Source organism: Heloderma suspectum, chromosome 2 (assembly GCF_057233095.1).
Source record: "Heloderma suspectum isolate Gila_16-S chromosome 2, 16-S_ref, whole genome shotgun sequence".
Taxonomy (NCBI): domain Eukaryota; kingdom Metazoa; phylum Chordata; class Lepidosauria; order Squamata; family Helodermatidae; genus Heloderma; species Heloderma suspectum.
Genome location: NC_139459.1, coordinates 17,353,323 through 17,413,302, shown reverse-complemented (window position 1 = coordinate 17,413,302; position 59,980 = coordinate 17,353,323). Strand labels below are relative to the sequence as shown.

At 45.5% G+C, this 59,980-nt stretch overlaps 1 protein-coding gene across 12 annotated transcripts; it reads right to left on the bottom strand.

Moving 5' to 3' along the window:
* Positions 1 to 23,659: 23,659 nt before the first annotated feature.
* Positions 23,660 to 59,569, bottom strand: SKA1 (spindle and kinetochore associated complex subunit 1). Of its 12 annotated transcripts, none has more exons than XR_014787498.1 (10): positions 59,309 to 59,567; positions 57,767 to 57,865; positions 57,242 to 57,366; positions 52,721 to 52,812; positions 49,922 to 50,059; positions 43,403 to 43,572; positions 40,472 to 40,708; positions 25,392 to 25,431; positions 25,173 to 25,263; positions 23,664 to 24,253 (listed from the first exon to the last, which is right to left on the bottom strand). XR_014787498.1 is itself a non-coding variant. In XM_084832904.1 (7 exons), exons 1-7 carry the CDS (start codon positions 59,352 to 59,354, stop codon positions 40,630 to 40,632), a joined length of 819 nt encoding a protein of 272 aa, XP_084689030.1. In that variant the 5' UTR covers positions 59,355 to 59,517; the 3' UTR covers positions 40,378 to 40,629. The 12 variants fall into 12 exon arrangements, 5 of the variants coding, with proteins under 5 accessions (XP_084689030.1, XP_084689029.1, XP_084689034.1 ...); XR_014787495.1 differs by having other exon boundaries at positions 40,472 to 40,778; positions 59,309 to 59,517; XR_014787496.1 differs by having other exon boundaries at positions 40,602 to 40,778; positions 59,309 to 59,517.
* Positions 59,570 to 59,980: the final 411 nt, after the last annotated feature.

Genomic DNA, 59,980 nt, shown 5'->3' with positions numbered 1-59,980 from the left:
GGGGCTGGAGGTGAAGGGAGTTGCGGGAGGCTGACACTCCCATCCGAGCATCATCAATAGGTGATGTCAACACCGCACTGCCCCACACCTGCCTACACAAAGCGTGTCATAGCATTTAACTACAGACCAGTCAGTCTGACATGAATCCCTGGGAAAATTCTGGAGCAGATGATAAAGGAATCCATCTGGAAGCACCTTGACAACAATGCCATGATTACTCGAAGCCAACATGGATTTGTCAAAAACAAGTCCTGCCAGACAAATCTGATCTCATTTTTTGATCAAGTCACCTCCCTTGTAGACCATGGGAATGCTGTAGACATCATATACCTCGACTTCAGCAAAGCTTTCGACAAAGTGCCCCATGATATCCTGATGAGCAAACTAGCTCAAAGTGGGCTAGATGAAACAACGATTCGGTGGATCCACAGTTGGCTACAGAATCGGACTCAAAGAGTGCTTATCAATGGGACCTTCTCAAACTGGGGAGAGGTAACGAGTGGGGTACCGCAGGGCTCAGTCCTGGGCCCAGTGCTCTTCAACATTTGTATTAATGACTTGGAGGAGGAGGTGCAGGGAACGCTGATCAAATTTGCAGATGACACAAAATTGGGCGGGATAGCGAATACTTTGGAAGACAGAAACAAAATTCAAAGTGATCTGGATAGACTGGAGCGCTGGGCAGAAAACAACAGAATGACATTTCATACGGATAAATGCCAAGTTCTGCACCTAGGAAAAAGAAACCAAATGCACAGTTACAAGATGGGGGATACGTGGCTCAACCACACTACAAGCGAGAAGGATCTTGGAATGGTTGTCGATCACAAGCTGAATATGAGCCAACAATGTGATGTGGCTGCAAAAAAGGCCAATGCTCTTTTGGGCTGCATTAATAGAAGCATAGCTTCCAAATCCCGGGAAGTCCTAGTTCCCCTCTACTCAGCACTGGTTAGGCCTCATCTGGAGTACTGTGTCCAGTTCTGGGCACCACACTTGAAGAAGGATGCAGACAAACTGGAGAGGGTTCAGAGGAGGGCAACAAAGATGATCAGGGGACTGGAAACAAAGCCCTATGAAGAGAAACTGAAAAAACTGGGCATGTTTAGCCTTGAGAAGAGAAGACTGAGGGGAGATATGATAGCACTCTTCAAGTCCTTGAAAGGTTGTCACAGAGAAGAAGGCCAGGATCTCTTCTTGATCATCCCAGAGTGCAGGACACGGAAGAATGGGCTCAAGTTACAGGAAGCCAGATTCCGGCTGAACATCAGGAAAAACTTCCTGACTGTAAGAGCAATACAACAATGGAACCAATTACTGAGGGACGTGGTGGGCTCTCCCACACTGGAGGCGTTCAAGACGAGGCTGAACAGCCATTTGTCAGGGATGCTCTGATTTGGATTCCTGCATTGAGCAGGGGGTTGGACTCGATGGCCTTGTAGGCCCCTTCCAACCCTACTATTCTATGATTCTATGTCAGCAATACATGGGCAGGTGATGGCGAAGCCATTGCGTGGCTGCAAATAATATGTTTTCCACATATAGAAATATCATGGAGAAAACAGGGGGAAGGCACGGGACAGCTGCTGCAGGATAACAACATCATGTATGGCATACCATGAACGAAGAATGACAATCGCACCAAATAAATTGAAAGTGCGAAGAAGCCCTAAGTGTGAATAGATCTGCAGACAAACCGTGGGGGATGGGGCATCGTCTGCACACAGTTAATTTACATGGGCCCTTATAACTACAGCTTTGTGTTCTTCAACTACTACATGAATGATCTACAGTTAGGAGTCAGCATGAAGTGGCTAAATTTGTGGGCAATATTTGTGGGCAACATCCAGGATTCTGATATTTTCTGGCATCACCACCCCTATTCTAACATTACCAATGTCACATGACTTGACAGGAAGGGGCTCCATGAATTTGGGAGGCTGGAGTGGGTGCCATGGGGAGTAGAGGGTGGGGAAATCTACTTCAGCCAGCCCAGCGGCATGCACCTAAATCAGGATCCAAGCTTGGGTATTTAGGCAACAATAGAGCAAATGAGGTTCATTGGAAGTAAGCATAAATGTAAAGAGATGCACATCGGGAATCTGAAGTGGAGGAAGTTAATCAGGAAAAAGATTTGGGGGGCATATATACCACACGGAAAACATCAATTCAGTGTGCATCAACTGTGACAAAGGCCAATTGCATGCTAGGGATTATTAGGAAAAGGGCTGAAAATAAAGCAGACAGTATTGTGAAGTCCTTTTTCAAATGTATGGCATGGCCATATTTGGAAAAACGTGTTTAGTTCTGGGCTTTCTTCACACGGAACTTTTATCCTGCGATTGAGATTACTCCTTCACAGAAGTTTGCGGGGTCTTTACATGATGCTGTGATCATCCTGCACGAAATGCCCTTTGTTCCGTTTTTAAATAGATCTCAGATAATGAGCTATCAAATTACCCCATTGTGTTCCGCTTGAGTTGCCTCCGTGAAAAGAGGAAAAGCGGCAAGAAAAGAAGCGAGATTAATGAAAGGTAATGGATGACTCAGATACGGGGAGAACGAGGGAGAAAGGGCAGGGGGGCGGGGGAAGGGAGTCGTTGTGATCCTGCATTTAAAATGGAAGCAGAAAGCCCCGTTTTAAATGCAGGATTTTAGGCTGGTGTAGAGATACCCCTGGTCATCCCATCTCAAAACAGGTAACATAAAACTGTTAGAGATGCAGGAAGGGGCAACCAAAACAATCAGGGGTTGAAATATCTTCCCCCACACACACAGCTCAAGCAGACTTCCCCAACCTGGTGTGTTCCAGATTGTTGGACTACAACTCCCATCATCCTTAGCCATTGGCCATCCTGGCTGGGAATGTTGGGAGTTACAGTCCAATACATCTGAAGGGCACCAGTTTGGGGAAGGCTGAGCTAAAGCAGCTGGGGATTTGTAGTTAGACAACTTTACAGGGAGATGAGACAAATTAATGGAAGATGGATCAATCAATGGTTAGTCATGATGGTTATTTGCAACCTCCAGGTTCAGAGGGCTTTTCTACATGAGGCTTTTAAGCCACACCTTTACAGAGGCTTCTGCTTCCAGATTCTTTTCAGGATTAAAATCAGCCCCTTGAGAGGTTGGGGGGGCGGGTTCTTTCTTTCTCTGCCTTTCTTTATGTTCCATTACACAACCATGAGTGGTGCTGTGGTATAGCGGAATTGCACAATTACACAAGGGTTCTATAATGCCATTGAGGAAAAATACTAGACTTTCCCTGTTAGGAAAAAAAATAGGGATAATGGTTGCAAAGCAAGGGAGAGGCCCTGGAGGATGACAACATTGTGTAAAGTGAGTGAGGAAACACAAGCGCACAATAAAAGCCTTGTGTAGAAAGGCTCAGAGGCAGTTTGCTGGAGAGCAACAACAGGAGAGAGCTATTGCCTTTAAGCCAGGGATGGGGAACCTTTTTCGGCCAAGGAACACACTGGCTCTGTGCAAGCACATCAAGACCACATGCTAGCAGAAGGTGGGGCTGCAACCCAAAGTGGGTGGGGCTGCAACCCAAAGTGGGTGGGGCTGCAACCCAAAGTGGGTGGGTCCACCCCCCTGCTAGCATAAGCCCCCCCTTTCCTGGTCACCCCTACATCATTCATACACATTCGCTATTCATACAAACACGCTACACACAGAGATAAACCATTCATACATGTATATTCTCTCTCCTCCTCCCTTTCACGCACGCACACAGGGAGAGCTCTTTCCGGCAGTATTGCTTCAAGGTGCTCCAGGGAGGTTGAACCGATGGTTCCTGAAGGCTTCACTCACCTCTCGCCTTGCCTGATGAGAAAGGTGAGAGGTGAGTGGAGCCTTCGGGAATCGCCCCTTCAAGGAGCTCCTGGTGCCTTGAGACAGCTCTTGACTCAGCTGGTTCCACACATGCCCTGTCTTCCTGATAGAAAAGGCAAGGGCTGCCCTGAGCCTTCAGGAACCTCTTCTTCAAGGTATTCCAGGCTTCTTGTGGGGGGGGGACTTCAGGAAGGGGCCTTGGCCAGGGCCTCCACACCTGTGTGGGAAGCAGCATGCTGGACTCAGTAAGTCTTTGTTCTGATCCAGCAGGGCTTTTCTTTTGTACCTGGCGACCACAGCCATTGAGAATGAAGTCTTCATCTTAGGTTCTGTTTCCTGGTTATGCTAGAGTGGGACAGAACATTGAGAAGGGCCTTTTTAATATTATATAAGGGTTATTCTGCTTCCCACCCAAGCTGCTAGACTTATCTAGGCTGGCTCCAACTGAAGTGTGATGTGGGGACAGGGAATGGGGGCAGTACAAGTATAGGACTGCCACCTTTTCATCTGACAAAGCTCCTGAATTTTCAGCAACTGTATTGTCAGCAAAAACCCAACAGCTCAGCTGTAGCCATTTACAAGCCCAGAAGGGCAGCAATAGAGAAAGCGGAACAAGTTGGCTGTTCAAGGAGCCTGAACAAAATAAGAGGTAGCAGCCTTAGGTAAGTGTGTGAGAGAATATGTCTTGCTAGCAGGTTCCTAATTATTAAAACCTCTTCCCCAGAGGAATATTATATTTGGTACAACCCCACTTTTTAGGGGGGGGTGACATATGACGGTTGCGGGGAGGATGGAACAGTTATGGGCTTAGTATTTTACTAGCACATTTAAGGTCATTTTAGGGATAGGCTGTTGGCAGCATTTCTGTCCTCTGACCCTCTTGGTTTTGGAAACACTGTCCCATTTCATACAAATGTGTGTTCACATGTGCAAGTGGTGGCACACCACAGCCAATCTAAGGTGGCCAGGTGCAAATAGTTTAGGTCTCCTGCACCTTTAATAGTTATGTAGAAAAAACTATTGCAACCCACACCTGCTGAAATTCCCTCTTCTATATAGCTATTAAAGGTGCAGGAGCCCTGTCCTCTTTTGCATTTGGCTAGCCTAACAGTAATACAGCTCCTTGACTTTCATAGGTAGCCATATAAAAACAGAGAAGCAGCTATTTTATATTCTAGTCATTTATATGCAGTTTTGAGAACATGCAAGGCAATCTACTCCATCATGAGGTCCAGAAACTTGCATGTGTGTGTGTGTGTGTGTTTTTAAGAAACAGTATTCTTAAGGACCTGCAGCACTCTAGATACTAGATTGCAATCAAATATTTAGAATTGCAGATGACTAACAGCCCTGATTACATGAAAAACATCCTAATGTGGAATCTTCCGGGGGCGGGGGGAGTCTTATAGAAAGGTGGAAGCATCAGCGAGATGTAACTTTGGATATGAGATGTGCAATCTGAGATCAGATGACAATTTTAGTCCCACTGTTCTGGAAAACAATAATTTGTTGTTGACAACTTACCAGAAATAGCAACCATCCTTAGATTGTATGTGATTGCACAATAACAGCCTTGTTTGGAAGCACCAGATGTCATTTGACAGGGCAGTTGCACAAGAAAAGCCTCATCTGGAAGCACCCATTGTCTGTTTTGTTTGCTTACTTGTTTCTTTTTAAACGGAAACTTTCTAGCCCTTGTGGCTGAAAACTGTTTTCCTTAAAGAGCCTTAAAATCCATGGAGGAAAAGATGGAATAATTCCACAAGGCCTTTTGATTTGTAGTTGCCCTCTGTCTGGAGTCACCCTCTCTATTCCAGTCTGCTTCAACAGGAAGTAGGTTGAAACCTTACACCCAACTGTGTCACTAATCTTCATGAACTGCTATCTACCTTGAAAACAACAGTGTAATATTAACACAGTCGGATAACCAGCTGCTTAATATTCCTTCTCTAGCCTCAATTCCAGGCTGAATCATTTCTGAAAGAGAACCTCGCATGACACGAAGGCTTTGATTTCCAACACTGTCAATGTCTTTGCATCAACTCCCGCAAAAGTCTTCTTTTCTTTATTAAACTGACCTAAAACTGCCAAAGCAGGGAGAAAGAAAAGTATGGAAAGGATCATGTACATAATGTGGTTGGGGGATGGGGAGACTCCATTTTGTTGAGCAATCACACAATCATGTCCCTCACACTGTCACCTCTATAAACCAGCTTGTTACAACTATAGACTGGGCGATAAAAAATTTTTATGAATACAAATGATAGTCTTAGAGCTTTTCTAGCTGAGGCTTTTATTTTGCACTCATCATTCCTCACTCACAGTTGTTTATGGATATTTTCGATGACCACATTCCAGTTTCCCTGCTGCTTTTTAAAAGCAATTTTGCAGAGGTTTGCGGAGTGGGGTAAATCCAGTTTTTGTGTGAAAGTGAAACAAAGTGCTAGTCCCCACTAGTGTGGTTGCATTATTCCGCTAAACCACAGTGCCACCTAGAGGTTATGTAGCAGAAAGTATAGAAAGGCAGGAAGGGAAATAGTCTATGTAGAGTTCCAACTTAATTCTGAAACAAAAGCAGAAGTAGAAATAACAGATTAAACAGCCTAGCTCTTAGAATGAGAGACAATTCTTATTGAATTGTCGAAGAATTTCCCCCCTGAGGAAGATATTCAAAACACATTGCGAATCATTCATTAAAACTAGGAGCATCTCTACACTAGCCTAAAGTCCCACATTTAAAACAGGGCTTTCTGCTTCTGTTTTAAATGCAGAATCACAATGGACTCCCTTTACATGTGCTTCCTTTCCCCGCTCCTTTCCCCCCTTATCTGAGTCTTCCATATGTTTCATTATACAGCCGCTAGATGGTGCTGTGGTCTAGCTCCTCTTATTGCGGGTTTCCTCTTTTCACAAGGGAATGCAAGCGGAACTCAAGAGCTGTAATGTGATAGTTCATTATCTCCAATCTTTTAAAAAATAGAATAAAGATAATTTAATGTGGGAGATGACCTGGAGGTTCATGACGCCATCTAAAGGACCCACAAACGTCTGTGAGTAACCAATCTCAATAGCAGGATAAATGCTCTATGTGAAGAAGCCTTAGGATTGCACCTACTTGGCTTTGCATAATGCATTTTGCCTGCCTTTTGTGCACCCCTCCCCTTCCTTGCCTTTAGCAGCAGCCTGAGGTGCGCAGCCTGTTCCTATGCACCTTTAGCTGTAACAAGTAAGTCCCACTGTGTTTAATGGGCCTTGCACAGGAAAGTTTGCACAGGATTGCAAGCACAGAAATTTAGCAAGTGCGGCTTTTCCTAGCATGGCGATAACTGCTAGGGAAAAGCTTAACCTGCTTAATTCTTGCATATCAGGCTGCTGTGGTAACCCTGGGCAGTGTAGCCCTCTGGTGGATGAACGCAGGCCTCGTGGTTTCCACCACTTCACAGAGTTGCTGGTAGGGAAAGTGGGGTGATATGGTTAAAAGCACGAGAGTGGGGTAAGGGTCAAAATATAGCAACCCTATAGATGAGGGGTAGAATGGGAGGAGTGCAGCAAAGTCTCATCCCTCTGTAAGAAGACTGAGCTGTTAAAACGAATATTGGGTTGCACTGTTTCTTTTTTGGTGTTCTTTCGGCCAGGGATGGACAGAAGGTAGATCACCGGATGTTTTGGACTTCAACTCCCACAAGCCCCTGCCAACATGGCCAATGGCCAGAAATGCTGGAAGTTGAAGTCCAAAACATCTGGAGAGCTACTCTCTGCCACCCCTGCATCCAACTGCAGAGAAAGTTTAGCCTTGAGAAGAGAAGCCTGAGGGGAAATATGATAGCACTCTTCAAGTACTTGAAAGGCTGTCACAGAGAGGAAGGCCAGGATCTCGTCTCGATCATCCCAGAGTGCAGGACACAGAAGAATGGGCTCAAGTGATAGGAAGCCAGATTCCGGCTGAACATCAGGAAAAACTTCCTGACTGTTAGAGCAATACGACAATGGAACCCATGACCTAGGATGCTGGTGGGCTCTCCCACACTGGAGGCATTCAAGATGAAGCTGGACAGCCATCTGTCAGGGATGCTTTGACTTAGATTCCTGCATTGAGCAGGGGGTTGGACTTGATGGTCTTATAGGCCCCTTCCAACCCTATTATTCTATGATTCTATGAAAAATTGGGGTAAGACAACCAACTTCTCAGTCAGACGCCATAGCTGTGCCTTTAATAGTAGTGTGACTTACAGACATTAGCAAGTTTATTGCCTTGTTGTGAAAAGCTCCACCCGCTGATTTCTGCTGTTCAAGGCCCAAGAGCAGGCTAGGCCAGGTTTTTTGATCAGCTGGCAGCCTCAAGGGGGATGAAATACCATATCGGTGATGAGAGTTCCTCTCTCTTTAGACAGAGTACTTTATTCACTTGCTGAAGTACAAGATACCCTTGCCTGCTCTAGAACGGGTATAATTTCCCTAAGGTCTCAATTAAGCAGGATGGCTTTAATGAATATTTGAGAGGCTGGTGGGCGAAAGCAAGAGAATGTGAGGATAATAATGAGACGATGCTCTTGTGTGTCTGGCTTTCCATTGTGTACAAGGAGTCCAGAGTTTGCAACCTAGCCATGGAGGCAAAGCATGCGAGATGGAATGGGAAACACCCAACAAGATCGGCCTGTCCGTTTGATGGATGGGATATTTATCCCAGGTATCAGCCAGCATGGAAATAGCTGTCAGGCATTTCGCTCTGCCCCCACTGAAGCAGCTGCTGCCCACACTTCAAAATACCACCACAATCCAAAGCATCTTCACTCAGAAGTAAGCCTCATTCTGTTCAGTGGTAAGTGTGCACCGGCATTGCCGCCACAAAAAAACAAGCAGGTGAAGTTTTTCCTAGAGCGGAGATAAGTATTTTATTTAAGCTGATTTTATTATTTCAGAAATGTTTATTAAAACATCCAAATCACAAGTGTAAATTCATCAGTTGCTGCTTTCCCCAACTCTGCCTCCTCAAGCCAAGAAAAGCTATAGATTAGATATTCAGCTTACTTTTCAGCAGTAAAAAAAGGGGGGTATAGCCCCACGGTGGAAAAATAAAGTGGCAGCCCAACCTATGACTCCCCTGGCTACAGGTTATTTGGACATCATATACTTGCCAGCTTTTTTTCTCCAGTTCTGTCCCTGTGCCTTTAATTGCAAGCATTTCTTTAGACATATAGCCAGGTTCAGTTACTGTCATGTCCAGTTTTTAAAAAGTTCAGTTTCAAAAAGCAGAGAAGAGGAAGAATCTTGCCTGAGAGATCCACTCTTGGGTCTTCTTCACAGGGAGCTTTTATCCTGCGATTGAGATTGCTCCTTCAGAGAAGTTTGCGGGCTCTTTGCATGACGCCATGACCCTCCAGAGCGTCTCCTGCACTACATGCCCTTTGTTCTGTTTTTAAATAGATCGCAGATAATGAGCTATCAAATTACCCCACTGTGTGTTGTGTTCCTCTTCAGTTTCCTCCCTGAAAAGAGTTAAAGCAGCAAGAAGGGAAGCAGAGATCAATGAAAGGTAATGGACCAACCACCTGCTCAATGCTCTGACTTGGATTCCTGCACTGAGCAGGGGGTTGGACTCGATGGCCTTGTAGGCCCTTCCAACCCTACTGTTCTATGATTCTATGGAAGACACAGATACAGGGAGGAGGGGGGAAGGGGAGCGGGGAAAGGCACATGTAAAGGGAGTCAGTTGTGATCCCGCATTTAAAATGGAAGCAGAAACCCCCGTTTTAAATGCAGGATTTTCAGCTGGTTTAGAGATGGCCAGAATTAGAGTAGGTTCGGGCACCTCTATTTAAAGCAGTAGTCTTCAACTTCTTCAGATCCTGGATCCACCTTTAGCCCAAGTCTGCATTTGGGGACCCATTTGTAATTATTGTGCATTTAGGGACCTCTTTTGCCTTTGGCCTCCACTCACCACTGGAACATGGCTCCCAAGAGCTTCTCTGAAACTGAACTTGGCCCTTGAGCTGAAAGAGGTTCAATACCCCCGAATTAAAGGACCTCAAATTGCAGGACGGAAGCCTTGGAGAGTTGCCACCAGTCCAAATAGGCAATACTTTGCTGGATCAATCAACAGTTTGACTTGGCATGAGGCAGTTTAGGCTGCAATCCTATGCTCACTTACCTGGGAGTAAGTCTAATTTAATTCAGTAGGGCTTAGTTTTGAGTAGATATGTATAGGATTGTGAAAGTTCATGTGTTCAAACAGCAAGAAACATGTTACCTGCTGCTAAATGTCCTTGCTGGGCTGCTATCAAAGAAATACAACCAGTGTCAGAAACAAGAACAACAACAAAATGCAAGCCAAGAAAGGCAGCCCTCCAACCTGCGGGCTGTCTCCACAGTTGATTTGCTGTGAGCTAGCTCTGTTTCAAGGTCGTTCAGGGCACGTGACATCGTGGGCATCCCGCAGCCATCCTAGAGCGTTTCATGGAAAAAACAGATTTCCTGAGACTACTTTAAATCCAATTCTTTTCCTTAAGGTGGGTTCTCCGAGGTATAGTTGCTGTGTGCCCTAACCCCCGCATTTATGTCAGGTATGCTAGACCTGCCCAGGTTTTGCCATGACCCTGGTCAAGGGGTGTTTCCTGTCCCTGTGTTTCCCGTCTCCTGTTTTTTAGCACAAACCAATTAGTGTCTACTCAGAATTAACTCCCATTGTGGTCAGTGTGGCTTGCCCCCTGAATGCACACTTCAGAATTTACAGAGATCCCCCTCAATCGAAACAGTACATTTTAAAACACTAATTCCTTTCTTATTGGTTGAGCACCCCCTGCCAGTCAGATGATGTTCACTTCACCCCACCCCAGAGGTATAATCTGCAAAGCGACTTATGCTGGTGCGGCGCACTCACTCATGGAGTGTTCACCAGTGTCTGTTTTAGCAAGCATCTAGGCCAGTCAGGGGTGTCTGAAAACATTATCCAGAGGCATAGCCAAGGTCTAGGAGCTTATCCAATCTGGTATCTTGAAAGCAAGGCCAAGGTTAAGGCACTGTTGTTTGCAGCCAAAAGCTGGCATAGGCGAGGCTGAATTTCTAGCCGGTCTTAATCAGCACAGCTGGCTAATTAGGTCAGCGTGTTGCTTTTAAGGGAGCCCCCCCCCACACACACTGTGACTTCCGTTTGTTCTTTTTGCTGCACGTGTCTGATTCTATGCTGTTCAGAGGGATGGGTCCCCTCAGAGTTTGCTTCCAGCATCTGGGGAAGTTCAGGAACTGCTTGAGAGGGGCCCAACTGCTCCTGCGATGTTTCCAGAGGAGGACTGTCACCCAAGGCCTTCTGTTCCTCGCGGAGCTCCAGTTGGAGCCCATTGTGCTGCCTCTCCCCATCCTGTCCTCTTCTTCCTCAGATGAATCCTCCTCCAGGTAGAGCATGACAGAAAATCTGAGTAATCCTCCATATACTTCTTCCATTGTTGTGGAGAGACCCCCTGGTCAGTAACAACAAGAACAACCCTTGTCCTGACCCAGCATGGCTCTTCTTATGTTCTTAAAATGCAAGCCAAGTAAGGCAGCCTTCCCCAACCTGGGAATGCTGGGAATTATGGGAGTTGTAGTCCTAACACAGTAATTCCCATAATTAATCTCTGTAAACCCTATGGAGCAGTATAGAAATGTAATAATACCACATCTGGAGGGCACCAGGTTGGGAAAGGCTGAAATAAGACATAATAATGAACTATTTTCTAAGGAGGCCCTACTTTTTGATTTGAGCTAGACTGTTGCCTTAAAGCCCTAGAAAAGCTGTGGTTAAAAGATGAGGTCCACATGACCATAGAAAGAAGCAATACAAGTTTGAGGCAACCAGTAGTTCAGGCTTTCACAAACCTGTTACCCACCAAGCCATGCACTGTGGTCCATGTCAAGGTTTTTGCTCCCGCACGTTTTTGCAGTTCCAAGCACGCAACATTCAGTTTCGTGGATCATAAGTTGTGAAGGCCTGCAAGAGTTTTTTTTAGATAGTTGAAAGGGATATGAGATAAAACCCTGGTTGACTGTGGTGAACTTATGCAGGCCACACATACTCCTTGCTTGATCTCAGTATATATCCCTTTTTCCCATCGTCCCATCCCAGCAAGCTCCCCAACCCTTGTTTAATTTTCTAAGCCATTGGCAAAATTACCCAAATGGAATACTACTACTACTACTACTATTTATTTATTTATTATTACTGTTGTTATTTATTATCTCTTAGCACAGTAAGCACAAGAATCTTTCTTTTAAAGCAGCGGTGTTGAACTACTTTCCACCCAAGGGCCAAATTCCATTTCTGAGAAGCTCTTGGGGGCTGCATTCCAGTGGTGGATGTGGGCAAATGTAAAAGGGGCAGGACCAAAAAATAACCAATATTTTAGCTTAAAGTTCTTACTGCCAGTAACCAAGCCTTAGGAGAGGCATTTTAACCTTTTAGAACAGGGGGGAAATGCACAAACACCAGGAAAGCACCAAACAGTGTTTGGGGGAAAGCGGCATGGGCCAGGGAGCCCCAGAGAGCTGGATTGGTACCACAATCAAGACAGATTTGGCCCACGGGCCTGAGTTTTGGCACCTCTGGTTTAGAGCTTCTTCCCTGCTTTTAATTGACCCCTCCCTTCCAGAAGTGTCTTTTCTATTATTATTTTTAAAGTGTTGGGGCATTTGCATGTAAAGTATAGCTAGCTAATCTATATGTCTGGTGCTTGAGCTGGCTTGAGAGCAATAAACAGGACAGCTCATTACGGTAGCTACATTGCAGGCAAGCATTCTTGTCTAGCTTGATAATCTCCCCAGCAGGCTCCAGCCATCTGATTTCAGAGTAGTCTTTGACCCTCTGCAAAAAACTGTGTGGGTGAACTTGTTCTGTCTTGGTAATAGAAGCTGGAACAGAGCTTCTAATGCTAATGGAAAATGCTGGAGAGAGAAACCCAGCACAATCTCCAGTAAGGTCACTTTCACCTCCCAGGTTTTCTCTCTCCATAAGGAAATGCTGAATCTCTTTTAAAAAAAATGGGGTGGGGTGTGTGTGTGGTGGGGGGGGGGGAAACCAGGCTAGCACACTCTATTGGCTTGCAAAACCAAAGCTGTTGTAACACATGCATCCATTCTAGAGCTGTGTGCAAATGGCCTCTCAAACTTCTCCAGCCTATTTGTGGACAGAGAAATTGGGGGGACAATTTCACCGAATTTCTCCTAGGGGAGGAGAAATTCTCCAGCAGTTTCTCACAGGTAGGGTTCACTAATGGCAGGGGTTGTAGCACAGGTTCATTCTTTTTCCTAAGGGTTTTTGGTTTACTAACCTGCTCCTGCAAATGGCAACAGCATCACTTTTGATGTTTTGACGCTTCCGCTTCTCTGAGGCAGAATTTGAATTTCTTTTGGTGGTATTTTACCTAATCACTGCGAGGTGGCTGAGGGTGCCATGTGTGTTTTCTCTCTCTATTACACGTCTTTCCATTGCTTTGCAGCCTCACAGGCCACCTGCACTTCCTGAACTGAAAAAGTCCCATGGGAGGAATTGCCTCACGATGTCTTCCTCATGATGGCTTTCACTGGAATGTGGAAAGCCAAGGAGGCTACAGGCTGCCAGAGATGATTGTATGATGACAGACAGGACACTCATGCACACTCCTCAGCCACCTCATAAGTAAGGTAAGCACAAGAACCCCAAACCCAACTCATGAGAATTTCTCCAAAATTTCTCCTCCTTTGAATTTCTTTTCGAAAGCAATTTCTCTTCCATCAAATTCAATGACAATGGTGGGAAAAAATGTGGGAGAAATTTTCAGCACAGCACTAATCCATTCATTTGGGGCCAACAATGTCTGAGGGCTGGGAATGGAAAGGAGATGCAGTCTGTATGCCTGAGGCCAACATCAGGCGCCCCGTCCCCCCACCCTGCCGAAAAATGGTCTTGTCTGCTCTTGTGCCTTTAAAACAGGAGTGTTGAACTTCAGGCCTGCCTGGCTTCCCTGTTCCTTTCCCCCAACCGCCAATTGTTTGGTGCTTTCCTGTCTTTTTGCATGTTTTTTTTAAACCATTCTAAAATGTTGAAATGCCTCTCCTAAAGCTTAGTCACCGGCAGTAAAAATGCTAAGCTAAAATATGCTGGCATTTTTTTTATATATTTGGGGCCTTGCCCTTTTTGCCTTTGGCCACACCCACTCTTGGAATGTGGACTCTGAGACCTTTGGTGAATTGAGCCTTTCAGGCTGAAAGAGGTTCGACCTGCTGCTTTAACAGAAGCTGATGTGCAAAAAATCAGCTGCTGAAGCTTCTCACAAACCGGGGTAAACATCACTTACTGTTAAAGGCTGGTAGAGCAGCCAGTTGAAACGTTGGCAGTCTTGTCCATGGGGAAAAAAGAGTATCTTTCGTTTATGTCATATGGACAAGTAGCTCATCAAATTGGGGCAGAGAAGAAGCAGGAAACAAACCACTATACCATTGGGTTGCCGTCTTTCCTTCTTGACCCTGCTCCTGCACCATCAACAGCCACGTGACATGCCCAGAGATATAGCAGATGACACTTCTCCTGGCATGGTGGGAAAAGCTTCTTTTGCTAAATTTCTGTATGTCAGGAGGCTATTAGAATCACAAGAGTCAATAAAAAGCTGGAAACACTGTGCCCCAATGTTCTCCATATCCCTCCTTAGAATTAGCCCCACCTTTTTCCTCCTCCTGAAATTGTGCCTTTAACACCTGTATTATACCCCCAAATCCAGCAGATAGGCAACTTAGACTGTCTCTAAGGCTACACATAGGAATTAATTGTTCATTTTTAAGTTTCGAAAATTTTAAGAGCCATAAAAATAATAGATGATAGCGAGGTGGTTGGTACACATTATATATTTTGCAAGAAATCAGTTGCAAGTCACTTAAGAGAACTAGCAAACATAGTTGGCCATTGACACTTTAAAAAACTACATGTCTTATATCTGGCATGTTCTTAAGGTCACTACCATTTTATTTATTTATTTATTTGTTTGTTACATTTATATCCTGCCATTTTTCCTCTTTAAGAAACCCAAGGCAGCGTACATAATCCTCCTCCTCTCCATTTTATCCTCACAACAACAACCCTGTGAGGTGGATTGGGCTGAGAGTCTATGACTGGCCCAAAGTCACCCAGTGAGCTTCCATGGCTGAGTGGGGACTAGAACCCGGATCTCCCGGCTCCCAGTCCAACACTCGAACCACTACACCATGCTGGCTCTCCTGACATTCTCTTGGTGCTTTTAACAGCTGTATTGCAAAAGAAACCCCAGGCAGGCAAAGAACAGATTAACCCTTCCTTCATGGAACAATGCAGTTAGGAAAATACCGTGGCAGCTAAATTGTAGTACACAGTCATCACATTTTTAGCTCTTTGCTATCTCTTTTTAAGCAGAAGGTTGTTTTTAAACACAGTCACATACCAGAGGAACACAGAATTATCACAATTGAACACACACACACACACACACACACACACCCTGTGCCAGCCATAACCACACACAACAACTAACTAAATTAATTCAGGTATTCAACCTGTGCACAAGCAATAGGGAATAACTATCAATCCCCTGAGCAACAAGGACCTCAGGTTTTTTTTAAAGCACAGAACCTGACATGAAAACTGATGCAGCCTGGAAGTACTGTGGCAATTATATTCTGTCACCTATCAACAGGGAAAGACACATAACCCCATGCGCGTTTAATCACAGCCATAAATGGGGATTTTAAATGTTTTAGTTCCAGGCCTAAACCTGAGAAGCTAGTTTATCTTCATTTAGCAAAAAGCTCTACAGACAGCCAGAGCCAAGCATATATTTATTCTTGGCTTCCTTACATCCTTCCTCCCCTCTTTTTCCTTATACCATCAATAATACATGGATATTCTCCTCACTACGGCCCTCAGCCTTTCCTTGCCCACAAATTCAATTTCACAAGTGGCATTGCTGTAAGAGGAGGAGAATGGAGGAGGAGAATGGTTCCAGCTTGCAAACGCAGGCTTTTATAAACTGGACATACAGAAAAGAAGGGGTTAGGGAAGGCAGGAGCTGGGGCAGGGTGAGACTCCAAGGTGAAATACAGCCTCTTTTTTTTTTAATTGGTGAGGTAATAAACACAAAGCTAGAAGGACAGTCATTACTCCTGGCTAGATGCTCCTGTCCCCAGAAATAGTAGAGAGCTGCGAGACTGTCTCCTCCTCAGTGTTAAATCTGAATATCTAACAGCCTCCCAGTCCAAAGATAACAACAGTAGGAGGGATGTTTTTGTCTCGAGCTTTTTCTCTGCATAATATTCTGTAAAAGCCCACCCAGGTCTCCCTGTGAATCCTGATAATGTGCAGCTTAGTGATGGCTGCTACTGAGGCGAAGGAAGAAGATAATTATAACATGTATAAGGATGTGTGGAGGGGTGATATGTCCCTGGAGGTTATGAACAGAGAACCCCCCCCCCCCGCCCTATTGTCTGGGTTCTAAAATAGCTGGCTGATATTGTCTGATCTTTGCTGGAATGGATTTGAAGATGGATCTTCAGTGTGTAAACTCATCTATTAGAATTGATACCTATTTATTATTATTATTAGGCCTGCTGCTTTGTCTTTGCAGCCTTACGTGGAGCGAGTAACCAGGAGATCATTTTCATGGCCAGAAGCTTCACCTGCTTAATTTCTGAGAGGAAAGCCACTGTTAGAGCCACAAGAGCAGGGCCCCTTTAAAAGCCAATGACAAGTAAAATCCCCCTGAGAAATGTAGCTGGTCTTATCCAAACTCTCTGAGCGTCCCTCAAAATTCCTCAGGTGGTTTGCTTGAGACACCAACCTGCCCCATAACAAAAAAGAAGAATTCACTTCAAGCAGAATTCCATCAGCAGGCCCCATAACCATCTCACACGCTGGTGTACTCATGTGCCAGTTGGTTTACTTTGTGACAGAAACCCAGCCAGAGATAATTGGTTTGGGCAAACACAAGGCATTAGTCTTCCTTTTGCTTGTTAATGGGCCAAATATTAATTTCACACTAGATGCAAGCTAATTTATAAGCCTGACAATAAAGCCTGCTGCTCCAAGGGAAGTCGTGTTGGCCAACCAAATTAGAAGAGAGCGGACCAGTTGGTACTGCCAAAGGAAACAAACCCTTTTTTCTTCTATTACAGATCAATTACTGCCTAGATTACCAGGCAGAAGGAAAATGGCATCCTCCTCTATTAGTCGAGAGGGTGAGACAGAATGGCCTTGCTGATCCTAAAAACTGGGAGAGGCAATGTTCTGAAGGAGTTTCTTTTTCCCTAAGGCGAAGTAAAATTACATGTAATACAAGTCTTCTCTCTAAGCTGAAGCTGTGATTTGGGACATTTGTTTTCAGTGGCGGCAGCAGGCAAAGACGTATACAGGCACTGGAGGAGTCTTAAGTAATAAGCAAGCTCTTTCATTCCTAGAGGCTTGCTGGGAGTTAAGGTAATAACCTTGTATAATGCTAGCAACAGCAGCCTATGAGAAGGATCTTCCCCATATCTATCATGTTGCAAGTTTGCTGACCAAGAATAGATTTAGTTTGGATGTTACCATGAGGAACGCATCACAATGTAATGGCGGAAGGATTGGTAGATCTGTCTTCCTCTTAGCCTTGCTTCTGTGTCTCTAACATCAGCTAGACACTACAAAAGTCAGTAGGTGACACTTTTCCGACATGGAAATAAAGTGACCGAAAGAGCTTCACCTACAGATTTTGTGTGTTGCAGGACGCTGTTAGTTGTAGGGACAGAAATAACTAGGGTTTCCAAATTTTCAGAGGGCCTCTGTAGCTCCATAATTATTTTATTTATGGCCCACTCTTCAACCAAATGGACTGAGAGCAGTGTACAATGTAACCATAAGGCCATACAATAAAATTATAAAACATTATCTAAAAGCAATAACAACAACAACAAAAAGAATAATACCAAAGCAGCAGCAAGGCTAAAAACTTAAAAACACATTGAAACTGGCAGCAGTAGAACTAAGTGTTGCATATTAAAAGCCCATTAAAACAAGAGCGTCTACAATTTTGGGCAGAAGAGACATAAAGAGGGACAGATTTCAATCAGGACAAGAACGTTCCACAGGGACAAGACAGGCCCTGCCAATGGTATGGGTAAATAATTTTATACCCTAGATGGGGAGGGGGGGCTTTTAGACAGCCATGTTGTATTACTTCCTCTTCTCCACCCCACCACCATACCATGCTTTACAACTGCTTCTATATTCCTAATATGTTAGAGCAAAAAACAAAATGAAAAAGATAGTTTGAGGACCCCAACAAAAACATAAATACTCTGAGGATGTGTACTTTTGCAGTTTAAATGCACATAAATCATAGCACCATCATGATTCTACAGGAATAAGATAAACTTTTGCTTCTGCTTCCCTGATGCTAACCACATTTATAGAGAATAAGCAGAATTGTGTTGTAGAACAGGATAATATATTTTTGAAGTACAAATAATAAAAGCAGCATCCGTAACCATGAACATGCATGGCTGGCCACCTCCCAACTATAACATGCTTTTTAAATTAAGAAGAAAAGATTTTGCAACAAGCCCAGGTGCTGATGCAGGTTCTGTTTGCTCTTGCCTTCATCACCTGTTGTTCTCCGGATGTTCTGGTGGGGTGGAGCAGGGCTGGACTTTGGCCCTGAGGAGCAACCCTGGCTCCACCACTGGGCCCTGTCCTTCATCCTAGAACTCTCCTAAAATGGTATCAAAACTCCTAAGATGTCATCAAAACCTCTAAAGTTGATCTTAATTCCTGGGCCGGTCTGTATCAAAGGAAGTGGTCCTAAAGGTAACCCAGTCCTAAGCCATTTAGGTCTTTATAGGCTAGTAAGGAGCATTTTGAATTGAGCCTACAAACAGATCTCTACAGGAATTAGCAGGTGAAGCTTTTTCAGGGCATGGAGATCATTGTCATCACCTGCTAGTCACTGCAGATCAAGCCACTTGTTAGAAGGCAATGCTGAAAATAAGCCCAGTTGCAACCTGTGGTGGTGAGCCAGCCCGTCAACCAGATCCAGGAACTACTTCTCTGATGTCTTAGCCTCTAGACTTAAGTTGTAAATGAAAAAAGGCTTTCCTACTAATTGGAAGATGGCTGTTCTAGTGCCCTGTGCTACTGGCCTTTGGGGAGATTTGCATGCCAGCATCCTCAGTCCAAGAGGCATGAATAAGTTATGATTCGCCAATCTATGACATTTCCTTTAAAAAGAGCTCTTTTGTGCTGCGCCCTTCCAGGCAAGTGTCGAGATGCAGAAGCAGTGCAGGAGCATCAAACCAGCAAGCCTAGATCCCCTCCAGGGCCAGGGATGCTCTGTCAATAGCTGTAAAAGTTCAAACCCAAAATGCTTTTATTCCAGGTCAGCTTGATGGGTAATACAGTGGTAGTGCTGCTTAAGAAACAGAATGAACAGTAGAAAAGAATCTTCTTCATGGGCTGTTTTGTAAAGTTGCAATGCTTAGCTGATTAATAGGTCAGATTAATTAACTAAAAACTTTTTGATCCATTTTTCCTAAAAAGCTCCCTTCACCCCAAATCAGGTAGGAAATGTCTGTTTTTGAAGACAAAACACACCCACTAATTGCTTCTAACTAAAAGTACTTACATAAATGGTGGTAAAACAACAAAAGACATCTTGTGGCACCTTAAATACTAAAAAATGCATTGTGGCATACGTTTTCATGGACTATAGCCCACTTCATGAGATGCATGGAGTATTATGGAGAGCTGTATGTTCATATACAGTTTAATATGGTGTTTTTGGGGGGGGCGTTAAATAGTAAGGTAGGAGGAAATCAAATGTAGAAAGTACTAATAGTGACAATTGCATTATTAACTGTGGTCATTCACAGTGCAGTTGTTGCTGATAATGCAAACATCCTGGCACTAGGTCACTACTATCAGTACTTCTGTACATTGAAATGTCCTTCTCAATTCACTGTTTACAATTCTTTCTCTCCCCCACCCCCTCCATCATATGTACTGTGTATAAACCTTAAACTCTCCATGATACTCCATGCACCTGGTGAAGTGGGCTATAGTCCACGAAAGCTTAGGTCACAATAACTGTGTTGGTCTTTAAGGTGTCACAAAACTTTTTGTTGTTTTTGCTGCAATAAAGGAATATGGTTATCCTCTGGGAATACATGTTCGTGCCATCATAGAAGAGGCATTCCTCCTACCTTTCTCCTCCCACACACAGTGAAGCATTGCCTCTTCTAAGATTGTACCTGTTCTGAAAAGTATGCGTAATCTAATAATAAAGAATGCCTTTTTCTTCAGAACTGTTTTATTCATGTGCAAGCTTGTGCAGACTTAATTCATCAATTAAGGGAGCAATCCCATGGCTACTAGACACTGTCTAGAGGGCCATAGGATATACTCATTTCCAGGAATCGACCTCAGAGCCCCTGCTCCGAGGTCGGTTCCCGGAAAACCGACCGCCCCCTCGTCCATGCTGCCGAAGCCCTGTCCTCTGTGCTCGTAAGAGGAGCGTGGAGCAACTGAAAAGGGGTGGGGCTAGGGGGCGTTCCGGGGTGGGGAGAGCGGAGCTGCGTGTACGACACATCCAATGGCAGCTTCCTCTCCCGGTCGGTCCCCCGCCGCTACACAGCCGAAAATGGCTGTCTAGCGAAAAAGAGCAAGGCAGAAAAAGGTGCAGAGGGAATGATCCCTGCCCCCCATGCCTCTCCTGCCTTGCTTTGGAGGTGGCCACCTGTCTAGTTGGGATTGCGCCCTAGCTGATCAAAACTTGAAGTCATCTACAGTTTCTTTAACTCATTTGATATGTTCCTGTACCCATCTATTTATTAAGATAATTTTAAGGTTGAACAAAGGCTAGCTAGACTTGGTGCTTAATTACTAAAAAATGAGAGATGTGCCAGAACTCAGTTAACTTGGAGGCCAGGTCTTCTGACCTTGGAAGAAGGGCTTCTTCTTAAACCCAGGTGTGTGGAAGCTGGTTATGCTTACTTTGTTCTGCACTGAGCAAGCAACACATGCTCACAAAACTTTATAGTTTATTGTTACTTCTCATTTTGTGCTACTGAGGCCAAGCAATGAGAACAGGATCAACACTTAAGCTTTGCTGGCCACAGACTCAAATTAAGAGCTATCCACAACAGAGCAGAAAAAGGGGTAGCCCAAGAATCATTAAGAAGCCACAAAATTGTGCATAATCTATTAGCAATGATACCATTCAGAAGTTTAAAAAGACATGCATTGTATGTAAACTGTCAAAGGATAATTATATTGTACTGACAGCCCAATACAATAGTAAACACAGGTCAAAATGTAGAATTCCAAATTCCATTGCAAACATTCCTAAGGACATATCTATACTACAGAGTTAGGTTGTAATCCAATGTACTGTTATTTGGGGGTAAGTCCCACTGAGTTGGAGCCTCATGTGGCATAGAGTGGTAGGCGGCAGTATTGCATTTGAAACTCTCCCCATGACCTGAGTTGGATCCCAGTGGAAGCTGGGTCCCAGGTAGCCGGCTCAGGGTGACTCAGCCTTCCAGCCTTCCGAGGTCAGTAAAATGAGTACCCAGCTTGCCGGGGGAAAGGTAGTCACGACTGGGGAAGGCAATGGCAAACCACACTGCTATAGTCTGCCATGAAAACGCCAGTGAAAGCGGCATCCCTCTAGGAGTCAGCAGTGACTCGGTGCTTGCACAGGTGCTTTCCTTTCCCATTGAGTTCACTGGAAGTCACTTTTGAGTATACCAACACAGGAGTGCACTTAATGGTTATTCCACGTTAAGGGACACTTACTTTGGAACGGGGGTGGGTGGGAGATACTAGGGCTTTCTAACAGAATTTGCTGCATGCTCACCAAACTTCGATTCCCAGGATTCTTTGCAGGGAGAACCATGACAATCAAATTGCCATAAAGTGAATAGTATATATATGTTTGCAGTGCAGAAAAACTATAAGCATTCAAATGATGCAATTAACTGAAGTAAGTGTTGCTCGATAAATGCATCCCATTTGGATGCCATTCAGTTACTTGTTTGGCCCCCTGCTGTATTCATGGAACCTCACACAATCCCATTCAGAAGATAAATCAATTCCCACCTAATCAATTATATGTATTTGGTTATGTGAGGTGGTGACTACCAGGAAGAGGGCCTTTTCTGCTGTGGCATCCCAGCTGTGGAATGAGCTCCCTAGAGAGGTTCGCCTGGCGTTGTGCTCCTTCCAGCACCAGATGAAGACCTTTTTATTCTCCCAGTATTTTAGAATTTTAGCTTCCTAGTCTTTTAGCTCTGGTGTTTTAAATCTGTGTTTTAAATCTCAGTATTGCTAGGTTTTATTCTGGTTATACTGTTGTTTTGTGGTTTTAATCTTCATATTTTATATTGTTTTATAGTGCACTTTGTGGCTGTAATTTTTGTGAACTGCCCAGAAAGCTTCAGCTATTGGGCAGTATAGAAATAAATAATTAAATCAATCAATCAATCATATGTAAATACTAAAGACTTCTGTGCAATAGGGAGGAATTTTTCCTTTCAGAAACTGAATTACAAAGTTGTTACCAAGCTGTATGCTGTGAATCCTGAAAAATACTTTTCCTACCACTATCAGTCTTTCACTGCAAGACTCATCTGCAGGAGATCATTGGGGGACTCTCAGTTCACACTGGCCAACAAGCGTCCCACATGAAACAACTGTATGCCCTAGAACACGCCCCATATCCCTTTGCAACGTTCAGGGGTTCCTTGGCAAACTAGTCACTATGGATAGCATCTCCTGAAGGCAGACAGTTTGAAGAGCACAGAACTAGAAGATTGAGAACCTGGGGGAGAATGTTTAGTGAAGCAGCTTCTCCCATCTCTGTGCTTTAGACTGAAGACAAGAGGAGCCACAATTGGTAAATTTCCTGCTACAAAATGATTACTGGGCAACTGTAAGCAATATTCCTGTATTCCTATTTTATAAAAGCAAACATCCACCCTATATCTGGTCAGGTGGTGGTGGTGTTGGCTTGCCTCCATGACACATTGTAAGCTGAGTAGAACTGGAGCCAAGAACAGTGGTTTCCAATGCTTAAAAAAAAAAATTCGATGCACTCTCTTTGCTCTTCCACTGTCAATTCTGGCTGCTCTAGTTTGCTGCTGCTGCTTATTCTTAACCCAAGAGATTCTTTAAATTTTAACGAGCGTATATGTACAATTACACCCACAAAGCTCCTGTCTGCAGGGTTGCTATGGTATTTCTATAATAAGGAAGACTCCCCTCCAAATGGAATTGTTCTAAGCTGCAATTCAAGTGCCTCTTTAAATGTCAAGCTGGCAGGGGTGGGGGAGGTGGAATGCCAACACTTAAGAATTGTATTCGTCACGTTAGACGTAACTGGTGGTTTCGTTCAGTTAATACTCCAGATTCATCACGCAAAGCTAGATGTAGGGCTTCCTGCCACCCCTTCCATTCATAGGATATTAACGATTTGGTGAAGCTGCTATTCATGTTGGCTATCCACGTATATTGCATGGAAGGGGCACTGAAATATTAATCAGAAATGTTGATGTCTCCTTATGTTCGTGAACATTCAAGTGAAAGATTAACGGCTTGCCTAATTAAGGTCACCCAGGGGAAAGACTGATGCAACATGAATAGACCTGTGGTTCTGAGCTACCCTCAGTAAGCTCAGTTGTTTCCGCAATAACGTCAATCTCTTTTGCAGCCAAGCCCAGGATGCTGATGGGCTCCCTCCCCACCCCTGTAAATTTATTTATTTATTTATTTTATTAATAAATAAGTAAAGTCACCAAGAAACCTCTTCCTCACCACCATGTCCTTGGAGCACTTTTAAAAAGATGTTTAATTTTCTAAACTGTTATTAATTCTGAAAGATTTGATGGATAAGTGTAAGAATGTTCATGCTGCACACTTTTTTCTTTTAAAGGCAGACCACATACCTGAAGCAAAGTGGGGGGGTGGGGGACAAACTGACAGCTGAGCCTGCATCTAATTGGCTGGCCTGCTATTTTAGCTACGAAGCTGGGCTGCGTACTATTTTGCATGTCCTTTTTCTATTGCATCTGAAATCGCCTATATTTTAAAACAAATGAAAGTGGCTACTTTAACCATAAGAACAATTCCAAAATCTATACAGTGTAAATACCTTTATCAGGGCCAACTCAAAAGATGACAACAATTGTGCAAGCTTTCTAAATCGCAAGAGGTCTTCACCTGGCAAGATGTTACAAAAAGCAGGTAGGCAGGTGCATGGGTGGGGGGAATAGGAAGAGGGAAAGGCTGACTGTGTGTTGTAGTCAGGATCTCGGCATAGTTGGGGTCTTAAGATGAAGTGGAAGAGGAGTAGTTGCAGAGATTCAAATTGGGCTTTTCCATGGGATAGGATAGTTTCCGGTTTCAATGTCCATAGGACTCCTGGGTAGAAGAAAATAGCAGACAGTTGTTGATCGTCCATTATTAAAAATATAAAATCCAGCGGTTGACTCAAACCTGTCTCTGTCCTGGACAAATTAGTCAGATGCCTTGGTTGGTGGAAAACAGAAGTAAATATAAGTTAGGTGGTCCTTGTATTAACAAAATGGGTTATAAATTTAGATGTTACGCTAGGTTTAAAAAGAAGCCAAACTGCGTAGTTTTACCTAGTCGTTGGAGGAGATGAACCCTTAGAGAATAAAGTCCCAGCTTCAGGGGTGCACTTAGTTCATGGCAGAGGTGATATTTTAACCCATCTGAGCCACTACATTCCAGCTCTGGATGTGGGAAACAGCTGCCTTCTACACCGATGCTGAAGACTTCCACAGTCTTTAAGGCAGGGATGGGCAACTTTGGGCAGATCTGAGGGCCACTTTCGTGCTCCGCTCCTGTGGTGCAGTGGCAAAAGAAATCGGATTTGCTGCCACGTTTTGGTGGTAAACCACCACAGAGGCTCAAAAGCAACACAGTTAGCTTGTTTTCAAGCTAAAGTCCCTTTTAAGCCTCTGTAGTGGTTTGTAGCAACAAACTGCCGTGTGTGTGTGGGGGGGCTGCTGCTGTACCCCCAAGATTTGGGGGCAGGATAGCCACCGTAGAGGGGTCACATGAAACCCATGGGCCACATGTGGCCCACCCTAGAGGCTGGGTGGCCACATGTGGGCTGCGTGTTGCCCACCCCTGCTTTAAGGGCTATTAGACTCTACCCAAAGCATTCACAAGAGCAATCTTTTTATGCAATGGCGCAGCATTAAAATCTCCTTGTAGGATTTAAATATCTTGCTATCGCAGGCAGGCGAATTAAAGCTGTAATCATAACAATGCTCATCTTGGAGTAAACCTAACAGAAAGCAAGGGGACTTACTTTGGAGTAGACGTACATAGATCGCACTGTAAATTTACTCCCTGGAGTAGTTTTCAGGAGAAGTGAAAATACTGTGCCCAAGATAGAGTGCCTATGTATGTAAAAAGAAAAGAAATGCTTGTAACAAAGCCAGCATATTATTTAATTTAAAAAATAAACTTATTAAGATTATTACAGTTTCCCAGAGGGGAAAATATTTAAATTACTTAAGCTGCTTACATTTGCAACAGCCGTTATAATCCAGCAGACCAGTTCTGTCCTAAACAACACAAGCAAATGAGAATAATAGCCTTACTTTATTATGATACTCTGTGTACAAGTTCCTCCAAAATTTTAAAGCAAGCCTGCCTGTCAGATGCTGAGAGTTTAGGTCTTTGCAGGATTAGGTCTGGTGCTGGCAACTGTGGCTGAAGACAACATGTGTAGAAGGGTGGGAAAAGTCCATAAACAAGGAAGCAGGTCATAAGGCAAGAGGGCAGGCAGGGTGTAAAACCGAAGGCTGCAAGATAGGAGTAGGAGTGGAGCAGGTCCAAGAATAGTCCATAAGACAAAGTCGAACAGGCCTAAAGCTTCCTTCGTAGGTAAGTGTCTAGAGTGAAGAACTGAAGCATGCTATGAGAAGATTAATTATAATTACAATAATAAGTGTGCCTGTCTGTAAGCACCATAGTTTTAAGTCCATGAAACCTAGACACCTGAAACTGGCATGCATACTGAGGGTAGCCTAGCGGTGTGCACCTCAGGGTTATTTGGCTTTTAAAACACACTAATGATTTTTAATTAATTTAAGTGTGTCCACGTGCTTACTGCCCGTAGTAACATCTTCAGCCACTAGTGGCAGACTTCCCTAACCAACACATAGCTTTGCAGTTAGGGATGGCGGAGAATTCCACCATGGATTTCAGTGAGGCCGAATGCACTGGCCTCCCACCCCCCTGTGGAATCCCCCCTGGGACGAAGCTTACCTGGGGCAGATGTTCCGCCAGTGGCGGCTCCAGCTCCAGCTCCAGTGGCGGCAGCTGGTCTCTCGGCCAGCTGCTGCAGACTCAAATGTTAGCCGCCATTTGCATCTGGCCAGGCTGCCGTGATAGGCTATGTAAGTATTTATGTAGCCTATCGCAGCAAAGGCAGCCACGCAAATGGCGGCCACCACGCCATTTGCGTAGCTGCCTTTGCCATGATAGGCTACGTAAATACTTACGTAGTCTATCACAGCAAGCTAAAAAAAAATCAGCATACGCAAATGGCGGTGGTTATGGCAGCTGCCATTTGCGTTCCCTTTTTTTCGCTGTTTTAGCCTATATAAATATTTGCATAAGCTATGATGGCGAAAAAAAGGGGAACGCAAATAGCGTAGTGGGCGCTATTTGCGTTCCCCTTTTATTCACCATAATAGTTTACGTAAATATTTACTTAGGCTAAAACGGCGGGGGGAAAAGGAACACAAAAAGCACCCACTACGCTATTTGCGTTCCCCTTTTTTTCGCTGTAATAGTTTATGTAAATATTTACGTAGGCTAAAACAGCGAAAAAAAGGGAACACAAATGGCAGCCACCGTAGCCGCTGCCATTTGCGTACGCTGTTGTTTTTTTTCCTGGAAGGCTGCCCAGCGGCCGGATGTCCGGCTGCGGGCAGCCCCGGCCGGCGGCTCCATGGAATCTCCGCGGAGCGAAGCCAGCCGGATTAGGATTTCGGGGGGAGGTGCGGAGCGCCTCCCCCCCACTGCGAATCACTCCGTCGAAAAGGTAAGTGACTTTCGTACATCCCTGTATTTGCAGTCCATACAATTTGAAGCCAGGGGACATTGGTAGGCCAAGGGATAGAGTGATACCCCTGGCCCCTCCCCAGAGCTGTGGGGCAACCCCACCTTGGGGGAATGGAGTGGACAGACCCCTCCCTCAGGGGCTATAGGGGTGTGCCATGGCAGAGGCCATGCCTAGGGGTGCCAAGGGGTGTTGCTTCATTCAGACAGTGCTGGCACAATGCGACTAACTCTGACAGCAGTCTTACTCTGCTTGACAGCTTTGGTGTGTTGAACAAAGGGCTATTCCAACTTGTGCGAAGTGCGGCCAGTTGGCTAGTCAGGAATATGACACAGTGGCACTGGTAGCAATGAACTTACATATAGGGATGTTGGATAAATCCAAAACAGAATCAAATGAGTGTGAATTTCTATGAATCTGATCTGTGGATTACAGCAGACCAGCTTTTCCCAAGTTGGATGGATTCTGTGGACTTGCAGACTGTTTTTTAAAAAAACTTTCTGGAATTTTATGCATATTTAGTTGTAGAAAAAAATGTACAATAAAAAAAGCACCGGTCTAAAATTTCCCCCATAGCTTAAAGCATGAAAATGTGCATTTGGGGGGGATTGCGCATTTTCACAAGTGCAAATTGGCGCAAGTTCAGGAAATTGGAAACGATCTGATTCTATTGGTGAGCGGATGGAACAACAGGCGCCTGACAATCTGTGAAAAGCATACAGAGTTCACAAAATCCATACATCCCTACTGACACATGATCTCCCAAGGCATAGAGGTTTGTGCCAAGAGCTTTGGGGTCTGTTCATGTATTTAACTGGGATTCAGGTAAGCTGAAGGATCTTCTGCCCTGTGAAACCGCCTGCATGTTAATTTCATCTTCAGGAGTGCTTCTCCAGTATTCCCAACTGTGGATGTTACACAGGCAGCTACCAGAAAGGGCCTTCTTGGATGTGGCACCCCACCTTTGGAATGACTTCCCCAGGTAGGCTGTGTGGCACCAACTTTTATGTCTTTTTGGTGCCAGGCAAAGACCTCTTTCTCTTCCCAGGCCTTTAAAACATTGCTTAACTGGTTTTATTCTGCTGCTTGATTTTTATGTTTTTATTGTCCTGCTGTTTTATTCTGCTGCTGGATTTTATGCTTCTGTTAACTCCCTGTTTTATTGCTGCTATTTGATTATGTTGTTTTTAATGGTTGGTATTCTTTGTGAATGAGGAGTAGCAAGGTTGAAGGAAAGGCAGAGCAGACCGTATAACAATACTGTTCACCAACAAATGCTCTTCCCGCAAGGACGCAAACACACATGGAACCGCTCCACTATGGATATAAGGGAACGTGTGATGTGGACAGATGATGCGGAGGACTGATGCCTCCTGTACAGAAAGAGGGCAGGAAGAATATAATGCAAACTGGACCACTGTGCATATCTGCCACCATGTTACATCATGTGTGTGAATAATTCCGCAGGGACAACCATATTAGACTGTTACTACAAAGCAACAACGATAATTGTGGCATATATGAAGTTGCCATAACAGATTGGACACCACAAAGATTTCTTACTGCCTGAAACCATTTTAAAAACACAACCATGACAGTTCATACATTCAAGATGAGAGAGAGAATAAATCACCCATATAACAGTGTCTTCATAGGAGTTTCTCAGGTGCCTGCCTGATTGGGCATTTTAATCCAAAAGCACAAGTAACAAAACTTAAATTAGAGCCCTATGCCAGGCTAAAAAGGGAAAGGGAAGAAACAAATCTGCAGTTCTACAACTTGATTTAGAGTGCAATCCTAGGCATGCTTAGGCAAAAAACATCCTACAAGTCCCAGCATTTGCCAGCCAATATTACTGGCTTGCAGGACCTTTTTTCTGTCTAAACATACATAGGATTACACCCTTAAAGTCCTATACGAGAGGCCATAGAAAAACAACAACAAACACAGGCAGTGTGTGTCAGATTAAACCCCATCAAAAGCCTGAGCAAAGAAGTGCTAGTTTAAGCTATCAAAAGTAAAGATTTTCCCAGACCTGGAAATGTGTTCATATATGGTGAGAATGCAATTGTGTTAAGTGTTACTGGAAAGCTGTTTTGCAGCGAATTAAAAGGGGAAGATACGAAATTCAGTTAGATCTGTTAAATGCATTTATGGGAAGTTTAAGAAAGGAGGTGAGGGAAAAAATAAAGTTATGGCATCCAGTAAGTTGATAGCAAAAGTGTGGAAAACAGCACAACTACCCCCTTTAGAGATCTGGCTGGTAAAATATGGGATGCTATACTAAAGGTTACCTGTTACAAATATTTCTGGGAAGGGAAAATCCAATCAGCTGAGATCTTTAGAAATAACTGATTTCTGTTTGTAAAGTTCTGCAAGCAGTGGAGACAAAGAGAACCCATACCTCAAGACATGCCAAATACGATTAAGCAAAAGGAGGAATCTGAATGGAGTATGTATGAACTTAGATTGTTTTGTTATTAAGACATGTTTTTTCTTAATTTTTTATTCTCCCTCTAATTCTTTATTAGTAATTAGGAAGGCCCTGCACTCAGGCCTGAAATCTGAAAGACGCACAACACAAAAGGAAAAAGAATTGGGAGGAAGAAAAAAGCAAACTCAGCGACCAGTTCTTAGTTATAAAGTTCTTATAGGTGTTCTTTCCAGCATGGAAAGGAGAAACAAGCTCCCTGCAGGTATTCTTTCTCTGGCCTCTATAGAATCACAGAATAGTAGGGTTGGAAGGGGCTTACAAGACCATCAAGTCCAACCACCTGCTCAGTGCAGGAATCCAAGTCAAAGCATCCCTAACAAGTGGCTGTCCAGCTTCATCTTGAATGCCTCCAGTTTGGGAGAGCCCACCACCTCCCTAGGTAATTGCTTCCATTGTCATATTGCTCTAACAGTCAGGAAGTTTTTCCAGATGTTCAGTCGGAATCTGGCATCCTGTAACTTGAGCCCATTATTCCGTGTCCTGCATTCTGGGATAATCGAGAAGAGATCCCGCCCTTCCTTTCTATGAGGAAGGCCTTCCTCTATATTGGTCTCTTATAGGCCATTATGAAGGTATTTCATCTTGAAGTTGAAATATATATTTAAGCAGGGTTATTGGTCAGAAGTCAGCTGAGATAGGAAGGAAAATTAAAAACTGCTGATAGTGCTGCAACATTGAAGTGGTTGCACGCAGCATAAAGGGGGACATAAGAGAGGCTTATGACATTATGCAAGGTGTGGATAGAGAGGGTTTTTTCCTCCCTCTCTCATAATGCTAGAACTAAGGATCATGCATTTATTTATATATTAATTATTTACAATATTTTTATCCCGGTCTTCAGCTACAAAGGGCTCCCAGATCGAATTACGAAGGTTAATAATAAGACAGACCTTGCCCTCAGGCTTACAATCTAAAAGACATGACACAGAAGGAAAAGATTTGGAAAGAGGAGGAAAAAAACAAAACTCAGGCATCAGTTCTTAGTTTCAAAGTTCTTATAGATGTTCTTTCTAGCAGGGAAGGGGGAAACAAGCTCCCTGCAGATATGTCTTCTCTGGCTAATATATTGGTCTGTTCTTTGCTGTGACATTCATTCTTCCTGGGAGGCAGGAGGTGCAACCTCCCAGAGGCCCTGTACATGTATTTTTTAATTCCGTTTTTAAAAATACTTTCCTGGTCTGTCCATACCAGTAGATAGATTATTTTCTTTCCCCAGTCATTATTGCTTTCTCTCACAAACCAGTAAAGAAACTGGCAACTTGTCCCATGGCACAAGTTAACCACAGTTTAGGGCAGTTTTAGAGCTTCCACGTCCAGGCTTCACAGCCAAAGAAAGTTTGTGACTTTCCAGAAAGGTTAATCTGATCTGTTGGGCTTGAGCTAAGCTAAAACGATTAATGATTAGTGCCATGGTTTCTGTTATGGAAATCAGGGTACAGGGAGAAACTGCTGTGCTGACAAATCTTTTAAACTGGAACGGCATGTCTTTATGAAGCTGCAGCAGCCACCCTGACATCAGCTTGGCCTTGTGCAGGATGCGGGCTAAGGTGGGAAATTTAATTTATCTAGATTCCTTGGTTGCACAGATATCAGATCTACCATATTACGCCTATAATTGCCACACAGCTGTTCCAGAATTATGTGGGAGAAGCAGCAGTGTCGGTGATCAGTCAAACTGTAAACAGACACAGGAGGAGAACAATGTCAGCCTCCCTCGTGGCTTGTTAAGGTAATTACAAAAACGTTAGGAACAAAAGGAGCTGCCTTATATCAAGTGAATCTTTTGGTCCAGCTAGCTCGATATTTTCTACTGGCCTTGGCAAGATTTCAGGTAAGAGTCTTTCCCAGACATACCTAGAGATATCAGGGGCTGAAACTGGAACTGTTTGCATCCAAATTATGTGCTCTACCACTGAACTACAGCTGTTCTCTGATCTCTGTAATGCAGGAGTCCCCAACCTTTTTGGGAACCCCTTTGGGGTTAGTGGGAACATTTGGAATTTTGAGTATTGTGGGCGCTCTTACAAAATGGCTGCCATGGCTGGCATGGCCAGTTACCAAATACTCATTTCCCAGAAGGCAAAGTGGTGAGACTCAAAGAAAAGTAACTTCATAGGAACCAGAGTTGGGGGCTGAGCTCCAAAACAAAACAAAACAAACACTATTTTGAACTCAAATAAAGATGGTGCTGGAGGACAGCACTTTGCTTTGAAGCATGCCAGCCTCTCAATTAAACATTTAAACACCTTGAATAAAATAAAAACAGCAGGGTGGGTGCCAAGAAAGGGGTCCTCAGGCACCACAGTGGAGACCCCAGAAATAACATAGTTGAAATCCATAGCATGTTTTCAAAACCTCTGATCATTGAACCACTCTTAAAATCTGAGTTAAAATTGAAGGCAGACTTCATTCTTACACCTGAAAATATATTGTTTGTTTGTTACTATATGGGAAATTATGCCCCAAACCAGCATTCCCATGTAAATTCCCTGAACAGACAACAGACAGCACAACACGTTTAAAATAGAGAATTGTTCAGCCATAAAATTATACCATTTATATAATTTAAACCATGGTAGCAATGTATGGCTGTGAGAGCTGGACTATAAGGAAGGCTGAGCGCCGAAGAATTGATGCTTTCGAACTGTGGTGCTGGAGAAGACTCTTACGAGTCCCCTGGACTGCAAGGAGGTCAAATCAGTCCATCCTAAAGGAAATCAACCCTGAGTGCTCATTGGAAGGACAGATAATGAAGCTGAAGCTCCAATATTTTGGCCACCTAATGCGAAGAGAAAACTCCCTGGAAAAGACCCTGATGCTGGGAAAGACTGAAGGCAAAAGGAGAAGGGGACGGCAGAGGATGAGATGGCTAGATAGCATCACGGATGCAATGAATATGAACTTGAGCACGCTCCGGGAGAGAGTGCAGGACAGGAAGGCCTGGCGTGCTATGGTCCATGGGGTCACGAAGAGTCGGACACGACTGAACGACTGAACAACAACAACAAGCAAACCTAAAGCTAATGGATACCCCATTAAATACGCCTCTGCATTCCCTAAGCTTTTAAGAAGGGATTAGAGCAAAAAATGAAAATCACCAAACTGGCCAAATCCTGATCAACGAAGTTTACTCAGTCCAAAACAAAAAGCTAAGAAAGTAATACGATTAATCCATCTGATGTGCCAATGGGTCGCAGAACAAACCTTGGGCAGAGATATACCGAGGAGGATAAACTGGAATTATAGCTAAAAGGTAACATACTATATTTTCAAAAATGTGCCTCGAAAAATCTTGCCTTTTAATTACTTTTATTCAGGGACTATCCAAAGAACAGTAAGCATGTTTAATCTCCATTGTAATCAATAGTGCTTAAACCCAGAGCTAAGCCCCATCCATTTTAATGAGGTTTAGGCTGCAATCCTATACAAACTTTCCTGGGAGTGAGTTCCATTAAACTCAGTTGACCTTACCTATGAGTAAACATGGATAGGATTGTGTTGTTAGGCAGTCATCGTATGATCAACATGTAAGAAAAGGTAAACAGCGTGTAAAGCAACCTTCTTCAGCCTGGTGTTCTCCAGATGTGTCGGACTGTAACTCCTATCATACTGGCTGGGTATAATGGGATTTGTAGTCCAACTCATCTTGAGGGCACCAGGTTGGAGTAGGGATGTACGAAAGTGACTTACCTTTAACGAAATTTGATTCGAGGTGGGGGGGAGGCGCTCCGTCCCTCCCCCCCGAAATTCTGCCGGGGGGGAGGCGCTCCATCCCTCCCCCCCAAAATTCTGGCCGGGGGGGAGGCGCTCCGTCCCCCCCCCCCGAATCCTGGCCGGCCAGGTGTGCAAAAGGCGGCAGCCATAGCTGCCGCTGTTTGCATCCTTGCAGTCAGCCGTGATAGGCTACATAAATGTTTACGTAGCCTATCACAGCTGATTTAAAAGAAAAGAAAAAAACGCACGTACGCAAATGGCAGCGCCCATGGGCGCCGCCAGTTGCGTTCCTTATTTTGACACGTCTTAAGTCTACATAAACATTTACGTAGACTACGCCGAAAATAAGGGGAACGCAAATAGCGTAGCGTCTATGCTATTTGCATTCCCCTTATTTTCGCCGTCTTAGTCTACGTAAATGTTTACGTAGACTAAGACGTGTCAAAATAAGGAACGTAAATGGCGGCGCCCATGGGCGCCGCCATTTGCTTACGCGCGTTTTTTTCCCCTTTAAATCAGCCGTGATAGGCTACGTAAACATTTACATAGCCTATCACAGTATTTTAAAAAAATCTAGCCGTGATAGGCTACGTAAATCTTTACGTAGCCTATCACATTTTTTTTTTTTTTTACTGGAAATGGCGGCGGTGGCAGCTGGTCGGAAGACCGGCCGCTGCCGCCGCCGAACCGCTGCCGCCAGGAGGATTCGCCCAAGGTAATTCCCGTCCCGGGGGGGGGGGTGGGCAGACCGTTTCGCCACCAATTTCGGGGGGCCGAATGCGCTGGCATTCGGCCTACCCGAGATTTGTGGCGATATTCTCTGACATCCCTAGGTTGGAGACAGCTGGTGCAAAGGTTCTTGCAGAGTTGCATTGTCACAAGTCACAGCGATGCATTAGTGAAGGTTGAACCCAATACGCAAGATATGGGTGAAGAAATAGAACATACGAAATTGCTGCCTACCAGGTCAAACACCTACTGTTGTCTAACTTATATAAGAACATCCGTGAACATGTCACTTGATACCGGGGTGGGGAACATCCGGCCAGGGGCCGAATTTGGCACTCCAGGATTCCCCAGTTTGCCCCACCTCCTTTCCCCTGATAATTTCATGGTTTCCTGGCTTTTGTGCCGTTTTCCCCCCGATTCAAAAGGGTTGTCTCCTAACTAAGGCTTAGTTCCTGGCAGTAAGAGCTTTAAGCTACAGTATGCTGGCATTTTTTCAGCAAAGGAGATTGTTACCTTGTTGTGGTGCTGGAGCTTGAGCACCTCAATGATGTTGTGAGCTAAACCGTGAAGGGACACCCAAGACGGGAAGGTCATGGCAGAGAGGTCAGACTAAATACAAACCCTGGGGAAGGAAACGGCAACCCACCCCAGTATTCTTGCCATGAAAACTAAATGGATCGGTACAACCAGAGATATGTCGGTATACCATCGGAAGATGGGACTCCCAGGTCGGAAGATGGTCAAAATGCTACTGGGGAGGAACAGAGGATAAGTTCAACTAGCCCCAGATGTGATGATGCAGCTAGCTCAAAGCCGAAAGGACGGCTAGCAGCCAATGGTGCTGGTGGTCTACGACGAATCAGATGTTCTAAAGATCAACACAACATAGGAACCGGGAATGCAAGATCTATGAGCCAGGGCAAATTGGATGTGGTTATTGGGGAGATGTCAAGATTAAATATAGACATTTTGGGTGTCAGTGAACTGAAATGGACTGGAATGGGCCACTTCACATCAGATGACCACCAGATCTACTACTGTGGACAAGAGGACCACAGAAGAAATGGAGTAGCCGTCATAATTAATAATAAAGTGGCTAAAGCAGTGCTTGGATACAATCCAAAAAATGACAGAATGATCTCAATTCGAATTCAGGGTAAGCCATTTAACATCACAGTGATCCAAATATACGCCCCAACCACAGATGCTGAAAAAGCAGAAGTAGATCAGTTCTATGAGGATCTGCAAGACCTAAGAGATAGTACGCAAAAAAAAGGTGTTATTTTCATTACAGGAGACTGGAATGCTAAGGTGGGTAGTCAAACGACACCTGGAATTACAGGCAAGCATGGTCTGGGAGAACAAAATGAAGCAGGACATAGGCTGATAGAATGTTGCCAAGACAACTCACTGTGCATAACAAACACTGTCTTCCAACAACCTAAGAGACGACTTTATACATGCACTTCACCAGATGGTCGACAGCGACATCAGATTGACTACATCCTTTGTAGCCAAAGGTGGCGGACATCTATGCAGTCGGTAAAAACAAGACCTGGAGCTGACTGCAGTTCAGATCACGACCTTCTTATTGCACAATTTAGAATCAGACTAAAGAGAATAGGGAAGACCCACAGATCAGTTAGATATGAGCTCACTAATATTCCTCATGAATATGCAGTGGAGGTGAAGAATAGATTTAAGAGACTAGATTTAGTAGATAGGGTCCCAGAAGAACTATGGACAGAAGTTCGCAACATTGTTCAGGAGGTGGCAACAAAAAACGTCCCAAAGAAAAAGAAAACCAAGAAGGCAAGATGGCTGTCTGCTGAGACACTGGAAGCAGCCCAAGAAGGAAGGAAAACAAAAGGCAACAGTGATAGGGGGAGATATGCCCCATTAAATGCAAAATTCCAGAGGTTAGCCAGAAGAGATAAGGAATTATTTTTAAACAAGCAATGCGCAGAAGCGGAAGAAGATAATAGAATAGGAAGGACAAGGGACCTCTTCCAGAAAATTAGAAACATCGGAGGTAAATTCCAGGCAAAAATGGGTATGATCAAAAACAAAGATGGCAAGGACCTAACGGAAGCAGAAGAGATCAAGAAAAAGTGGTAAGAATATACGGAAGATCTGTATAGGAAGGATAAAAATATCGGGGATAGATTTGACGGTGTGGTCAGTGAGCTAGAGCCAGACATCCTGAAGAGTGAGGTTGAATGGGCCTTAAGAAGCATTGCTAATAACAAGGTAGCAGGAGATGATGGTATCCCAGCTGAACAGTTTAAAATCTTGCAAGATGATGCTGTCAAGCTGATGCATGCCATATGCCAGCAAATTTGGAAAACACAAGAAAGGCCAACAGATTGGAAAAAATCAACCTATATCCCCATACCAAAAAAGGGAAGCACCAAAGAATGTTCAAACTATTGAACAGTGGCACCTATTTCACATGCCAGTAAGGTAATGCTCAAGATCTTGCAAGGTGGGCTCCAGCAATTCATGGAACGAGAATTGCCAGATGTACAAGCTGGGCTTAGAAAAGGCAGAGGAACTAGAGACCGAATTGCCAATATCCGCTGGATAATGGAGAAAGCCAGGGAGTTTCAGAAAAACATCTATTTCTGTTTTATTGACTATTCTAAAGCCTTTGACTGTGTGGACCATAACAAATTGTGGCAAGTTCTTGGTGGTATGGGGATACCAAGTCATCTTGTCTGCCTCCTGAGGAATCTGTATAACAACCAAGTAGCAACGGTAAGAACAGACCACGGAACAATGAACTGGTTTAAGATTGGGAAAGGAGTACGGCAGGGTTGTATACTCTCACCCTACCTATTCAACCTGTACGCAGAACACATCATGCGACGTGCTGGGCTTAATGAAGCCAAGGCTGGAGTTAAAATCGCTGAAAGAAACATTAACAATCTCAGATATGCAGATGATACCACTTTGATGGCTGAAAGCGAGGAGCTGAGGAACCTCATGACGAAGGTGAAAGAAGAAAGTGCAAAAGCTGGGTTGCAGTTAAACCTAAAAAAAACCAAGATTATGGCAACCAGCTTGATTGATAACTGGCAAATAGAGGGATAAAACGTGGAGGCAGTGACAGACTTTGTCTTTCTAGGCGCAAAGATCACTGCAGATGCTGACTGCAGCCAGGAAATCAGAAGACGTTTACTTCTTGGGAGGAGAGCAATGACAAACTTTGATAAAATAGTGAAGAGCAGAGACATCACACTGACAACAAAGGTCCGCATAGTGAAAGCAATGGTATTCCCCGTAGTAACCTATGACTGCGAGAGCTGGACCATAAGGAAGGCTGAGCGAAGGAAGTTTGATGCTTTTGAACTGTGGTGCTGGAGGAAAATTCTGAGAGTGCCTTGGACTGCAAGAAGATCAAACCAGTCCATACTCCAGGAAATAAAGCCAGACTGCTCACTTGAGGGAAGGATCTTAAAGGCAAAACTGAAGTACTTTGGCCACATAATGAGAAGACAGGAGACCCTGGAGAAGATGCTGATGCTAGGGAAAGTGGAAGGCCAAAGGAAGAGGGGCCGACCAAGGGCAAGATGGATGGATGATATTCTGGAGGTGACGGACTTGACCTTGGGGGAATTGGGGGAGCTGGGGGTGGCAACGGCCGACAGGAAGCTCTGGCGTGGGCTTGTCCATGAAGTCACGAAGAGTCGGAAGTGACTGACCGAATAAACAACAATGCTGGCATTTTTGGCACCGCCCTTTTTTGCCTTCGGCCCTGTCCACCGCTGGAATGCAGCCCCCAAGAGCTCCTCTGAAACGGAATTCAGCCCTCCTGCTGAAAAGGGTTCCCCACCCCTGCTTTACAAAGAATGAGGAGACAGATCCCTGCCTCAAGGGGCTTACAATCTAGAGAGGGACATGTGGGACAGACAGCAATGGAAGGGATGGGGAATGGAGGTGTGGTAAACAGGGCAAAGATGCAGTTACTGCAGTTACATGTACTTATGCTTAGTACTGTTATATTGTGGTTTTAAGCTTTCATATTTTGTATTGTTTTATGCTGCGCTTTGTGGTTTTAATTTCTGTGAACCGCTCAGAGATCTTCGGTTATTGGGCACTATAGAAATGAAATGAAAATAAATAAAAAAATAAAATAAAAAATTACACGCATGTATGCTTAGCTACCAAAGGGCAGGGGTGGGTGGGCGGGCATCCTGTTATTATTATGTACATTTTCCTCATTGAGGGCCGCATATCAGTGTGTGAGAGGCCACAGTCAGCCCACACACTCTCGCGATCTCACGCATCCTGATACACACACACACACACACACACACAAAAGCACAACCCTCCCTGTACTTCCTCCCCACCCCGCTTTATCTATGCAAGTAGTGACTGCTTTATATGATGAACGTCTTGCCATGTGGGGCAGCAGCTGCCATCCAGACTGTTATCTATGACATAAAACATTCCTGCAGGTTGGTTGTGGCAGTGTGAAGAATATGCTCCATACTAGTTTGCTGGTAATACAGAGAACTGCCTAAAAAGAAGCATTCAAACCTGCATGTTTTGTAAAAAAATTTTTAAAAAAAATTCAATTCCACCAACTACAATAGAAAGGGAATAGGAAAACGTATACGTTTTTCATATATGGCCTCCAGCCTTTTGGCAAATGATGGAGGGACGTGCAGGGATGTTGAACCTCTTTCAGCCAGAATTCTGTTCAGGGGAAGCTCTCAGGGGCCACATGGCAGTGGTGGGCAGGGCTAAAGCAAAAGGGGCAGGCACAAGAATACCAGCATATTTTAGCTTAAAGCGCCTACTGCCAATAACTAAGCCTTAGGAGCATTTCAACGCTTTAGTATGGGGAAGGAATGGCACAAAAGCTGAGAAACCACCCAATGATTGGTGGTTGGGTGAACAGGAGCATGACCACCATGGCTTATTTTCCCCACCACACGCACACGTGTGCTGGGGGGTGGAATTTGCATAATTACTCTTGCCAGCGCAGCTTATTGTGTCATGTAACGCTGGCCAGGGTGGCTTGTTGTTGTGGGTAATCAGTCACCCAAAACTCTACAACAGCCCTCCGTGATTATGCAAACCCGGTGATATGGCATACTGCTTCCGATACTGGAAGCAGCATATCATCATTGGGGCTAGTGGCCATTGAAAGGCAGGGAAGTCACTTCAAGATGCTTGAGGCACCTTGAAACTGCAGCTCCCAACAAACCAGGCTTTCCCTGCCTTTCGGTCAGGCAAGCAGGGGAATAACAGAAGCCACTGGGTGGGCTCTCTGGAGTATCATAGAATCATAGGGTTGGAAGGGGCCTGCAAGAGCATCGAGTCCAACCCCGGAGTATTTTTATTTATTTTATTTTTATTTATTATTACATTTATATCCCGCCTTTTTTTCCTCGAAGGAACTCAAGGCGGCGTACATAATCCTCCTCCATTTTATCCTCACAACAACAACCCTGTGAGGTAGGTTGGGCTGAGAGTGTGTGACTGGCCCAAAGTCACCCAGTGAGCTTCCATGGCTGAGTGGGGACTAGAACCCGGATATCCCAGCTCCCAGTCCAGCACTCTAGCCACTACACCATACTGACTCTGTACATCCGGCCCACAGATTCTCCATCCCTGCAGCAGGGTTTGGGAACTGGGGAGATATGCCAACTGCTTCATGGAAACGGTAGGTTTTGATGGAAGTAAGAGAAGTGGCATCGTAGAGGTGTGAAAAAAACAGGAAACTTCGTAGTTCTGCAACCTGGGTTTGAGTTCTTGTCTGCTGTTGTTGGCACCTGTGATGGACCAAGGATTTGCGCCACAGCTCTGCAGTGTGCGCATGCGCACACACCAGCCTTATCTGAGGTCCAGATGCTACTGGAGCCTGCTAGAGATGCAGCTGTGGCCGAGAGGAGCAGGATTCACAACTCCCAGCCAAGGGTCAGGTACTCTTTTCCCTGGCAGCAACATCCGTCATTGGGCCCCAATACTGCAAACTGTAAGGCCAGTCTTCGATGTAGGGAGTCTCAACTTTTCCCGGCCTGCAGAATTTGTTACAGCTTTTTGAGTAATGTTGAGATCCTGTCTCCCAGATTCAACCAGTGCAAGTGTAACAGTTTTCCCATGAAAGCCATCTCAGGAGATAACCAAAGGATCCTCAACTGATGCCTCTATAAACAGACATTTATACTTTACACTCTCTCAGACATACACACACACACACACTTCTGGGCTCAGTGGCACACACATCATAGAGACAGTTCATCTGCAAATTCTTTGGAACGCAACAGTTTAGATCTCTCTGCTAGAAGCGCCCCAAAGACAACGGAAGGTCACAAGGATTCTGACTTACTCAGTGCTTAAACCTCTTTGTTGGCATTTCAGTGATTCCAAAGCTGAAGCGCCAAAAGTTTGGGATAAGTCAAGTTTCAGTCCATTCAACCCATTATGCCTCTAATTTTGTCACAGAAAGTTACTTAAGCTCAACAGGCAAAAACCACAGAGGAGGAAAACACAGACTCGCTGGACAAACAAATTTATCTCTTTGCAGAAACAGAAAATCATCATCATATTACAAATACCGTATGTACAAATACAAACAAAAACCTACCTTTTCTTAACAATAATTAATAAGGATAGGAAGGAAGTGATGCAAAAAACAGCTTTGCCATGTAAATTCAAAGACAACGAAGCAAACATCTAGGATTCTGTTCTCCACATGGTTCTTTGGGATGCCTCACCCCAAGTCTCGGACACTCTCACGGTATCTCAGCAGATGGCGTAGCGAACTAGTCGTGAGCCACGAATCTCTCGCACTCTCTGGCAGTGCCGCAAGATGGTCAGGATGCTGTGGAAACGTTTGTCTGCCTTCAGTTGCGTGAACTCTTCGATATCAGCCTCCACGATAAAGAATTCACCTGGGATGAATGCACAACGTTTCGGGGGGGGGGGGGAGAACACCTTTTGAAGGCAGCTGAGATGTTCTGCAGGCCCTGTCTATGCAACCAACTTGTATCAGGTTTGCGTCCCCTGAATTATCATGGCCAGCCCCAAAGAATTATGGGAATTGTAGTTTGCCCAGGTAGTAAGAACTTTGTTCAAGATCACTAGTCCCTCCCACAGAAGGGACTCCAGTTAGAAGCATAATTTACCACCACCCTTTCCCCACCAGGGAGGGCAGTGATAGCCTCTGGCCTATTCTTCTGGCCCACACAATGATCTTTCCGAGGTCCAAGAGCACACCATGGCAGCTGCCTCTTCCTGCCCTTTAAATATAAAAGACACAGCCTAACAGATCCTCAGTATCTTTTCAGGTAAGACAACGTACAATGTACATCGCTGGTCTGGAAGAAGCCACTGGACCATCGCTGCAGTTGCCTCTCCTGGTCTTTTAAAGTTGGGGAAATCGTTCACAACTGTAACGTGTTTATCCCACCTTTCTTCCCAAAGAGCTCGGGGTCATGCTCCCATGGCCTCCTACCCAATCTGTCCTCACAAGCAATTCTGTGAGGTGGGACAGGCTGAGAGGTGGCGATTGCCCAAGATCACCCAGTGAGATTCATGGCCCAGTGAGGAACTCAGCCTGGATCCCCCCCAGTGCTCTGTTACACCGCACTGCTACAACGCACTCCAATTCTCTTTTTGTCTGGAATGTTTGATTCCCGACAGGAACTAGCTGCTGGGGATATGGAGCCAGGGGGTGAAGCACGCTCATGGCTGCCTCTTCCATCCCTCTCAAGCCAGTACAGGCAGCCACAATAGCTTCTTTTTACTTTGAAAAGGCTAAGAAGGAGCAAGGAAAGGATCAGAAACACAGATTTGAGGGTGGGGGTTAGCAACTGTTTGCAAGGGTAGCGCACTCTGCCAGTTCCAGGTCTGAGACACTTCCATGGAGTGCTAACCTTGAACAAAGGGAAAGTCAGCTTGTAGAGGGGAAAGAGAAGCCTAGAGCTTTGGGGGTACGGGAGAAAACACGCGAGCACAGGAAGCTGCCTTTTATGGAGTCAGAACATGCGTCTGCCGCGGCGTCAGGCAGAGATCTTTGCCATCCGTGGCTGCCTCTTCTTTTAACTGGGGTGCCAGAGATTGAACCGAGGCCTTCAGCAGTGCTTTGCTGCTGAACTATGACCCTTCTCCATACAGGGAATCTGGCTTAAATGTCACCCTTGGGCCTATGGTTGCCTCTCATGGCCAGGAGAAATAGCATCATTGCACTCATTCCAGTCAGCCCAGAGAGCACCAGTGTGCAAGGCGGGCCGATCAGAGACATTTCGGTGTCAGGGTGGACACTGAGCCCATAGAACCTCAGAGCACTTCTGATTCTGAGGAGGAACAGCCATCCATGGGAGAGGAGCGTGCTCATCCCTCCCAGGCCCTGCAGATGGCAGAGATTCCTCCTGCTGGCATTCCAGACATCGATGGCGGTCCTGGGAGTGAAAGAGCACGGGAGGAGGGCTGGCTGGATGCTCGACGCAGACACAGAGAGTGACGAGCTATGGAGGGCACGGAAAGGAGGCGTAGCGCCCGTTTGGCGCGCAAACAACGGTCGCGTCCAGAGGACCCAAGGGAAAAGGGGAGGGACTCTCCCTAGCCCATAAGTTCAGGGTCTGCAAGTGATTCTCATTCAAACGGGGACCAACTGTTTCCAACCCGGGGCACAGGTTACTCTGCTGTTCATAGCTTAGTCGCTGGTGATAGAGTTATTAAGTTGTAAACGGAATAAAGCCTTGAAAAGAATCCTTTGTCTGTGTCTGGAGTTGGCTACTGGAGTAGACTGAAAGAGGCCGGCTAGGGCCCCCTGACATTCAGTGCCCAAAGGTGAAAATTCATGTGACATTCATTCACATATGGTGCATTCTGTTGGGGAGTTCCCCTGGGCAGCCATAATTAAAATAAATGGGAGCTCTGCCACAGTTCCTACCCCACCTGTTCCAACAGAGGTGACATTTCTGATGGACTGTCGCTCCAATGGTCAGATCTATATATTCCCCACCATTGCCACCCACAATGGCACCCAAAATCTGTCAGCCATGAGAGCAGCCTCACTTTGCCTTATAGTAAAGAAGGTCTAGTCTATGCACACAAGAGAAAGAAGTGTAGACTGAGGTGGGAGAATTCCATGCTGTACTACATCAGACTGCAGGTGGCAGGTGTAATTTCTGATGAACGCCCCCACATCCCCCAGCACATCAGGTTGAAAGTTTCTAGTCCAGCACACTCTGGACTTGCCAGGGATTTTTTAAAAAAACACACACACTGAGAATCATTTAAAAATGCTATCTCCTACTTGCAGTCTGAAGTGGTACAAATACACTTTACCATCTCAGGACTGTACCACTTCATTTCACTGCATGTGTAGACCCCTCATAACGGGCCAACAAACACCAGTGAGGGAGACTCACTCCACCCAGTCTCCTTTTGGTATGAACTAGATTTCATAACAAATTTTCTGTAGAAAACTGTCAAGCCTGGGGGATCTTCCAGTAACATGGTTCCAACAGAGGAGGTGCTACTAGAAATACACGCTTGGATGTAAAGTTACCTTTTGTATCCTTGGTTTCTTCTTCCTGGAATCTGAAGCAGAGGTTCCTGACAGCGCTGGACATGGATTTTGCAGGCTGGCGCATGATCTTGTACTTGCTAACCACTGCTTTGTTGATTTCTTGAATGACTGCGTTCACTTGGTTATACGTTAGACGGCCCCGCATGTACCTTTGGGAGGGAAGAGAGCAGATTACCATTACCTGGCAAGTCACAAACTTGCAGAATGGTGCCAAACCATTTCCCACAGCAAGCGTATAAAATGAGATCCATTATACATTTGCGCATGACATCCACAGGTAAAGTGTTTCCTGCAGGAAACACAAGTATATGCCAGCAGTGATCGTAATGTGTGAAGCTACAAGGCTTCTTTACCTGCATTTACAGCAAACAGAAGATTGGATCTCAGCAGCTCAAACTGACCATGTCTTAAACACAGCAAGACCACCCAGTGAGTCCACTGCAGACCTGGTCTATGCCAGGGCTCCCCGAATCAAATTAGTGGAAAGTCTATTAGACCACAGTGGATCATCAGATTATTTCCTTCTCTCTTCCCTGCCTTTTCCTCCCCAAATCTGGTATCAAATCAAAATGAAATTGGCTGACGGGTGCCTTGAGCAATATTACCTACCAAGCTCAGAAAAATCTTGCGTTTCAAGCACTGCTAAGGTATACGGACAGTGGGTTACTGCTTGCATTTGAAAAGTGTTCAGTTAATAGATGTGAATGCCTCCATCTGCCCACACAGAGAAGAAGTAAAGAGCAAGAGACTAGGACTGGATATACAAGAGCAGGAGAGACCGAGACTTGCTCACAGCAAGAGGTAGGCCGGGGCAGGGGGGGTGGTATACAGGAATTAAAGCTGAAAAAAGTGGGAGAAGAAAAATGGAAAAAGCAGAGGCAAAAAAAAACTGGGAGGGAAAGATGATTTTCTGTGTAGTTTATTAGGGTGTATTCAGCCATTGCTACAAACCTGGAACACCGAGGTCTATGAATACAAAGGACAATAAAAAGTGGTGTGTGTTAAATAGCCTTGGTTAAGACTCTGATTTTTACTGAGACCCATTTGTACAACATTGCTCCCCAGGGAATTGCACCCAGGATAAGGAAATGCAGGGTTCAGTCTGTATGCTCCCTTCCCCTGCATTCCTTGCTAGAAAGAAAAATTGTGCAACTGTTATTATAGCAAATTCATCCTCTCTCTCTGGGTTAAGAGGATCCACATTAGAGATATGACGACTCACAAAAATGCGGGTGGATGGGAACATGCTTCCACCCCATCAACCACCTCCCAGGTTGTCTCAGGCCTTCCAGTCTCTATCCCACATACAAAACACACACACACACCCCTACCTTGGTTCAGATGTTCATTTTTCTGAACAGAACTGAATTTTCCTTCTGGATGCACCACGCCCCTTGGCTGTGGCCTTCCAACTCCCATCATCCCCAGCCAGCATGGGCAATAGCCAGGGAGGGTGCTGTTACACTCGTGTCCTGCTTGTGAGCTTCTTGTGGGCAGCTGGTTGGCCACTATGTGAATGCTGGACTAGATGGACTCTTGGTCTGATCCAGCAGGCCTCTTCTTATGGGAGTCAAAATCCAACAAAACCTGGATTCCGCACAGGTTCTCCACCTTTGGCTTAGAAGATGGGAGGAACGCTGCCAAACGCAGCATGGGTCCCTCTCCAGGGTGGCGTGCTGACCTGCGGTGGAGAGACCTCTGCGATCACCCCCTGCAGTTGGGTCATTTAAGCATTAACCCCAGGTGGATGGGAGAGGGTCATCCACATGAGATTGGAGATGTGGGTGTCTGGTAATGTTTCGAAGGCCTCTGAGATGCCTGCACTGACCTGGCGCCCTCCAAATGCGTTGGACTACAGCTCCCACCAACCTGGAGTTGCGGTCCAACACATCTGGAGGGCGTCAGGGTGGGGACGGTTGCGTGAAGACAGCAGGTATTCAGTGGCAGCCCCTTTTCTAAGCCAAGGGCATAGTGAAGCCACAAGGAAAATGCAGCTCTGTTGGGAGAACTGAACAACTCATGCAGGGCATTTCATATGCACCAAGGTAACGTGACTCCCACATCATGGGCAACGGTAACATCAAAAGGGACTGCTATCTCCCAGCTATTGAACTGCTCTCATCGCCCTCTGATACACACAATGACTCCTGATGACCCTTATCTATAAATACATCCTGGTCACCCGCCAGCTCTTACTGCAGCGAGATTCTCTCTGGGCCCATCAAGGGGCTTTGTCCTAAGGAGGTTTCTTTGCTCGTCACCTGCCCTGCCTTTCTTCTCTTCTGCTGATTGTTAAGGGTCTCACTTTGCCTGGGAGGGAACTTGGCTCCATCCCGACTTCCTGCCCCTCTTTCCAGGACTACGGGACAGCTCACATCCCCCTGCCCCCATGTCCAAAGAACATATGAAGGGAGCAGCAGGAATGTGTGGACTGAATCCCTCTTAAGAGAGACAGAAATGGAGGAAGAGGTGGCCAGGGAACCTAGGCATTACATCTGCTCCTTCATTCGACTGGGCTACATGATTAGGAATGAAGATCAGCACAGCGACATGAGGGGGGGAGGGGGAGAAGACAAAAGAAGCACTTTCTGAACTCAGAACTGTGATTAATTCTGTCTCATTAATTGCTTCGGCCTTATGAGTCAGACATCACTCTGCAATTTGTTCATTACACAGAGGACCCTGGAGCTTGACTGTATTAACTTTTCATTCGGCTCAGTATTACGCCGACAAGGGCACAGAATAAATTATGACCCTATTTGTGAGAAGTGTCTGTGTGAGTTACAAACTGAAGGGCATCCATCGTCATTAAGCCAAAAAGCAACCAGACAGAAAGCCAGAACAAAGAAGGGGGGGGGGGGGCTGACTGTTAAGAAACAGAGACCGCCGATGTAGCCTTCCAGGGATGGTAAGCCCAGCAAGAAAGAGGTAAGAGAGAAGAAGGTAACCTAGGTAGAACCAACGTTTTGAAAGATGGGAAGTCTGGAATGAAGTGTGTTAGCATGGACTGATAGTGATTGGGAGAGGTGAAATGGGACTTTCATCATCTCGCCTCTCCCAGTCACAGATGATGGGAATTGTAATCCAAGATACCTCAAAGGCACCAGGATTGAGGAAAACTCCCTTTTAACACACACACACACACACACACACACACACACAGAGCGAGAATACAGTCAATATAAAACTACAGGAGAACCTGAAAGCCAAAACAAAAAGCACAGGGCATTAGCCCAATGTAGCAGTTGGTTCTCACATGCATCTCTCTCTCTCTCTCATATATTCACACACACACAGTATATAATGTGTAACTTTGGTAGCTGAACATCATTTCCTAGGTATGCAACAAATCCAAAAAGGTACATAGTTTTAAAAGAAAAAAGGGTACTGCCAAATAGAAGCAACTCTTCCCAACACCAGGGGGAGATATTATACAGCTTAGAGTGGCCAATCCTAAGAAACGATTGGTTATTATCTGCGCTGCAGAAAACTGATAGCTTTCAGAACAGAGAAAAAGTCCAGGATGCAGAGAGATCTTTGGGTTTTAGTGCGGGAAAGAAGCGGAAAGAATCCCTGGGGCAGTTCAAAATGTGGACAGGGCCACGTTTCAATATACAGCTGCCAGCTTCTTCTGATGTCCCTCTCCAGTGGCAAGCATCACTGGAACATCGGGGAAAATACTCTGAAAGACCAACGTAGTTTTTTTTTTTTTTTTTAATCATAGCGCCATTAAGGAATTCTCTAAACCAGGGGTAGGCAGGTCCAACTCCAGATTTTATTTTTTATTTTTTTTGGACTTCAACTCCCAGAAGCCCCTGCCAGCATGCCCAATGGTCAGGAATGCTGGGAGTTGAAGTCCTAAAAAAAACCTGGCGCTCTACTTTCTGCCCACCCCTGCTCTAAATGGATGGGGACCGTGTGGCCCTCCAGATGTTTTTGGGCTGTAACTCCTATCTTTTCTACTGGCTATGCTGGCTAAGGATGATGGGAGATGTAGTCCAACAGCATATGGAGGCCAAATACATACCCCACCCCTGCTCTAAAGGGCAGCAGCCAATCCTTCTGATCACAGGTTTCAGTCTGCTGGGGGATAACAGCAGCCACCCTGAAGAGTTGTAAGCAAAAGGCAGGTTATGGTTTGAAATGGCGATTAAAAAAAAAATACAGACAAGCTACAATTCTGGAAGCTTCTAACGCAAAGCAGCAATGTCAAATGTGTCCAGTAGACCATGATCTCATGCCCTTAGCATGTGCTAGGTGTTGTGTGGGGCAGGAGTGTTGGAATCCCAGACAGAAACCGGGGGGAGGAAAGAGACATGAGATTAAGAAATGAGAAAGGGGAAGGGAAGAGGGTCTGTTAAGTGGTGAGCCACAATTATGCCTCCCAAGGGCAAAGCACTGGTTTAAAGATGGACAATTCGGCATCTTAGGGAAGCACCATAGGGTAGGCAGGAGAGGCAACAAGATGAGGAAAAAGAGGAGCACGGGCTTCAGAAGGGGAAGCCGAGTGCCAGGAGGCACCAAGAAGGCATTAAGAGCAGTGGTTGACAGGAACCCTGGATTGGAAAATACCTGGTCCTGATCTGGCATGTGGAATCCGGTTCCTCTCTTTCCCCAGAAGTCCTTGGGGGGAAGGCTTATACTCTCCCCCGCCCAGTCATTTTTCAGGGAGGACTTCCCCCGCCCCTGTGCAAGTGATCGGAGAAATCACTCCATTCACTTGCAGAGGGGGGAAAACAGATTCGCAGGCATCACAGTCTAGCCTAGTGTGCACTGCATTGGAGACCCATGGCGTAGTTTCTATTGAGATATTATGCCCCACAAGGACATTCAAGGATGCTGAAAACGGAGCAGATGCGCCATGTGAGCGGGGAGTGATAGGAGACTCACTTTCCTCAGCACAGGTATGAGTTGGATCAAGGAGAGGTATCATCCGATCTCACCAAGGAGGAATGAGGGGAAGAAAGAGCCTGAAGGTCATAATTTATAAATTAAATCCTTAGAAATATTTGAGGCAATGGGGAGATCTTTTTATGTATGTGGTGGTTATACCCCATCATTCAAATATTTGGCTCAGGTCCATCAAAATATTAAAAGTATGATAGGAGATGGCTTTCAACCTCTCACAATGCAGGAGGGATACATTGCTACAGAGAGCACTGCATGTACTTACATAAACCTGATCAAATTCATGCTACTTACTGCGTGGATATTAATAGCTCAACTCTGAAGGGACACCATACCCAATAGTGTATCCAAGTAGCACAGTGGTAGATCGCATGCCTTGTAAGCAGAAGGCCTCAGGTTCAATCCCCAGCATTTCCAGGTAAGGCAGGAAAAAAAAATCCTACCTGAAACCCTGGAGAGCTGCTGCCGGTCAGTGATTACAGTACTTGGGCTAGATGGACCTAGGCTCTGACTCAGCATAAGGCAGCTTCTATGATCCTAAACAGATCATAGAATCACAGAGTTGGAAGGGTCTTTTGAGGTCATCTAGTCCAACCTCCTGTCCTACCCTACGTTCGTGCCATTCATTTTTATTTTGTACCTAAGTGCAGGACTTCATTTATCTACATTGAATTTCATCTCGTTGGTTTCAGCCCAGTGTTCCAGCCTGTCAAGATCATTTTGAATCTTGATTCTGCCTTCTATAACGGGTGAGCAGAAGGTAGGTCTCCACCTATTTTGGACTTCAACGCGCAGAAGCCCCTGCCAGCATGGCCAATGGTCAGGAATGCCCACACCTGTTCTACAGTGTCCACTGTCGCTCCAAGCATTACGTCATCTACAGATTTGATAAGCACCCCCTCCATGCTGTCATCCACACCATTTATAAAAACACTGAACAGGACAGAGCACCGTGGCACTCCATTTGAGACCTCAAGCCAGGCTGACACAGAGCCACTAGCGAGCGCTCACTTGGAATGGTTGTGCAACCAGGTGTAGGGGTCCAGCTCACAGTAGAATGATCCAACCCAAATGGAAGTCTAGAACACCTTCATAAGAAACAAGACTCACCTTGGGTTAAGTTCAGAAGGCAATCGAAAAGGAAAATGACTCCAGATGCACGACCACTGACTGAGTACTTGGCCAGCAACACACAATCCAATGACATTCAGCCAAACACACACACACGATGGTATACATTTGCGTGTGTTTTTAAATTATAATATTGATTTGGGCATATGCTTTTGGTTCAGAATGAGCAGCGAGATGGGGAAAAAAGGGAAGAATGGGTTCTTTGGTTCCATGATGTAATTATGGTATTTTAACGCACAAAAACCTTTGTAAACAATATTAACAAAAAGAGGAAGAACCTAAGAGAAAAAGGAAATCTGGAAGATAGAACAGTGTATTGTCGGCAAGGGCAAAGATGGGGGAAGTTCACTCACTGAATGGACATAGCCAGCCCAGTCTTTGAATGCAGAATGTCTCTAGTGGTACTGAAATGCAGTTGACCTTTGCTCTTCCGATCTCAAGGAAAAACTGCCTACTTACGCAGGAACAGTCCCAAATTCCTCTGCCGTTATGAAGGGCGCTTCTTTAATGCACTTGGCTTCTTTCGCCGGCTTCTTTGCACGGTCGGCTTCCACATCTTTGTGCTGCTCCTCATTCTTCACAGTTAATCCCACAGCGCTGCAGAGCAGGGAGAGAGAGGGAGAGAGAGAGGGAGAGAGAGAGGGAGAGAGAGAGGGAGAGAGAGAGAGAGAGAGAGAGAGAGAGAGAGAGAGAACGCATGAAAAACCTCAGCACTCAGGCAGCCACAAGGATGCTTGTAAAGTTTCCTCTCTTTGCCACTTCGGCTACATTACAGCCAATTTATTGCAATGCAATTACAACCAATGTTCTTCTCTGCTCCTGATTTTTCACAGAAAATCACAGGATATTTTGGACAGGGAGGAAAAATACCACAGACAGCAGCAAGGCCTGCTTGCCACTTGGCAAGCAGGGAGGTGGGGAAACGTCCTCAGCTAAAGTTAGCTCAGTGCAGAGGCAATGCTTAACCAGTCCTTAGCCATGGTTTAGAACAATATTTGGATATAATTTCTAAAACAAACCACGACTAAGCACTAGAGTCAGCATTAATTGATTGCTTTGATTTGTACGCAGCCTTTCTACCCGCAAAAAATGGCCCTCAAGGCAGCTTATAATTGTGACAATTAAAACTGGTTAAAACAATATATTAAAATAAAATGAAATCATAACAATTGCAGAATAAAAAAATGAAAGGCCAAAGACGAGAGAAAACATTGCAGCAGAAGCTTTTGGTGGGCTAGAGGCCAGTTCATTAGATGCACCATTTCTAATTTCTTCTGTTCCAGCACACAAAACAGAAGCAGAGAACTGCCTTTTTTACGTGTGGCTAAAGTCATACAAGGGAGGTGTCAATATGCGTAGAAACATAGGAAGCTCCGTTACACAGAATCCATCTAGCTCAGTAATTGTCATAAATTACTCGAGTTGAGTGATAAGCAGCAGCTAGAGTTTGTCATTAAACTGTGCAAGGTCAAGAAGCCAAGAGTATCAGTCCGAAGCCATGGAAAAGAAAACCAGATATAGGGACGTGCTGAAGAATAGTTGGGAGTCATTCTGGGTTTGAAAATATCAGAGCCGGGCCCAGAAGCTGGCAGGAACGTTTTCTGCTATGGATGAGCACCAGCAATTGCTTCCAGCACCTGAACTAGGTTTGAGGCTTGTCTTTTATGCAGAGGCTGACCAATAAGTGAGGCCAGCTGGGCCGAGCTGCAGATGTCCTCCACCTGCCCAAGTGCTGGGCCCCTCCCCAAACACTCTCAGGCTGAGGCATTCTGTGCCCTTCTCCATCCCAAATGGAGACACAACAGTATTGTTGACACTGTCTGGCAACGGCTCTCCAGTGTTTCAGGCAGGGTTCCTTCCTAGCCTGGAGATGCCTGGGATTGAACCCGGGACCTTCTGCATGCAAAGCAGGTGCTCTTACCACTGAGCTACAGTCCCCTTGCAACCTTTTCTTAATGCGAACACTTTCCGAGCCATTGTCACAGAGGCATCTGCAACTGAAAACTGTAAACATGAAAACTGGCCATCCATGAGGACTGTTTGAGAGGACTTGTGAGCAGGAGACTCAGTCTCTACCAGCATCTTTTCATGGAATCAGTCAGAAGAGAAGCCATGTGGATGACCAACACAGTGAAGTGTGACCAGGGTTACATACATTTTATGATCACACCAGGCAAGCACAAAAACAGATACTGCAAACGCAGCTCAACATCCTGAAGTTCTCAGCTTTCATTATTTATTTTTCATACACTACGTTTCTAGGTGTCAGGGTGGAAACTGAGCTGATAGAACCCCAGAGCAGTTCTGATTCTGAGGAGGAGTAGCAATCCGTGGGAGAGGAGCCAGCTCATCCCTCACAGGCACAGCAGCTGGCAGAGATTCCTCCTGCCCGCATTCCTGAGATAGTGATCCTAGCAGTGAGAAAGTGCAGGAGGGGGGCTTGCTGGACGCTCGACACAGAGAGCGATGGAGGGCGCGGAAAGGAGGCGTAGCGCCCGTTTGGCGCACAAGCAACGGCCGCCTCCCATGGACCCAAGGGAAAGAGGAAGGAACTCTCCCTAGCGCATAAGTTCAGGGTCTTCAAGTGATTCTCCTTCAAACGGGGATCAACTGCCTACTCGGAGCATAGGCCACTCTGCTGTTCCTTGCTTAGTCGCTGGTGATTAGCATCTGAAAGAGTCATTAAGTTGTAGAAGGATTAAAGCCTTGAAAAGAATCCTTTTGTCTGTGTCTTGAGTTATTGGCTTGGCTATTGGAGTCTACTGAAAGAGGCCGCTAGGGCGCCCATGACACTACGCTGTTTCATTCCAATCAAGAAACTGCACAAATGGTATCAACGGAGAATTGTAGCATGTGGACCAGTATGTTCCAATGCCAAGTTCAAGTGTACAAAGGTTGATTTGTACACGGTCAGATTTGCAAAAAAAACTGAGGCGTTTCATCTCATGACATTTCTGTTATACCCCTTAGAACTGAACCTCACTGAAACAGCACACCGCTCAATCCCAAAGCCTTGATGCAGGGGTGCAAAAGCTCTTGGGCCCCAAGGGCCACATCAGGCAGCACTGGGGGCCTCGTAACACACACGCATGCAAACATACATGCGCAGGCCTGGGGGTTCCTTTGCTAGCATTAGCACGGGAATCCTAGGGGGTCTGGCAAGCCACCAGAAATAGCTTGGTGGGCCACATGTGGCCCGCAGACCACATTGTTTGCACCCCTGGCTTAAGCACTGTGCCTCGATGGCAGGAAACATACCTGTTTGGCATTGCTTTAGGCAGGTGAATGGGCATGTTTTCCATGAGATGCTGGGCTTGGTTATAGTCCCTCTGCAAAGATTCCTCAAGCTCCTGAAATTACAAAAACAGCACTGGCTTTGTTGTGCGGGTTGAGAGCTCATTGAATCTTGCAAACGTCAAGTGGAACAGTATGCTACTTTTACGAAAAGCCAACCCTGCTTCTCATTAGGCCCACTCACCGAACATTTCTGGGTAGAGCCACCAATAATATGGAGGTTAAAAAAAAAATACAGAATGTTACAGCCCAGCAGCACCTTGGCCATGTTGGAGCATGCACCAGATTACTTCCCAAGCAGCCATCGGTAAATTTCCATTTTATTCGTGCAGAAAGCTTGCTTTTGTCAGTAATCAAGTCCCACGAGTACTCGTGGTCTCAGTCAACACATTATTTTGCTGCAGCCAACGGCCATTTCACGTACACGCAGGAAGAACGTAACATAGAAAAATGAAATCTAAGTGGGGTTTGGCTCAGCAAATACAAGACAAAGGGAGAAAGCTAGGGCGCGGTCCCATGGGTTATGCCCTCGAGGACTGCAAACTCGGAGGGTTACGTCATCCTACGCAGGGCAGGAGGAGTGGTGGAGGTGATCTTCACCTCCCCATCCTCCCATTGTGCATTTTTCGCTAGATCACTTTTGCCCGCCTAGCAAAGGCGTTCGGGGGGCAAGGGAAGGAGGCTGACAGAGGCTCAGGACAGCTTGCATCCTGGCCTCTCCAGTCTCCGCCCCTCCTCACCCACCGAAACGCCCCCTTTCCCCCCTCTCCAAGGCTGAGTTCCTGACCTTGGTAGCCAGCCGGTGCGGTTCTTTCTACATCGGCTGTGCACGTGCCTGGGGGTGGGTGGATCAGATCTCCGATTCTCCCCTCTGAGGCTAGGGCCCTGTCTCTGGCCTCGGACTGGAGAATTTGAACTATCCTGTGGCCCCACAAACGCAGTCCAGGTGCCATTGGATTGCTCCTTTAGACTGAAGATCTAAAACCGTGGCATCGTTCTTCATACAAAGACTCAAAGAGTGCTTATCAATGGGACCTTCTCAAACTGGGGAGAGGTAACAAGTAGGGTACCGCAGGGCTCAGTCCTGGGCCCTGTGCTCTTCAACATTTGTATTAATGACTTGGAGGAGGAGGTGCAGGGAATGCTGATCAAATTTGCAGATGACACAAAATTGGGAGGGATAGCTAATACTTTGGAAGACAGAAACAAAATTTAAAGTGATCTTGATAGACTGGAGCACTGGGCAGAAAACAGAACGACATTTAATAGGGATAAAGGCCAAGTTCTGCACCTAGGGAAAAGAAACCAAATGCACAGTTACAAGATGGGGGATACATGGCTCAACAACACTACAAGCAAGAAGGATCTTGGAATTGTTGTCGATCACAAGCTGAATATGAGCCAACAATGTGATGTGGCCGCAAAAAAGGCAAATACCATTTTGGGCTGTATTAATGGAAGCATAGCTTCCAAATTCCGGGAAGTACTAGTTCCCCTCTACTCAGCACTGGTTAAGCCTCATCTGGAGTACTGTGTCCAGTTCTGGGCACCACACTTTAAGAAGGATGCAGACAAACTGGAGAGGGTTCAGAGGAGGGCAACAAAGATGACCAGGGGACTGGAAACAAAGCCCTATGAAGAGAGACTGAAAGAACTGAGCATGTTTAGCCTTGAGAAGAGAAGACTGAGGGGAGATAGGATAGCGCTCTTCAAGTACTTGAAAGGTTGTCACAGAGAGGAAGGCCGGGATCTCTTCTCCATCATCCCAGAGTGCAGGACACAGAATAATGGGCTCAAGTGACAGGAAACCAGATTCCGGCTGAACATCAGGAAAACTTCCTGACTGTTAGAGCAATACGACAGTGGAACCAATTACCTAGGGAGGTGGTGGGCTCTCCCACACTGGAGGCATTCAAGACGAAGCTGGACAGCCATCTGTCAGGGATGCTCTGACTTGGATTCCTGCATTGAGCAGGGGGTCGGACTCGATGGCCTTGTAGGCCCCTTCCAACCCTACTATTCTATGATTCTATACAATGGTTCAATCCCAAGCAATCACTTCTACAGGGCAAGGTGTGGATTTAACATACCTTTTTCTAATTGTCTCACCTGTTACTGCATACAAACAAAACTATCCTATAAATAGTTTTGATCAATGTCAAACCACAAATAATTTTACCAGGATCAGCCATCCTAGAAAAAAATCTTAACAGTCCCATAAGAAATTTCTTGATCCTTATATGGCAAACAATAGTCAACATATTGTCTGTGGAAGCCAGTGAACCTTTGGCTGCATATACACTGCCTCTGATTTGCAGGAACACCAAGTACCTACTATCTAAATATGCCAATGACATGAGGAAATGCAATTTTGTAAAAATCCAAGCTAAATTCAGCAATATGTCCCTGAAATTCATGGTTTAATTTATTTAAACAACACCATAGTAGAAGACAGGTATTCACTATAATTCCCATAACCATTTGAGTGTCTCTAGAGTAGAAGCTGAGATTCATTTTTTAGCAGACTCAAATTCAGTAACAAAGTCTCTTAAAAAAAAAAACCCACCACCACCCTCATACTGTAAAAATAAATCCTCATATTGTTTAACCCAGCTGTGCTTGACAATTTGTTCAATAATCCCTTTAGAAAGCTGTTGTCTGAAGACTTTTGGAGTTTAGATTAGGATGCAGTCCTATGGCTGCTAGACAGAGGCTTGACGGCCAAAGGATTGGTCGGTTTCCAGGAACTGAACTTGGAGCCCGCGCTCCAAGGTCGGTTCCTGGAGAACCACCTCTCCACACCCTCGTAGGCAGTGCGGATTGTCCCCAGGCTCCATGCTCATAAGAGCAGCATGGAGCGGGCCAAAAGGGGGTGTTTCCGGGGGCAGAGTGTGCAGATACAACACTTCCTATGTGTCATTTGGCCTCCCCAAACTATGCTCCGACATCCTGCAGCTAGACAGCTGAAGTCAGCCGTCTAGCTGCAAATGTAGAGCGGCTGGAGCACAGAAGAGAGGATCCCATCTGGGCTCCACCAGTTGTGTATTGGATGGGCAGTCGCCTCCGAGTTTGAAGGCAGCTGCCTATCCACATAGGATTGCTCCCTCCAACTGTTAGGCCTGCCTTCACCAACCTGGTGCCCTCCAGATGTGTTGGACAACTCCCAGCATCCCCCAGCCAGCCATGTATGCCTGAGTCTGGATCCAACCCTATAAGTATAGTGGAGCAAATGGCTTCAAAACCTGTTTGTCCAGGAAAAGGTTTTGGTGTTTCAGGAACTGGACTTTCTGCTCTCCATACACATCCATGAACTTCCAAAAGCCTGATCATTTAATTTTCATTTCATTTATTATATTTCTATTTATTTATTGCATTTATATCCCGCCTTTTTTCCTCTTGCGAGGAACCCAAAGCGGCTTACATTATCCTCCTCCTCTCCATTTTACCCTCACAACAATAACCCTGTGAGGTAGGTTGGGCTGAGAGAGTGTGACTGGCCCAACGTCACCCAGTGAGATTCCATGGCCGAGTGGGGACTAGAACCCGGATCTCCCAGCTCACAGTCCAACACTCTTGCCACTACACCACACTGGCTCTCAATTTCTATTCATTTCATTTATTATATTTCTATTATATTATATTTCTATACATTTCATTTATTTATAGAATCATAGAATAGTAGGGTTGGAAGGGGCCTACAAGGCCATCGCGTCCAACCCCTTGCTCAGTGCAGGAATCCAAGTCAGAGCATCCCTGACAGATGGCTGCCCAGCCTCGTCTTGAATGCCTCCAGTGTGGGAGAGCCCACCACCTCCCTAGGGAATTGGTTCCATTGTCGTATTGCTCTAACAGTCAGGACGTTTTTCCTGATGTTCAGCCGGAATCTGGCTTCCTGTCACTTGAGCCCATTATTCCATGTCCTGCACTCTGGGATGATCAAGAAGAAATCCTGGCCTTCTTCTCTATGACAACCTTTCAAGAACTTGAAGAGTACTATCATATCTCCCCTCAGTCTTCTCTTCTCAAGGCTAAATATGCCCAGTTCTTTCAGTCTCTCTTCATAGGGCTTTGTTTCCAGTCCTCTGATCATCTTTGTTGCCCTCCTCTGAACCCTCTCCAATTTGTCTGCATCCTTCTTAAAGTGTGGTGCCCAGAACTGGACACAGTACTCCAGATGAGGCCTAACCAGTGTAGAGTAGAGAGGAACAGTATTTTCCGGGATCTGGAAGCTATGCTTCTATTAATGCAGCCCAAAATAGCATTTGCCTTTTTTGCAGCCACATCACATTGTTGGCTCATATCAGCTTGTGATCGACAACAATTCCAAGATCTTCTCACTTGTAGTGTTGTTGAGCCACGTATCCCCCATCTTGTAACTGTGCATTTGGTTTCTTTTTCCATTTTATATATTTCTATAGAAATTTATATTTCTCTATATATTATATTTCTATATAAAAAAACACAACCATTTTAAATATTGGTTACCTTGAGTTGATTCTGCTGCCTCTCCTGATGGTGGCATTCCAGTTCCAGCTGATTCAGGAGGTTATTTAAGAGAAACATTTCGCGGACGATCTTACTGAGCACTGTCTTCAAAGATGGTTCCTGGTCTGACAAAGAAGAGAAGTTAGTAGTAGACATGGACAAAAAGAGAGGAGGTTCTCACCACAAATGGTGTACATTAAGCGTACACCACTTCTCCTGTCCATTGTCAACTGCATTTCTGCTTTCTGAAGATTTTCATCATCTGAAATCCCACATCACAACAACTGCCCTCCAACTATATTCCCCCATAATCAATATGTACCCCAAACCTCATATGAGCCTTTGGCCTATATTCCAGCAAGTCACTTTTTGTTGCCAATAAAAATATGCACAAATTATTATTGATTAACTTGGTACCCTGCCTTACGGAACCAATATGGTCCCCAATTCATCTTACACAACATTTATTACCTACATATTATCTGAAGTTGATACGTACGGCCTGGAAACATTAAGCCATCTTACCTATCTTTCTCAACTGAAGTGACTTCTTGATATTTGAAATCTTGGTGTTGATGTGAGAGCTTAGGCCATTTAAATCCAGGGAAGCTATATTGTATTTTCCTGCTTGAAAAAGAAGAACAGATTAATACACCTAATCCTAAAGGCTACAATAGTTAATGCTATTTACTCAGGGAAAAACAGAATTGTTTCCAAACGTTTTTGTAAGGCACACAATATTTATTTTCACAACTCAGCAACAGAGCTAGAAATATGTAGCATTTTGGCCCTAAGATTCTGGCGTGAGGAGGGAGCAATTATTCAGAAATAGCAACTTGTTTAAACTTCTGGCTTCTGCACATTTACAGTTAAAGTGCCTTTTAGCTCATGCTCAACCTAAGAATTAATTTCCAGACCAGAACTGATTCAAGTCCTTTCACACACAAAAGCACTCCTGGTTCACCCCAAGCTTTGTTTCAGCAACCTGATTTAGATTGCCAACCTGGGAATAAGTCCCACTGAACTCAGCGAGGCTTACTTCTGAGCAGACTTATCTAGAATTGCAATGTTAGATTGTGTTTTTGTTTTGCAACAGCCCTTTCGTTAAACAACTGAGAGTGAAAAACTCTTGCTGATCTACTGCAAATTCTGGGCACCGCACTTTAAGAAGGATGCAGACAAACTGGAGTGGGTTCAGAGGAGGCCAACAAAGATGATCAGGGGACTGGAAACAAGGCCCTGTGAAGAGAGACTGAAAGAACTGAGCATGTTTAGCCTTGAGAGGAGAGGACTGAGGGGAGATAGGATAGCGCTCTTCAAGTACCTGAAAGGTTGTCACAGAGAGGAAGTCCAGGATCAATTCTCCATTGTCCCAGAGTGCAGGACATGGAATAATGGGCTCAAGTGACAGGAAGCCAGATTCCGGCCCAACATCAGGAAAAACTTCCTGACTGTTAGAGCAATACGACAATGGAACCAATGACCTAGGGAGGTGGTGGGCTCCCCCACACTGGAGGCGTTCAAGACAGGGCTGGACAGCCATCTGTCGGGGATGCTCTGACTTGGATTCCTGCACTGAGCAGGGGGTTGGACTCGATGGCCTTGTAGGCCCCTTCCAACCCTACTATTCTGTGATTCTACCCCACAATCTACCCCTAGATCCTAATCTACTGTCCACCCACCCCTGCATTATGAAATCTAATGAGGACTCGATGGCCTTGTAGGCCCCTTCCAACCCTACCATTCTATGATTCTACCCCACAATCTGCCCCTAGATACTAATCTACTGTCCACTGACCCCGGCATTATGAAATCTAATGAGGAGAACACATTATCAAATCTAACGAGGAAAATAACCAAGGGCGCAATCCTGTGCACGTTTAGGCCGAGAAAAGGCCTACAACTCCCAGCATGCCCCAGCCAGCAATGCTGGCTGGGGCATGCTGGGAGTTGTAGGCCTTTCCTCGGCCTAAACGTGCACAGGATTGCGCCCTAAAAATAATACTTAATAAAGTAACCGCTGCGCAGTAATTAACTTCTAGGAGAGAAAACGCCTCACTGCCTCACCCCCAGCGTCGCTGCGCCGTGCGCAGCCCTCCCCTCCGCCTTCCATATCCAGCCGCAGCCTCCGCAGGCAGCAGCTCCTTCCTCGCGCCCCGCAGCCGCCGTCTGGATTCAAACCACCCGCCCAAGCGGCCGGAAATCCCGGGTCTCGCGAGAGCCTCGCCGCGGGGGCTCCCCGCGCGCCCGACGAGCCGTTGCGGCCCGCTTTCGCCATAGAGACCGGAAGGAGAAATCATAGAGCGGCCCGCGGGCGCCTAGAGAGAGGAAAGAACCGAGAGTCGCGCGCGCGCCGCAAGCCCCGCGTCCGCTCGGGTTCAGCGTGGGGCGCCGGCTTTACCTGGGAGTAAGCCGCGTTGCGCTCAGCGGGGCCGCCTGCCGAGCGGATGGGATGGCGTCGCCCTGATTGGCCGTCCGTACTTGGAGTGGGGGGGGGGCGGGCTCCTGGAAAGGCGAAACGGCGACCGGGAGAGAACGGCCAGGCGCGGGCCGATAGAAAGGGGGCCACGAAACGCCGCTGGGGCGTTTTAACGCATCCTCTGCGCACTTCGCTGATTAAAAGGGTGGCTACGGCGCGGCGCCCGGTCACGCCCGTGACAAACTCCCGAACGGCTCTACTAATTATTGCGGGCAGCGGTTCCGCGGGAAAAAAATGCGTCGAACGTGTCCAGGAAGTGC

Bases quoted from the DNA above. Each gene is read 5' to 3' on its own strand.
- SKA1 (XM_084832906.1), bottom strand. From the start codon at position 59,519: ATGGCGAAAGCGGGCCGCAACGGCTCGTCGGGCGCGCGGGGAGCCCCC. The intron at 57,367-57,766 runs GTAAGATGGCTT...CTTCTTTGTCAG, and splicing joins ACTTCAGTTGAGAAAGATAG to ACCAGGAACCATCTTTGAAG. The intron at 43,573-49,921 runs GTAAGTAGGCAG...TCCCTCCCAAAG, and splicing joins GAATTTGGGACTGTTCCTGC to GTACATGCGGGGCCGTCTAA.